We start from the raw sequence: 72,089 nt of genomic DNA on the forward strand, positions 1-72,089 counted from the left end.
TAGTAGGCTAATATAACTAATACGGACACTTATGTCATGTGTTGCCTTCATTATAACACTTATATAAGACTTTTAAAGTCATTTTGATAGTAGGCTAATATAAATAATATAGACACTTATGTCATGTGTTGCCTTCATTATAACACTTATATTAGACTTTTAAAGTAATTTTGATAGTAGGCTAATATAACTAAAAAAGACACATCATGTGTTGTCTTCATTATAACACTTATATAATAATTTTAAAGCCATGTTGATAGTAGGCTAATATAGCTAATATAGACACTTACATCATGTGTTGTCTTCATTATAACACTTATATAAGACTTTTAAAGTCATTTTGATAGTAGGCTATTATAGCTAAAATATACATTTATGTAATGTGTTGCCTTCATTATAACACGTATATAAGACTTTTAAAGTCATTTTGATAGTAGGCTAATACAGACACTTACATCATGTGTTGCCTTCATTATAACACCTATATAAGACTTTTAAAGTCATTTTGATAGTAGGCTAATATAACTAATATAGACACTTACGTCATGTGTTGCCTTCATTATAACACTTATATAAGACTTTTAAAGTCATTTTGATAGTAGGCTAATATAGACACTTACATCATGTGTTGTCTTCATTATAACACTTATATAAGACTTTTAAAGTCATTTTGATAGTAGGCTAATACAACTAATATAGACACTTACATCATGTGTTGTCTTCATTATATCACTTATATAAGACTTTTAAAGTCATTTTGATAGTAGGCTAATATAGACACTTACATCATGTGTTGTCTTCATTATAACACTTATATTAGACTTTTAAAGTCATTTTGATAGTAGGCTAATACAACTAGCATAGACACTTACATCATGTGTTGTCTTCATTATAACACTTGTATAAGACTTTTAAAGTCATTTTGATAGTAGGCTAATATAACTAATATAGACACTTACATCATGTGTTGTCTTCATTATAACACTTATATAAGACTTTTAAAGTCATTTTGATAGTAGGCTAATATAACTAATATAGACACTTACATCATGTGTTGTCTTCATTATAACACTTATATTAGACTTTTAAAGTCATTTTGATAGTACGCTAATACAACTAGTATAGACACTTACATCATGTGTTGTCTTCATTATAACACTTATATAAGACTTTTAAAGTCATTTTGATAGTAGGCTAATATAACTAATATAGACACTTACATCATGTGTTGTCTTCATTATAACACTTATATAAGACTTTTAAAGTCATTTTGATAGTAGGCTAATATAGACACTTACATCATGTGTTGTCTTCATTATAACACTTATATAAGACTTTTAAAGTCATTTTGATAGTAGGCTAATACAACTAGTATAGACACTTACATCATGTGTTGTCTTCATTATAACACTTATATAAGACATTTAAAGTCATTTTGATAGTAGGCTAATACAACTAATATAGACACTTACATCATGTGTTGTCTTCATTATAACACTTATATAAGACTTTTAAAGTCATTTTAATAGTAGGCTAAAACAACTAATATAGACACTTACATCATGTGTTGTCTTCATTATAACACTTATATAAGACTTTTAAAGTCATTTTGATAGTAGGCTAATACAACTAGCATAGACACTTACATCATGTGTTGTCTTCATTATAACACTTATATAAGACTTTTAAAGTCATTTTGATAGTAGGCTAATACAACTAGCATAGACACTTACATCATGTGTTGTCTTCATTATAACACTTATATACAGCTTTTCATTTTTTGCGGCTCCAGAGAATTTATTTATTTTTTTTAATTTTTGGTTTAATATGGCTCTTTCAACATTTTGGGTTGCCGACCCCTGCCATAGCCTTAATTTTTTTTTTTAATCAGATTGGTGGTCCTTCCCCTGACACTACCGTATTCAAACAGCAAGTTACTCAACACTTTGGTATCGATCGACTTTGCTGTGCAAGTTGCAAAGTGTTTACCGTCGCTGCAACCGTCACCTAAATCACCACTTTCACTTCTCCCTTCAGGCAAAGGGCAGGCAGCCTTGTGCAAATAAAACAATCCATAAAAAAGAATTAAAAAAAAAAAAATACTCGCTATAAAATATCAATCAGTGAGGACTCTTGGAAGGGAGACTGCCGCCTCAGCACAAAAAGCACATCATTATCTCCACCACCCTGCTTGGGCTTTGAGGATACAGTAGCTTCTCCTGGGTTTCATTTGCAGTACCGCATGTGACCTCCAAGGTCGACCACAATCCGTGACATTTTTCCACGGTAAAAATGAAAAAAAACCCACACAAACAAGTGGGGTTGTTCTGTCATAGTGGGCTGAAAAGCGGGTGAGCACGGGCAAGACTCACAAATTCCCATTGAGTGATTTAGTGCGGATATGAATTAATAGTCAGGAAATTTGGCACGTGCATTCATCAACGTCTAGTCTACACGCAGGGATCATTTCTCTCAAGTCTTTGTTGATTCATTTTCCTTTCACAAAGTACTCTCGGGGCACGAGCATTTACATCATTTATCATTCCACTGTGTAATAGTTGGAGTCTTATTAAACAGTACAAAAACGGCACAAACTGTATCTTTGAACTACCAAAGGCTGGACTAAAAATACTGCAGAGTAAAAACTAAAACTGCTGTTACACTCGAGCATTCGTCTTTACATGCGGTATAAATACAACAATGCAACAATGCACCTGTGCCTACCAAGCAGGCACAAGACATTGATACAACGTTGATTGTGTCTTTTAAAACTGACTTTAAAACCACGTCACAAAATAGTTGTGTTTGTACAACTATTGTTGATGTCCAACGTTGGATCCACGTTGTTGGTTGGGAAATGACCAACATTTAACGGTCAAATCAACGTCAGAACCCAACATTGATTAAACGTCGTCAAAAAGCATGTTGTTTCAACGTTATGTTTGAGTTGCTCAACGTCAGGACCGAATTCACAAAGTTCTCAACGTTGTTTCATTGTCATGTGTCTGCTAGATATTGGTTGGGAAATTAGCAAATTTCAATGGTCGGACCAACGTCAGAACCCAAAATTGATTAAATGTCTTCAAAAAGCATGGTGTTTCCACGTTGTATTTGTGTTGCAAAATATTGGTTGGGAAATGACCAAAATTCAATGGTCAAATCAACGTCAGAACCCAACATTCGCATTGTAAGTGTTTTCATTCGCCCAAGCCTGACGGAATCAACATTAGAACCCAACATTGATTAAACGTTGTCAAAAAGCATGTTGTTTCAACGTTGTATTTGTGTTGTGAAATATTGGTTAGGAAATGACCAAATTTCAATGGTCAGACCAACATCAGAACCCAAAATTGATTAAAAGTTGTCAAAAAGCATGTTGTTTCAATCATATGTTTGTGTTGCAGAATATTGGTTGGGAAATGACCAAAATTCAATGGTCAAATCAACGTCAGAACCTGACATTGAATATACGTCGTCAAAAAGCATGTTGTTTTAACGTTGTATTTGTGTTGCAAAATATTGGTTGGGAAATTACCAAAATGGTCAAATCAACGTCAGAACCCAACATTGATTAAACGTCAAAAAGCATGTTGTTTCAACGTTGTATTTGTGTTGTAGAATATTGGTTGGGAAATGACCACATTTCTATTGTCGAATCAACATTAGAACCCAACATTGATTAACAGTCGTCAAAAAGCATGTTGTTTCAACATTATATTCGTGTCGTAGAATATTGGTTGGGAAATGACCAAAATTCAACGTTAAAATCAACGTCAGAACCCAACATTGATTTGACGTCGTCAAATAGCATGTTGTTTTAACGTTGTATTTGTGTTGTAGAATATTGTTTGGAAAATGACCAAATTTCTATGGTTGAACCAACATTAAAACCCAGCATTGATCAAACGTCGTCAAAAAGCATGTTGTTTCAACATTATGTTTGAGTTGTACAATATAGGTTGGGAAATGACCAAAATTCATTGGTCAAATCAACGTCACAACCTAATGTTGAATAAACGCTGTCAAAAAGCATGTTGTTTTAACATTGTATGTGTGTTGTAAAATATTGGTTAGGAAATGACCAAATTTCAATGGTCAGACCAACATCAGAACCCAAAATTGATTAAAAGTTGTCAAAAAGCATGTTGTTTCAATGTTAGGTTTGTGCTGCAGAATATTGGTTGGGAAATGACCAAAATTCAATGGTCAAATCAACGTCAGAACCTGACATTGAATATACGTCGTCAAAAAGCATGTTGTTTCAACGTTGTATTTGTGTTGCAAAATATTGGTTGGGAAATTACCAAAATGGTCAAATCAACGTCAGAACCCAACATTGATTAAACGTTGTCAAAAAGCATGTTGTTTCAACGTTGTATTTGTGTTGTAGAATATTGGTTGGGAAATGACCACATTTCTATTGTCGATTCAACATTAGAACTCAACATTGATTAACAGTCGTCAAAAAGCATGTTGTTTCAACATTATATTCGTGTCATAGAATATTGGTTGGGAAATGACCAAAATTCAACGGTCAAATCAACGTCAGAACCCAACATTGATTAGACGTCGTCAAAAAGCATGTTGTTTTAACGTTGTATTTGTGTTGTAGAATATTGTTTGGAAAATGACCAAATTTCTATGGTTGAACCAACATTAAAAGCCAGCATTGATCAAACGTCGTCAAAAAGCATGTTGTTTCAACGTTATGTTTGAGTTGTACAATATAGGTTGGGAAATGACCAAAATTAATTGGTCAAATCAACGTCACAACCTAATGTTGAATAAACGCTGTCAAAAAGCATGTTGTTTTAACATTGTATGTGTGTGGTAAAATATTGGTTAGGAAATGACCAAATTTCAATGGTCAGACCAACATCAGAACCCAAAATTGATTAAAAGTTGTCAAAAAGCATGTTGTTTCAATGTTAGGTTTGTGCTGCAGAATATTGGTTGGGAAAGACCAAAATTCAATGGTCAAATCAACGTCAGAACCTGACATTGAATATACGTCGTCAAAAAGCATGTTGTTTTAACGTTGTATTTGTGTTGCAAAATATTGGTTGGGAAATTACCAAAATGGTCAAATCAACGTCAGAACCCAACATTGATTAAACGTTGTCAAAAAGCATGTTGTTTCAACGTTGTATTTGTGTTGTAGAATATTGGTTGGGAAATGACCAAAATTCAATGGTCAAATCAACGTCAGAACCCAACATTCGCATTGTAAGTGTCTTCATTCGCCCAAGCCTGACAGAATCAACATTAGAACCCAACATTGATTAAACGTTGTCAAAAAGTATGTTGTTTCAACGTTGTATTTGTGTTGTAGAATATTGGTTGGGAAATGACAACATTTCTATTGTCGAATCAACATTAGAACCCAACATTGATTAACAGTCGTCAAAAAGCATTTTGTTTCAACATTATATTCGTGTCGTAGAATATTGGTTGGGAAATGACCAAAATTCAACGGTCAAATCAACGTCAGAACCCAACATTGATTAGACGTCGTCAAAAAGCATGTTGTTTTAACGTTGTATTTGTGTTGTAGAATATTGTTTGGAAAATGACCAAATTTCTATGGTTGAACCAACATTAAAACCCAGCATTGATCAAACGTCGTCAAAAAGCATGTTGTTTCAACGTTATGTTTGAGTTGTACAATATAGGTTGGGAAATGACCAAAATTCATTGGTCAAATCAACGTCACAACCTAATGTTGAATAAACGCTGTCAAAAAGCATGTTGTTTTAACATTGTATGTGTGTTGTAAAATATTGGTTAGGAAATGACCAAATTTCAATGGTCAGACCAACATCAGAACCCAAAATTGATTAAAAGTTGTCAAAAAGCATGTTGTGTCAATGTTAGGTTTGTGTTGCAGAATATTGGTTGGGAAATGACCAAAATTCAATGGTCAAATCAACGTCAGAACCTGACATTGAATATACTTCGTCAAAAAGCATGTTGTTTCAGCGTTGTATTTGTGTTGCAAAATATTGGTTGGGAAATTACCAAAATGGTCAAATCAACGTCAGAACCCAACATTGATTAAACGTTGTCAAAAAGCATGTTGTTTCAACGTTGTATTTGTGTTGCAAAATATTGGTTGGGAAATGACCAAAATTCAATGGTCAAATCAACGTCAGAACCCAACATTCGCATTGTAAGTGTTTTCATTCGCCCAAGCCTGACGGAATCAACATTAGAACCCAACATTGATTAAACGTTGTCAAAAAGCATGTTGTTTCAACGTTGTATTTGTGTTGTGAAATATTGGTTAGGAAATGACCAAATTTCAATGGTCAGACCAACATCAGAACCCAAAATTGATTAAAAGTTGTCAAAAAGCATGTTGTTTCAATCATATGTTTGTGTTGCAGAATATTGGTTGGGAAATGACCAAAATTCAATGGTCAAATCAACGTCAGAACCTGACATTGAATATACGTCGTCAAAAAGCATGTTGTTTTAACGTTGTATTTGTGTTGCAAAATATTGGTTGGGAAATTACCAAAATGGTCAAATCAACGTCAGAACCCAACATTGATTAAACGTCAAAAAGCATGTTGTTTCAACGTTGTATTTGTGTTGTAGAATATTGGTTGGGAAATGACCACATTTCTATTGTCGAATCAACATTAGAACCCAACATTGATTAACAGTCGTCAAAAAGCATGTTGTTTCAACATTATATTCGTGTCGTAGAATATTGGTTGGGAAATGACCAAAATTCAACGTTAAAATCAACGTCAGAACCCAACATTGATTTGACGTCGTCAAATAGCATGTTGTTTTAACGTTGTATTTGTGTTGTAGAATATTGTTTGGAAAATGACCAAATTTCTATGGTTGAACCAACATTAAAACCCAGCATTGATCAAACGTCGTCAAAAAGCATGTTGTTTCAACATTATGTTTGAGTTGTACAATATAGGTTGGGAAATGACCAAAATTCATTGGTCAAATCAACGTCACAACCTAATGTTGAATAAACGCTGTCAAAAAGCATGTTGTTTTAACATTGTATGTGTGTTGTAAAATATTGGTTAGGAAATGACCAAATTTCAATGGTCAGACCAACATCAGAACCCAAAATTGATTAAAAGTTGTCAAAAAGCATGTTGTTTCAATGTTAGGTTTGTGCTGCAGAATATTGGTTGGGAAATGACCAAAATTCAATGGTCAAATCAACGTCAGAACCTGACATTGAATATACGTCGTCAAAAAGCATGTTGTTTCAACGTTGTATTTGTGTTGCAAAATATTGGTTGGGAAATTACCAAAATGGTCAAATCAACGTCAGAACCCAACATTGATTAAACGTTGTCAAAAAGCATGTTGTTTCAACGTTGTATTTGTGTTGTAGAATATTGGTTGGGAAATGACCACATTTCTATTGTCGATTCAACATTAGAACTCAACATTGATTAACAGTCGTCAAAAAGCATGTTGTTTCAACATTATATTCGTGTCATAGAATATTGGTTGGGAAATGACCAAAATTCAACGGTCAAATCAACGTCAGAACCCAACATTGATTAGACGTCGTCAAAAAGCATGTTGTTTTAACGTTGTATTTGTGTTGTAGAATATTGTTTGGAAAATGACCAAATTTCTATGGTTGAACCAACATTAAAAGCCAGCATTGATCAAACGTCGTCAAAAAGCATGTTGTTTCAACGTTATGTTTGAGTTGTACAATATAGGTTGGGAAATGACCAAAATTAATTGGTCAAATCAACGTCACAACCTAATGTTGAATAAACGCTGTCAAAAAGCATGTTGTTTTAACATTGTATGTGTGTGGTAAAATATTGGTTAGGAAATGACCAAATTTCAATGGTCAGACCAACATCAGAACCCAAAATTGATTAAAAGTTGTCAAAAAGCATGTTGTTTCAATGTTAGGTTTGTGCTGCAGAATATTGGTTGGGAAAGACCAAAATTCAATGGTCAAATCAACGTCAGAACCTGACATTGAATATACGTCGTCAAAAAGCATGTTGTTTTAACGTTGTATTTGTGTTGCAAAATATTGGTTGGGAAATTACCAAAATGGTCAAATCAACGTCAGAACCCAACATTGATTAAACGTTGTCAAAAAGCATGTTGTTTCAACGTTGTATTTGTGTTGTAGAATATTGGTTGGGAAATGACCAAAATTCAATGGTCAAATCAACGTCAGAACCCAACATTCGCATTGTAAGTGTCTTCATTCGCCCAAGCCTGACAGAATCAACATTAGAACCCAACATTGATTAAACGTTGTCAAAAAGTATGTTGTTTCAACGTTGTATTTGTGTTGTAGAATATTGGTTGGGAAATGACAACATTTCTATTGTCGAATCAACATTAGAACCCAACATTGATTAACAGTCGTCAAAAAGCATTTTGTTTCAACATTATATTCGTGTCGTAGAATATTGGTTGGGAAATGACCAAAATTCAACGGTCAAATCAACGTCAGAACCCAACATTGATTAGACGTCGTCAAAAAGCATGTTGTTTTAACGTTGTATTTGTGTTGTAGAATATTGTTTGGAAAATGACCAAATTTCTATGGTTGAACCAACATTAAAACCCAGCATTGATCAAACGTCGTCAAAAAGCATGTTGTTTCAACGTTATGTTTGAGTTGTACAATATAGGTTGGGAAATGACCAAAATTCATTGGTCAAATCAACGTCACAACCTAATGTTGAATAAACGCTGTCAAAAAGCATGTTGTTTTAACATTGTATGTGTGTTGTAAAATATTGGTTAGGAAATGACCAAATTTCAATGGTCAGACCAACATCAGAACCCAAAATTGATTAAAAGTTGTCAAAAAGCATGTTGTGTCAATGTTAGGTTTGTGTTGCAGAATATTGGTTGGGAAATGACCAAAATTCAATGGTCAAATCAACGTCAGAACCTGACATTGAATATACTTCGTCAAAAAGCATGTTGTTTCAGCGTTGTATTTGTGTTGCAAAATATTGGTTGGGAAATTACCAAAATGGTCAAATCAACGTCAGAACCCAACATTGATTAAACGTTGTCAAAAAGCATGTTGTTTCAACGTTGTATTTGTGTTGCAAAATATTGGTTGGGAAATGACCAAAATTCAATGGTCAAATCAACGTCAGAACCCAACATTCGCATTGTAAGTGTTTTCATTCGCCCAAGCCTGACGGAATCAACATTAGAACCCAACATTGATTAAACGTTGTCAAAAAGCATGTTGTTTCAACGTTGTATTTGTGTTGTGAAATATTGGTTAGGAAATGACCAAATTTCAATGGTCAGACCAACATCAGAACCCAAAATTGATTAAAAGTTGTCAAAAAGCATGTTGTTTCAATCATATGTTTGTGTTGCAGAATATTGGTTGGGAAATGACCAAAATTCAATGGTCAAATCAACGTCAGAACCTGACATTGAATATACGTCGTCAAAAAGCATGTTGTTTTAACGTTGTATTTGTGTTGCAAAATATTGGTTGGGAAATTACCAAAATGGTCAAATCAACGTCAGAACCCAACATTGATTAAACGTCAAAAAGCATGTTGTTTCAACGTTGTATTTGTGTTGTAGAATATTGGTTGGGAAATGACCACATTTCTATTGTCGAATCAACATTAGAACCCAACATTGATTAACAGTCGTCAAAAAGCATGTTGTTTCAACATTATATTCGTGTCGTAGAATATTGGTTGGGAAATGACCAAAATTCAACGTTAAAATCAACGTCAGAACCCAACATTGATTTGACGTCGTCAAATAGCATGTTGTTTTAACGTTGTATTTGTGTTGTAGAATATTGTTTGGAAAATGACCAAATTTCTATGGTTGAACCAACATTAAAACCCAGCATTGATCAAACGTCGTCAAAAAGCATGTTGTTTCAACATTATGTTTGAGTTGTACAATATAGGTTGGGAAATGACCAAAATTCATTGGTCAAATCAACGTCACAACCTAATGTTGAATAAACGCTGTCAAAAAGCATGTTGTTTTAACATTGTATGTGTGTTGTAAAATATTGGTTAGGAAATGACCAAATTTCAATGGTCAGACCAACATCAGAACCCAAAATTGATTAAAAGTTGTCAAAAAGCATGTTGTTTCAATGTTAGGTTTGTGCTGCAGAATATTGGTTGGGAAATGACCAAAATTCAATGGTCAAATCAACGTCAGAACCTGACATTGAATATACGTCGTCAAAAAGCATGTTGTTTCAACGTTGTATTTGTGTTGCAAAATATTGGTTGGGAAATTACCAAAATGGTCAAATCAACGTCAGAACCCAACATTGATTAAACGTTGTCAAAAAGCATGTTGTTTCAACGTTGTATTTGTGTTGTAGAATATTGGTTGGGAAATGACCACATTTCTATTGTCGATTCAACATTAGAACTCAACATTGATTAACAGTCGTCAAAAAGCATGTTGTTTCAACATTATATTCGTGTCATAGAATATTGGTTGGGAAATGACCAAAATTCAACGGTCAAATCAACGTCAGAACCCAACATTGATTAGACGTCGTCAAAAAGCATGTTGTTTTAACGTTGTATTTGTGTTGTAGAATATTGTTTGGAAAATGACCAAATTTCTATGGTTGAACCAACATTAAAAGCCAGCATTGATCAAACGTCGTCAAAAAGCATGTTGTTTCAACGTTATGTTTGAGTTGTACAATATAGGTTGGGAAATGACCAAAATTAATTGGTCAAATCAACGTCACAACCTAATGTTGAATAAACGCTGTCAAAAAGCATGTTGTTTTAACATTGTATGTGTGTGGTAAAATATTGGTTAGGAAATGACCAAATTTCAATGGTCAGACCAACATCAGAACCCAAAATTGATTAAAAGTTGTCAAAAAGCATGTTGTTTCAATGTTAGGTTTGTGCTGCAGAATATTGGTTGGGAAAGACCAAAATTCAATGGTCAAATCAACGTCAGAACCTGACATTGAATATACGTCGTCAAAAAGCATGTTGTTTTAACGTTGTATTTGTGTTGCAAAATATTGGTTGGGAAATTACCAAAATGGTCAAATCAACGTCAGAACCCAACATTGATTAAACGTTGTCAAAAAGCATGTTGTTTCAACGTTGTATTTGTGTTGTAGAATATTGGTTGGGAAATGACCAAAATTCAATGGTCAAATCAACGTCAGAACCCAACATTCGCATTGTAAGTGTCTTCATTCGCCCAAGCCTGACAGAATCAACATTAGAACCCAACATTGATTAAACGTTGTCAAAAAGTATGTTGTTTCAACGTTGTATTTGTGTTGTAGAATATTGGTTGGGAAATGACAACATTTCTATTGTCGAATCAACATTAGAACCCAACATTGATTAACAGTCGTCAAAAAGCATTTTGTTTCAACATTATATTCGTGTCGTAGAATATTGGTTGGGAAATGACCAAAATTCAACGGTCAAATCAACGTCAGAACCCAACATTGATTAGACGTCGTCAAAAAGCATGTTGTTTTAACGTTGTATTTGTGTTGTAGAATATTGTTTGGAAAATGACCAAATTTCTATGGTTGAACCAACATTAAAACCCAGCATTGATCAAACGTCGTCAAAAAGCATGTTGTTTCAACGTTATGTTTGAGTTGTACAATATAGGTTGGGAAATGACCAAAATTCATTGGTCAAATCAACGTCACAACCTAATGTTGAATAAACGCTGTCAAAAAGCATGTTGTTTTAACATTGTATGTGTGTTGTAAAATATTGGTTAGGAAATGACCAAATTTCAATGGTCAGACCAACATCAGAACCCAAAATTGATTAAAAGTTGTCAAAAAGCATGTTGTGTCAATGTTAGGTTTGTGTTGCAGAATATTGGTTGGGAAATGACCAAAATTCAATGGTCAAATCAACGTCAGAACCTGACATTGAATATACTTCGTCAAAAAGCATGTTGTTTCAGCGTTGTATTTGTGTTGCAAAATATTGGTTGGGAAATTACCAAAATGGTCAAATCAACGTCAGAACCCAACATTGATTAAACGTTGTCAAAAAGCATGTTGTTTCAACGTTGTATTTGTGTTGCAAAATATTGGTTGGGAAATGACCAAAATTCAATGGTCAAATCAACGTCAGAACCCAACATTCGCATTGTAAGTGTCCTCATTCGCCCAAGCCTGACAGAATCAATATTAGAACCCAACATTGATTAAACGTTGTCAAAAAGTATGTTGTTTCAACGTTGTATTTGTGTTGTAAAATATTGGTTAGGAAATGACCAAATTTCAATGGTCAGACCAACATCAGAACCCAAAATTGATTAAAAGTTGTCAAAAAGCATGTTGTTTCAATCATAGGTTTGTGTTGCAGAATATTGGTTGGGAAATGAACAAAATTCAATGGTCAAATCAACGTCAGAACCTGACATTGAATATACGTCGTCAAAAAGCATGTTGTTTTAACGTTGTATTTGTGTTGCAAAATATTGGTTGGGAAATTACCAAAATGGGCAAATCAACGTCAGAACCCAACATTGATTAAACGTTGTCAAAAAGCATGTTGTTTCAACGTTGTATTTGTGTTGTAGAATATTGGTTGGGAAATGACCACATTTCTATTGTCGAATCAACATTAGAACCCAACATTGATTAACAGTCGTCAAAAAGCATGTTGTTTCAACATTATATTCGTGTCGTAGAATATTGGTTGGGAAATGACCAAAATTCAACGTTAAAATCAACGTCAGAACCCAACATTGATTTGACGTCGTCAAAAAGCATGTTGTTTTAACGTTGTATTTGTGTTGTAGAATATTGTTTGGAAAATGACCAAATTTCTATGGTTGAACCAACATTAAAACCCAGCATTGATCAAACGTCGTCAAAAAGCATGTTGTTTCAACATTATGTTTGAGTTGTAGAATATTGGTTGGGAAATGACCAACATTCATTGGTCAAATCAACGTCACAACCTAATGTTGAATAAACACTGTCAAAAAGCATGTTGTTTTAACATTGTATGTGTGTTGTAAAATATTGGTTAGGAAATGACCAAATTTCAATCGTCAGACCAACTTCAGAACCCAAAATTGATTAAACGTTGTCAAAAAGCATGTTGTTTCAATGTTAGGTTTGTGTTGCAGAATATTGGTTGGGAAATGACCAAAATTCAATGGTCAAATTAATGTCAGAACCCAACATTGATTAAACGTCGTCAAAAAGCATGTTGTTTCAACGTTGTATTTGTGTTGTAGAATATTGGTTGGGAAAAGACCAATATTCAATGGTCAAAGCAACGTCACAACCTGACATTGAATTGACGTTGTCAAAAAGTATGCTGTTTCAACGTTGTATTTGTGTTTTAGAATATTGGTTGAATTATGACCAAAATTCAATGGTCAAATTAACATCAGAACCATACATTGATTAAACGTCGTCAAAAAGCATGTTGTTTCAATCTTATGTTTGTGTTGTAGAATATTGGTTAGGAAATGACTAAATTTCAATGGTCAAATCACCGTCAGAACCTGACATTGAATAAACGTAGTCAAAAAGCATGTTGTTTCAACGTTGTATTTGTGTTGTAGAATATTGGTTGGGAAATGACAAAAATTCAATGGTCAAATCAACGTCAGAATCCAACATTGATTAAACATCGTCAAAAAGCATGTTGTTTCAACGTTGTATTTGTGTTGCAAAATATTGGTTGGGAAATGACCAAATTTCAATGGTCAGACCAACATCAGAACCCAAAATTGATTAAACATTGTCAAAAAGCATGTTGTTTCAATGTTAGGTTTGTGTTGTAGAATATTGGTTAGGAGATTACCAAATTTCAATGGTCAAATCAAAGTCACAACCTGACGTTGAATAAATGTCGTCAAAAAGCATGTTGTTTCAACGTTATGTTTGTGTTGTAGAATATTGGTTGGGAAGTGACCAAATTTCAATGGTCAAATCAACGTCACAACCTGACATTGAATAAACGTAGTCAAAAAGCATGTTGTTTCAACGTTGTATTTGTGTTGTAGAATATTGGTTGTGAAATGACCAATATTCAACGATCAAATCAATATCAGAACCCAACATTTATTAAACGTCATCAAAAAGCATGTTGTTTCAACGTTGTATTTGTGTTGCAGAATATTGGTTGAATAGAGACCAATATTCAACGATCAAATCAATATCATAACCCAACATTTATTAAACGTCATCAAAAAGCATGTTGTTTCAACGTTATGTTTGAGTTCCTCAACGTCAGGACCCAATTCACCAAGTTCTCAACGTTGTTTCATTGTCTTGTGTCTGCTAGATATTGGTTGGGAAATGACCAAATTTCAATGGTCGGACCAACGTCAGAACCCAAAATTGATTAAATGTCGTCAAAAAGCATGTTGTTTCCACGTTGTATTTGTGTTGCAAAATATTGGTTGGGAAATGACCAAAATTCAATGGTCAAATCAACGTCAGAACCCAACATTCGCATTGTAAGTGTCTTCATTCGCCCAAGCCTGACAGAATCAACATTAGAACCCAACATTGATTAAACGTTGTCAAAAAGCATGTTGTTTCAACGTTGTATTTGTGTTGTAGAATATTGGTTGGGAAATTACCACATTTCTATTGTCGAAACAACATTAGAACCCAACATTGATTAACAGTCGTCAAAAAGCATGTTGTTTCAACATTATATTCGTGTCGTAGAATATTGTTTGGAAAATGACCAAATTTCTATGGTTGAACCAACATTAAAACCCAGCATTGATCAAACGTCGTCAAAAAGCATGTTGTTTCAACGTTATGTTTGAGTTGTACAATATAGGTTGGGAAATGACCAAAATTCATTGGTCAAATCAACGTCACAACCTAATGTTGAATAAACGCTGTCAAAAAGCATGTTGTTTTAACATTGTATGTGTGTGGTAAAATATTGGTTAGGAAATGACCAAATTTCAATGGTCAGACCAACATCAGAACCCAAAATTGATTAAAAGTTGTCAAAAAGCATGTTGTTTCAATGTTAGGTTTGTGCTGCAGAATATTGGTTGGGAAATGACCAAAATTCAATGGTCAAATCAACGTCAGAACCTGACATTGAATATACGTCGTCAAAAAGCATGTTGTTTTAACATTGTATGTGTGTTGTAAAATATTGGTTAGGAAATGACCAAATTTCAATGGTTAGACCAACATCAGAACCCAAAATTGATTAAAAGTTGTCAAAAAGCATGTTGTTTCAATGTTAGGTTTGTGCTGCAGAATATTGGTTGGGAAATGACCAAAATTCAATGGTCAAATCAACGTCAGAACCTGACATTGAATATACGTCGTCAAAAAGCATGTTGTTTTAACGTTGTATTTGTGTTGCAAAATATTGGTTGGGAAATTACCAAAATGGTCAAATCAACGTCAGAACCCAACATTGATTAAACGTTGTCAAAAAGCATGTTGTTTCAACGTTGTATTTGTGTTGTAGAATATTGGTTGGGAAATGACCACATTTCTATTGTCGAATCAACATTAGAACCCAACATTGATTAACAGTCGTCAAAAAGCATGTTGTTTCAACATTATATTCGTGTCGTAGAATATTGGTTGGGAAATGACCAAAATTCAACGTTAAAATCAACGTCAGAACCCAACATTGATTTGACGCCGTCAAAAAGCTTGTTGTTTTAACGTTGTATTTGTGTTGTAGAATATTGTTTGGAAAATGACCAAATTTCTATGGTTGAACCAACATTAAAACCCAGCATTTATCAAACGTCGTCAAAAAGCATGTTGTTTCAACATTATGTTTGAGTTGTACAATATAGGTTGGGAAATGACCAAAATTCATTGGTCAAATCAACGTCACAACCTAATGTTGAATAAACGCTGTCAAAAAGCATGTTGTTTTAACATTGTATGTGTGTTGTAAAATTTTGGTTAGGAAATGACCAAATTTCAATGGTCAGACCAACATCAGAACCCAAAATTGATTAAAAGTTGTCAAAAAGCATGTTGTTTCAATGTTAGGTTTGTGCTGCAGAATATTGGTTGGGAAATGACCAAAATTCAATGGTCAAATCAATGTCAGAACCCAACATTGATTAAACGTCGTCAAAAAGCATGTTGTTTCAACGTTGTGTTTGTGTTGTAGAATATTGGTTGGGAAATGACCAATATTCAATGGTCAAATCAACGTCACAACCTGACATTGAATTGACGTTGTCAAAAAGTATGCTGTTTCAACGTTGTATTTGTGTTTTAGAATATTGGTTGAATTATGACCAAAATTCAATGGTCAAATTAACATCAGAACCATACATTGATTAAACGTCGTCAAAAAGCATGTTGTTTCAATCTTAGGTTTGTGTTGTAGAATATTGGTTAGGAAATTACTAAATTTCAATGGTCAAATCACCGTCAGAGCCTGACATTGAATAAACGTCGTCAAAAAGCATGTTGTTTCAACGTTGTATTTGTGTTGTAGAATAATGGTTGGGAAATGACAAAAATTCAATGGTCAAATCAACGTCAGAATCCAACATTGATTAAACATCGTCAAAAAGCATGTTGTTTCAACGTTGTATTTGTGTTGTAGAATATTGGTTGGGAAATGACCACATTTCTATTGTCGAATCAACATTAGAACCCAACATTGATTAACAGTCGTCAAAAAGCATGTTGTTTCAACATTATATTCGTGTCGTAGAATATTGGTTGGGAAATGACCAAATTTCAACGTTAAAATCAACGTCAGAACCCAACATTGATTTGACGTCGTCAAAAAGCATGTTGTTTTAACGTTGTATTTGTGTTGTAGAATATTGTTTGGAAAATGACCAAATTTCTATGGTTGAACCAACATTAAAACCCAGCATTTATCAAACGTCGTCAAAAAGCATGTTGTTTCAACATTATGTTTGAGTTGTACAATATAGGTTGGGAAATGACCAAAATTCATTGGTCAAATCAACGTCACAACCTAATGTTGAATAAACGCTGTCAAAAAGCATGTTGTTTTAACATTGTATGTGTGTTGTAAAATATTGGTTAGGAAATGACCAAATTTCAATGGTCAGACCAACATCAGAACCCAAAATTGATTAAAAGTTGTCAAAAAGCATGTTGTTTCAATGTTAGGTTTGTGCTGCAGAATATTGGTTGGGAAATGACCAAAATTCAATGGTCAAATCAACGTCAGAACCTGACATTGAATATACGTCGTCAAAAAGCATGTTGTTTCAACGTTGTATTTGTGTTGCAAAATATTGGTTGGGAAATTACCAAAATGGTCAAATCAACGTCAGAACCCAACATTGATTAAACGTTGTCAAAAAGCATGTTGTTTCAACGTTGTATTTGTGTTGTAGAATATTGGTTGGGAAATGACCACATTTCTATTGTCGAATCAACATTAGAACCCAACATTGATTAACAGTCGTCAAAAAGCATGTTGTTTCAACATTATATTCGTGTCGTAGAATATTGGTTGGGAAATGACCAAAATTCAACGTTAAAATCAACGTCAGAACCCAACATTGATTTGACGTCGTCAAAAAGCTTGTTGTTTAAACGTTGTATTTGTGTTGTAGAATATTGTTTGGAAAATGACCAAATTTCTATGGTTGAACCAACATTAAAACCCAGCATTGATCAAACGTCGTCAAAAAGCATGTTTTTTCAACATTATGTTTGAGTTGTACAATATAGGTTGGGAAATGACCAAAATTCATTGGTCAAATCAACGTCACAACCTAATGTTGAATAAACGCTGTCAAAAAGCATGTTGTTTTAACATTGTATGTGTGTTGTAAAATATTGGTTAGGAAATGACCAAATTTCAATCGTCAGACCAACTTCAGAACCCAAAATTGATTAAACGTTGTCAAAAAGCATGTTGTTTCAATGTTAGGTTTGTGTTGCAGAATATTGGTTGGGAAATGACCAAAATTCAATGGTCAAATCAATGTCAGAACCCAACATTGATTAAACGTCGTCAAAAAGCATGTTGTTTCAACGTTGTATTTGTGTTGTAGAATATTGGTTGGGAAATGACCAATATTCAATGGTCAAATCAACGTCACAACCTGACATTGAATTGACGTTGTCAAAAAGTATGCTGTTTCAACGTTGTATTTGTGTTTTAGAATATTGGTTGAATTATGACCAAAATTCAATGGTCAAATTAACATCAGAACCATACATTGATTAAACGTCGTCAAAAAGCATGTTGTTTCAATCTCAGGTTTGTGTTGTAGAATATTGGTTAGGAAATGACTAAATTTCAATGGTCAAATCACCGTCAGAACCTGACATTGAATAAACGTCGTCAAAAAGCATGTTGTTTCAACGTTGTATTTGTGTTGTAGAATATTGGTTGGGAAATGACAAAAATTCAATGGTCAAATCAACGTCAGAATCCAACATTGATTAAACATCGTCAAAAAGCATGTTGTTTCAACGTTGTATTTGTGTTGCAAAATATTGGTTGGGAAATGACCAAATTTCAATGGTCAGACCAACATCAGAACCCAAAATTGATTAAACATTGTCAAAAAGCATGTTGTTTCAATGTTAGGTTTGTGTTGTAGAATATTGGTTAGGAGATTACCAAATTTCAATGGTCAAATCAAAGTCACAACCCGACGTTGAATAAACGTCGTCAAAAAGCATGTTGTTTCAACGTTATGTTTGTGTTGTAGAATATTGGTTGGGAAGTGACCAAATTTCAATGGTCAAATCAACGTCACAACCTGACATTGAATAAACGTAGTCAAAAAGCATGTTGTTTCAACGTTGTATTTGTGTTGTAGAATATTGGTTGTGAAATGACCAATATTCAACGATCAAATCAATATCAGAACCCAACATTTATTAAACGTCATCAAAAAGCATGTTGTTTCAACGTTGTATTTGTGTTGCAGAATATTGGTTGAATAGAGACCAATATTCAACGATCAAATCAATATCAGAACCCAACATTTATTAAACGTCATCAAAAAGCATGTTGTTTCAACGTTGTATTTGTGTTGCAGAATATTGGTTGAATAGAGACCAATATTCAACGATCAAATCAATATCAGAACCCAACATTTATTAAACGTCATCAAAAAGCATGTTGTTTCAACGTTGTATTTGTGTTGCAGAATATTGGTTGAATAGAGACCAATATTCAACGATCAAATCAATATCAGAACCCAACATTTATTAAACGTCATCAAAAAGCATGTTGTTTCAACGTTATGTTTGAGTTCCTCAACGTCAGGACCCAATTCACCAAGTTCTCAACGTTGTTTCATTGTCTTGTGTCTGCTAGATATTGGTTGGGAAATGACCAAATTTCAATGGTCGGACCAACGTCAGAACCCAAAATTGATTAAATGTCGTCAAAAAGCATGTTGTTTCCACGTTGTATTTGTGTTGCAAAATATTGGTTGGGAAATGACCAAAATTCAATGGTCAAATCAACGTCAGAACCCAACATTCGCATTGTAAGTGTCTTCATTCGCCCAAGCCTGACAGAATCAACATTAGAACCCAACATTGATTAAACGTTGTCAAAAAGCATGTTGTTTCAACGTTGTATTTGTGTTGTAGAATATTGGTTGGGAAATGACCACATTTCTATTGTCGAATCAACATTAGAACCCAACATTGATTAACAGTCGTCAAAAAGCATGTTGTTTCAACATTATATTCGTGTCGTAGAATATTGTTTGGAAAATGACCAAATTTCTATGGTTGAACCAACATTAAAACCCAGCATTGATCAAACGTCGTCAAAAAGCATGTTGTTTCAACGTTATGTTTGAGTTGTACAATATAGGTTGGGAAATGACCAAAATTCATTGGTCAAATCAACGTCACAACCTAATGTTGAATAAACGCTGTCAAAAAGCATGTTGTTTTAACATTGTATGTGTGTGGTAAAATATTGGTTAGGAAATGACCAAATTTCAATGGTCAGACCAACATCAGAACCCAAAATTGATTAAAAGTTGTCAAAAAGCATGTTGTTTCAATGTTAGGTTTGTGCTGCAGAATATTGGTTGGGAAATGACCAAAATGCAATGGTCAAATCAACGTCAGAACCTGACATTGAATATACGTCGTCAAAAAGCATGTTGTTTTAACATTGTATGTGTGTTGTAAAATATTGGTTAGGAAATGACCAAATTTCAATGGTTAGACCAACATCAGAACCCAAAATTGATTAAAAGTTGTCAAAAAGCATGTTGTTTCAATGTTAGGTTTGTGCTGCAGAATATTGGTTGGGAAATGACCAAAATTCAATGGTCAAATCAACGTCAGAACCTGACATTGAATATACGTCGTCAAAAAGCATGTTGTTTTAACGTTGTATTTGTGTTGCAAAATATTGGTTGGGAAATTACCAAAATGGTCAAATCAACGTCAGAACCCAACATTGATTAAACGTTGTCAAAAAGCATGTTGTTTCAACGTTGTATTTGTGTTGTAGAATATTGGTTGGGAAATGACCACATTTCTATTGTCGAATCAACATTAGAACCCAACATTGATTAACAGTCGTCAAAAAGCATGTTGTTTCAACATTATATTCGTGTCGTAGAATATTGGTTGGGAAATGACCAAAATTCAACGTTAAAATCAACGTCAGAACCCAACATTGATTTGACGTCGTCAAAAAGCTTGTTGTTTAAACGTTGTATTTGTGTTGTAGAATATTGTTTGGAAAATGACCAAATTTCTATGGTTGAACCAACATTAAAACCCAGCATTGATCAAACGTCGTCAAAAAGCATGTTTTTTCAACATTATGTTTGAGTTGTACAATATAGGTTGGGAAATGACCAAAATTCATTGGTCAAATCAACGTCACAACCTAATGTTGAATAAACGCTGTCAAAAAGCATGTTGTTTTAACATTGTATGTGTGTTGTAAAATATTGGTTAGGAAATGACCAAATTTCAATCGTCAGACCAACTTCAGAACCCAAAATTGATTAAACGTTGTCAAAAAGCATGTTGTTTCAATGTTAGGTTTGTGTTGCAGAATATTGGTTGGGAAATGACCAAAATTCAATGGTCAAATCAATGTCAGAACCCAACATTGATTAAACGTCGTCAAAAAGCATGTTGTTTCAACGTTGTATTTGTGTTGTAGAATATTGGTTGGGAAATGACCAATATTCAATGGTCAAATCAACGTCACAACCTGACATTGAATTGACGTTGTCAAAAAGTATGCTGTTTCAACGTTGTATTTGTGTTTTAGAATATTGGTTGAATTATGACCAAAATTCAATGGTCAAATTAACATCAGAACCATACATTGATTAAACGTCGTCAAAAAGCATGTTGTTTCAATCTCAGGTTTGTGTTGTAGAATATTGGTTAGGAAATGACTAAATTTCAATGGTCAAATCACCGTCAGAACCTGACATTGAATAAACGTCGTCAAAAAGCATGTTGTTTCAACGTTGTATTTGTGTTGTAGAATATTGGTTGGGAAATGACAAAAATTCAATGGTCAAATCAACGTCAGAATCCAACATTGATTAAACATCGTCAAAAAGCATGTTGTTTCAACGTTGTATTTGTGTTGCAAAATATTGGTTGGGAAATGACCAAATTTCAATGGTCAGACCAACATCAGAACCCAAAATTGATTAAACATTGTCAAAAAGCATGTTGTTTCAATGTTAGGTTTGTGTTGTAGAATATTGGTTAGGAGATTACCAAATTTCAATGGTCAAATCAAAGTCACAACCCGACGTTGAATAAACGTCGTCAAAAAGCATGTTGTTTCAACGTTATGTTTGTGTTGTAGAATATTGGTTGGGAAGTGACCAAATTTCAATGGTCAAATCAACGTCACAACCTGACATTGAATAAACGTAGTCAAAAAGCATGTTGTTTCAACGTTGTATTTGTGTTGTAGAATATTGGTTGTGAAATGACCAATATTCAACGATCAAATCAATATCAGAACCCAACATTTATTAAACGTCATCAAAAAGCATGTTGTTTCAACGTTGTATTTGTGTTGCAGAATATTGGTTGAATAGAGACCAATATTCAACGATCAAATCAATATCAGAACCCAACATTTATTAAACGTCATCAAAAAGCATGTTGTTTCAACGTTATGTTTGAGTTCCTCAACGTCAGGACCCAATTCACCAAGTTCTCAACGTTGTTTCATTGTCTTGTGTCTGCTAGATATTGGTTGGGAAATGACCAAATTTCAATGGTCGGACCAACGTCAGAACCCAAAATTGATTAAATGTCGTCAAAAAGCATGTTGTTTCCACGTTGTATTTGTGTTGCAAAATATTGGTTGGGAAATGACCAAAATTCAATGGTCAAATCAACGTCAGAACCCAACATTCGCATTGTAAGTGTCTTCATTCGCCCAAGCCTGACAGAATCAACATTAGAACCCAACATTGATTAAACGTTGTCAAAAAGCATGTTGTTTCAACGTTGTATTTGTGTTGTAGAATATTGGTTGGGAAATGACCACATTTCTATTGTCGAATCAACATTAGAACCCAACATTGATTAACAGTCGTCAAAAAGCATGTTGTTTCAACATTATATTCGTGTCGTAGAATATTGTTTGGAAAATGACCAAATTTCTATGGTTGAACCAACATTAAAACCCAGCATTGATCAAACGTCGTCAAAAAGCATGTTGTTTCAACGTTATGTTTGAGTTGTACAATATAGGTTGGGAAATGACCAAAATTCATTGGTCAAATCAACGTCACAACCTAATGTTGAATAAACGCTGTCAAAAAGCATGTTGTTTTAACATTGTATGTGTGTGGTAAAATATTGGTTAGGAAATGACCAAATTTCAATGGTCAGACCAACATCAGAACCCAAAATTGATTAAAAGTTGTCAAAAAGCATGTTGTTTCAATGTTAGGTTTGTGCTGCAGAATATTGGTTGGGAAATGACCAAAATTCAATGGTCAAATCAACGTCAGAACCTGACATTGAATATACGTCGTCAAAAAGCATGTTGTTTTAACATTGTATGTGTGTTGTAAAATATTGGTTAGGAAATGACCAAATTTCAATGGTCAGACCAACATCAGAACCCAAAATTGATTAAAAGTTGTCAAAAAGCATGTTGTTTCAATGTTAGGTTTGTGCTGCAGAATATTGGTTGGGAAATGACCAAAATTCAATGGTCAAATCAACGTCAGAACCTGACATTGAATATACGTCGTCAAAAAGCATGTTGTTTTAACGTTGTATTTGTGTTGCAAAATATTGGTTGGGAAATTACCAAAATGGTCAAATCAACGTCAGAACCCAACATTGATTAAACGTTGTCAAAAAGCATGTTGTTTCAACGTTGTATTTGTGTTGTAGAATATTGGTTGGGAAATGACCACATTTCTATTGTCGAATCAACATTAGAACCCAACATTGATTAACAGTCGTCAAAAAGCATGTTGTTTCAACATTATATTCGTGTCGTAGAATATTGGTTGGGAAATGACCAAAATTCAACGTTAAAATCAACGTCAGAACCCAACATTGATTTGACGCCGTCAAAAAGCTTGTTGTTTTAACGTTGTATTTGTGTTGTAGAATATTGTTTGGAAAATGACCAAATTTCTATGGTTGAACCAACATTAAAACCCAGCATTGATCAAACGTCGTCAAAAAGCATGTTGTTTCAACATTATGTTTGAGTTGTACAATATAGGTTGGGAAATGACCAAAATTCATTGGTCAAATCAACGTCACAACCTAATGTTGAATAAACGCTGTCAAAAAGCATGTTGTTTTAACATTGTATGTGTGTTGTAAAATTTTGGTTAGGAAATGACCAAATTTCAATGGTCAGACCAACATCAGAACCCAAAATTGATTAAAAGTTGTCAAAAAGCATGTTGTTTCAATGTTAGGTTTGTGCTGCAGAATATTGGTTGGGAAATGACCAAAATTCAATGGTCAAATCAATGTCAGAACCCAACATTGATTAAACGTCGTCAAAAAGCATGTTGTTTCAACGTTGTGTTTGTGTTGTAGAATATTGGTTGGGAAATGACCAATATTCAATGGTCAAATCAACGTCACAACCTGACATTGAATTGACGTTGTCAAAAAGTATGCTGTTTCAACGTTGTATTTGTGTTTTAGAATATTGGTTGAATTATGACCAAAATTCAATGGTCAAATTAACATCAGAACCATACATTGATTAAACGTCGTCAAAAAGCATGTTGTTTCAATCTTAGGTTTGTGTTGTAGAATATTGGTTAGGAAATTACTAAATTTCAATGGTCAAATCACCGTCAGAGCCTGACATTGAATAAACGTCGTCAAAAAGCATGTTGTTTCAACGTTGTATTTGTGTTGTAGAATAATGGTTGGGAAATGACAAAAATTCAATGGTCAAATCAACGTCAGAATCCAACATTGATTAAACATCGTCAAAAAGCATGTTGTTTCAACGTTGTATTTGTGTTGTAGAATATTGGTTGGGAAATGACCACATTTCTATTGTCGAATCAACATTAGAACCCAACATTGATTAACAGTCGTCAAAAAGCATGTTGTTTCAACATTATATTCGTGTCGTAGAATATTGGTTGGGAAATGACCAAATTTCAACGTTAAAATCAACGTCAGAACCCAACATTGATTTGACGTCGTCAAAAAGCATGTTGTTTTAACGTTGTATTTGTGTTGTAGAATATTGTTTGGAAAATGACCAAATTTCTATGGTTGAACCAACATTAAAACCCAGCATTTATCAAACGTCGTCAAAAAGCATGTTGTTTCAACATTATGTTTGAGTTGTACAATATAGGTTGGGAAATGACCAAAATTCATTGGTCAAATCAACGTCACAACCTAATGTTGAATAAACGCTGTCAAAAAGCATGTTGTTTTAACATTGTATGTGTGTTGTAAAATATTGGTTAGGAAATGACCAAATTTCAATGGTCAGACCAACATCAGAACCCAAAATTGATTAAAAGTTGTCAAAAAGCATGTTGTTTCAATGTTAGGTTTGTGCTGCAGAATATTGGTTGGGAAATGACCAAAATGCAATGGTCAAATCAACGTCAGAACCTGACATTGAATATACGTCGTCAAAAAGCATGTTGTTTCAACGTTGTATTTGTGTTGCAAAATATTGGTTGGGAAATTACCAAAATGGTCAAATCAACGTCAGAACCCAACATTGATTAAACGTTGTCAAAAAGCATGTTGTTTCAACGTTGTATTTGTGTTGTAGAATATTGGTTGGGAAATGACCACATTTCTATTGTCGAATCAACATTAGAACCCAACATTGATTAACAGTCGTCAAAAAGCATGTTGTTTCAACATTATATTCGTGTCGTAGAATATTGGTTGGGAAATGACCAAAATTCAACGTTAAAATCAACGTCAGAACCCAACATTGATTTGACGTCGTCAAAAAGCTTGTTGTTTAAACGTTGTATTTGTGTTGTAGAATATTGTTTGGAAAATGACCAAATTTCTATGGTTGAACCAACATTAAAACCCAGCATTGATCAAACGTCGTCAAAAAGCATGTTTTTTCAACATTATGTTTGAGTTGTACAATATAGGTTGGGAAATGACCAAAATTCATTGGTCAAATCAACGTCACAACCTAATGTTGAATAAACGCTGTCAAAAAGCATGTTGTTTTAACATTGTATGTGTGTTGTAAAATATTGGTTAGGAAATGACCAAATTTCAATCGTCAGACCAACTTCAGAACCCAAAATTGATTAAACGTTGTCAAAAAGCATGTTGTTTCAATGTTAGGTTTGTGTTGCAGAATATTGGTTGGGAAATGACCAAAATTCAATGGTCAAATCAATGTCAGAACCCAACATTGATTAAACGTCGTCAAAAAGCATGTTGTTTCAACGTTGTATTTGTGTTGTAGAATATTGGTTGGGAAATGACCAATATTCAATGGTCAAATCAACGTCACAACCTGACATTGAATTGACGTTGTCAAAAAGTATGCTGTTTCAACGTTGTATTTGTGTTTTAGAATATTGGTTGAATTATGACCAAAATTCAATGGTCAAATTAACATCAGAACCATACATTGATTAAACGTCGTCAAAAAGCATGTTGTTTCAATCTCAGGTTTGTGTTGTAGAATATTGGTTAGGAAATGACTAAATTTCAATGGTCAAATCACCGTCAGAACCTGACATTGAATAAACGTCGTCAAAAAGCATGTTGTTTCAACGTTGTATTTGTGTTGTAGAATATTGGTTGGGAAATGACAAAAATTCAATGGTCAAATCAACGTCAGAATCCAACATTGATTAAACATCGTCAAAAAGCATGTTGTTTCAACGTTGTATTTGTGTTGCAAAATATTGGTTGGGAAATGACCAAATTTCAATGGTCAGACCAACATCAGAACCCAAAATTGATTAAACATTGTCAAAAAGCATGTTGTTTCAATGTTAGGTTTGTGTTGTAGAATATTGGTTAGGAGATTACCAAATTTCAATGGTCAAATCAAAGTCACAACCCGACGTTGAATAAACGTCGTCAAAAAGCATGTTGTTTCAACGTTATGTTTGTGTTGTAGAATATTGGTTGGGAAGTGACCAAATTTCAATGGTCAAATCAACGTCACAACCTGACATTGAATAAACGTAGTCAAAAAGCATGTTGTTTCAACGTTGTATTTGTGTTGTAGAATATTGGTTGTGAAATGACCAATATTCAACGATCAAATCAATATCAGAACCCAACATTTATTAAACGTCATCAAAAAGCATGTTGTTTCAACGTTGTATTTGTGTTGCAGAATATTGGTTGAATAGAGACCAATATTCAACGATCAAATCAATATCAGAACCCAACATTTATTAAACGTCATCAAAAAGCATGTTGTTTCAACGTTATGTTTGAGTTCCTCAACGTCAGGACCCAATTCACCAAGTTCTCAACGTTGTTTCATTGTCTTGTGTCTGCTAGATATTGGTTGGGAAATGACCAAATTTCAATGGTCGGACCAACGTCACAACCCAAAATTGATTAAATGTCGTCAAAAAGCATGGTGTTTCCACGTTGTATTGGTGTTGCAAAATATTGGTTGGGAAATGACCAATATTCAATGGTCAAATCAACGTCAGAACCCAACATTCGCATTGTAAGTGTCTTCATTCGCCCAAGCCTGACAGAATCAACATTAGAACCCAACATTGATTAAACGTTGTCAAAAAGCATGTTGTTTCAACGTTGTATTTGTGTTGTAGAATATTGGTTGGGAAATGACCACATTTCTATTGTCGAATCAACATTAGAACCCAACATTGATTAACAGTCGTCAAAAAGCATGTTGTTTCAACATTATATTCGTGTCGTAGAATATTGTTTGGAAAATGACCAAATTTCTATGGTTGAACCAACATTAAAACCCAGCATTGATCAAACGTCGTCAAAAAGCATGTTGTTTCAACGTTATGTTTGAGTTGTACAATATAGGTTGGGAAATGACCAAAATTCATTGGTCAAATCAACGTCACAACCTAATGTTGAATAAACGCTGTCAAAAAGCATGTTGTTTTAACATTGTATGTGTGTTGTAAAATATTGGTTAGGAAATGACCAAATTTCAATGGTCAGACCAACATCAGAACCCAAAATTGATTAAAAGTTGTCAAAAAGCATGTTGTTTCAATGTTAGGTTTGTGCTGCAGAATATTGGTTGGGAAATGACCAAAATTCAATGGTCAAATCAACGTCAGAACCTGACATTGAATATACGTCGTCAAAAAGCATGTTGTTTTAACGTTGTATTTGTGTTGCAAAATATTGGTTGGGAAATTACCAAAATGGTCAAATCAACGTCAGAACCCAACATTGATTAAACGTTGTCAAAAAGCATGTTGTTTCAACGTTGTATTTGTGTTGTAGAATATTGGTTGGGAAATGACCACATTTCTATTGTCGAATCAACATTAGAACCCAACATTGATTAACAGTCGTCAAAAAGCATGTTGTTTCAACATTATATTCGTGTCGTAGAATATTGGTTGGGAAATGACCAAAATTCAACGTTAAAATCAACGTCAGAACCCAACATTGATTTGACGCCGTCAAAAAGCTTGTTGTTTTAACGTTGTATTTGTGTTGTAGAATATTGTTTGGAAAATGACCAAATTTCTATGGTTGAACCAACATTAAAACCCAGCATTGATCAAACGTCGTCAAAAAGCATGTTGTTTCAACATTATGTTTGAGTTGTACAATATAGGTTGGGAAATGACCAAAATTCATTGGTCAAATCAACGTCACAACCTAATGTTGAATAAACGCTGTCAAAAAGCATGTTGTTTTAACATTGTATGTGTGTTGTAAAATTTTGGTTAGGAAATGACCAAATTTCAATGGTCAGACCAACATCAGAACCCAAAATTGATTAAAAGTTGTCAAAAAGCATGTTGTTTCAATGTTAGGTTTGTGCTGCAGAATATTGGTTGGGAAATGACCAAAATTCAATGGTCAAATCAATGTCAGAACCCAACATTGATTAAACGTCGTCAAAAAGCATGTTGTTTCAACGTTGTGTTTGTGTTGTAGAATATTGGTTGGGAAATGACCAATATTCAATGGTCAAATCAACGTCACAACCTGACATTGAATTGACGTTGTCAAAAAGTATGCTGTTTCAACGTTGTATTTGTGTTTTAGAATATTGGTTGAATTATGACCAAAATTCAATGGTCAAATTAACATCAGAACCATACATTGATTAAACGTCGTCAAAAAGCATGTTGTTTCAATCTTAGGTTTGTGTTGTAGAATATTGGTTAGGAAATTACTAAATTTCAATGGTCAAATCACCGTCAGAGCCTGACATTGAATAAACGTCGTCAAAAAGCATGTTGTTTCAACGTTGTATTTGTGTTGTAGAATATTGGTTGGGAAATGACAAAAATTCAATGGTCAAATCAACGTCAGAATCCAACATTGATTAAACATCGTCAAAAAGCATGTTGTTTCAACGTTGTATTTGTGTTGCAAAATATTGGTTGGGAAATGACCAATTTTAAATGGTCAGACCAACATCAGAACCCAAAATTGATTAAACATTGTCAAAAAGCATGTTGTTTCAATGTTAGGTTTGTGTTGTAGAATATTGGTTAGGAGATTACCAAATTTCAATGGTCAAATCAACGTCACAACCTGACGTTGAATAAACGTCGTCAAAAAGCATGTTGTTTCAACGTTATGTTTGAGTTGTAGAATATTGGTTGGGAAATGACCAAATTTCAATGGTCAAATCAACGTCACAACCTGACATTGAACAAACGTCGTCAAAAAGCATGTTGTTTCAACGTTGTATTTGTGTTGCAGAATATTGGTTGAATAATGACCAATATTCAACGATCAAATCAATATCAGAACCCAACATTTATTAAGCGTCATCAAAAAGCATGTTGTTTCAACGTTATGTTTGAGTTCCTCAACGTCAGGACCTAATTCACCAAGTTCTCAACGTTGTTTCATTGTCTTGTGTCTGCTAGATATTGGTTGGGAAATGACCAAATTTCAATGGTCGGACCAACGTCAGAACCCAAAATTGATTAAACGTTGTCAAAAAGCATGGTGTTTCAATGTTAGGTTTGTGTTGTAGAATATTGATTAGGAAATGACCAAATTTCAATGGTCAAATCCACGTCAGACACCAACATTGATTAAACGTCGTCAAAAAGCATGTTGTTTTAACGTTGTATTTGTGTTGTAGAATATTGTTTGAAAAATTACCAAATTTGAATGGTCAAATCAACGTCAGACACCAACATTGATTAAAAGTCCTCAAAAAGCATATTGCTTCAACGTTGTATTTGTGTTGTAGAATATTGGTTGGGAAATGACCAAATTTCAATGGTCAAACCAAGTCAGCACCTGACATTGAATAAACGTCGTCAAAAAGCATGTTGTTTTAACGTTGTATTTGTGTTGTAGAATATTGTTTGGAAAATGACCAAATTTCTATGGTTGAACCAACATTAAAGGCCTACTGAAATGAATTTTTTTAATTTAAACGGGGATAGCAGATCTATTCTATGTGTCATACTTGATCATTTCGCGATATTGCCATATTTTTGCTGAAAGGATTTAGTATAGAACAACGACGATAAAGATCGCAACTTTTGGTATCTGATCAAAAAAAAAAGGCTTGCCCCTACCGGAAGTAGCGTGACGTAGTCAGTTGAACATATACGCAAAGTTCCCTATTGTTTACAATGATGGCCGCATGAAGTGAGAGAGATTCGGACCGAGAAAGCGACAATTTCCCCATTAATTTGAGCGAGGATGAAAGATTTGTAAATGAGGAAAGTGCAAGTGAAGGACTAGTGGGGAGTTGAAGCTATTCAGATAGGGAAGATGCTGTGAGAGCCGGGGGTGACCTGATATTCAGCTGGGAATGACTACAACAGTAAATAAACACAAGACATATATATACTCTATTAGCCACAACACAACCAGGCTTATATTTAATATGCCACAAATTAATCCTGCATATAAACACCTGCGTGTTTGTTATGCTAGCTCCTAGCTCCTCTGCTAGCTCCTAGCTCCATAGAACACGCCAATACAATTCAAACACCTGATCAACACACACAATCACTCAGCCCAAAAGACCGTTCACCTAACCCAAGGTTCATAAAGCTTATATATTTAAACAAAGTTACGTATATGACACGCACGTACGGGCAAGCGATCAAATGTTTGGAAGCCAAAGCTGCATACTCACGGTAGCACGTCTGCGTCTTTGTCATCCAAATCAAAGTAATCCTGGTAAGAGTCTGTGTTGTCCCAGTTCTCTACAGGCGTCTGTGTATCGAAGTCAAAAATCCTCCTGGTAAGAGTCTCTGTTATCCGAGTTCTTCGATCTTGACTGCATCTTTCGGGAATGTAAACAAAGAAACACCGCCGGCTGTGTTGTGTTGCTGCTGACTTCCTTCGCAAAATACGTCCGCTTTGCACCTAGAACTTTCTTCTTTGCTTGCTCAGCTTCTTTCTCCATAATGCAATGAACATAATTGCAACAGATTCACCAACACAGATGTCCAGAATACATCCAGAATGAGATGAAAACAGCTATTTCGTATTGGCTTCAATGTGGAAGCCATACCCGTGTTCCCCGGGCTACGTCACGCGCATACATCATCCTCAGAGGCGTTTCGAACCGGAAGTTTAGCGGCAAATTTAAAATGTCACTTTATAAGTTAACCCGGCCGTATTGGCATGTGTTGCAATGTTAAGATTTCATCATTGATATATAAACTATCAGACTGCGTGGTCGCTAGTAGTGGCTTTCAGTAGGCCTTTAAAACCCAGCATTGATCAAACGTTGTCAAAAAGCATGTTGTTTCAACGTTATGTTTGAGTTGTAGAATATTGGTTGGGAAATGACCAAAATTCAATGGTCAAATCAACGTCACAACCTAATGTTGAATAAACGCTGTCAAAAAGCATGTTGTTTTAACATTGTATGCGTGTTGTAAAATATTGGTTAGGAAATGACCAATTTTCAATCGTCAGACCAACTTCAGAACCCAAAATTGATTAAACATTGTCAAAAAGCATGTTGTTTCAATGTTAAGTTTGTGTTGTAGAATATTTGTTAAGAAATTACCAAATTTCAATGGTCAAATCAACGTCAGAACCCGACGTTGAATAAACGTCGTCAATAAGCATGTTGTTTCAACTTTGTATTTGTGTTGTAGAATATTGGTTGGGAAAAGACCAAAATTCAATGGTCAAATCGTCAGAACCCAAGATTGATTAAACGTCGTCAAAAAGCATGTAGTTTCAACGCTATGTTTAAGTTGTAGAATATTGGTTAGGAAATGACCAAAATTCAATGGTCAAATCAATGTCAGAACCCAACATTGATTAAACATCGTCAAAAAGCATGTTGTTTCAACGTTGTATTTGTGTTGTAGAATATTGGTTGGGAAATGACCAAAGTTCAATGGTCAAATCAACGTCACAACCTGACATTAAATAGACCCTGTCAAAAAGTATGTTGTTTCAACATTGTATGTGTGTTGTAGAATATTGGTACAATAATGACCAAAATTCAATGGTCAAATCAACGTCAGAACCATACATTGATTAAACGTCATCAAAAAGTATGTTGTTTCAACGTTGTATTTGTGTTGCAGAATATTGGTTGAAAAATGACCAAAATTCAATGGTCAAATCAATGTCAGAAACCAACATTGATTAAACGTCGTCAAAAAGCATGTTGTTTCAACGTTATGTTTGAGTTGCTCAACATCAGGACCTAATTCACCAAGTTCTCAACGTGGTTTCAATGTCTTGTGTCTGCTAGAAGGCTCCTAGAGGAAAACAAAGGGATACAAATACACACCAACACTTCAGTTTCTGGCACAAAAACAAGTAAGTAGCCAACACCCTACGTCTAGAAATTGCAAAAAATGTAGGAATTTCACCATCTACGGTCCGTAATATCATCAAAAGGTTCAGAGAATCTGGAGAAATCACTGCACGTAACATTGAATGCCCGTGACCTTGGATCCCTCAGGTGGTACTGCATCAAAAAGCGACATCAGTGTGTGAAGGATATCACCACATGGGCTCAGGAACACTTCAGAAAACCACTGTCAGTAACTACAGTTCGTCGCTACATCTGTAAGTGCAAGTTAAAACTCTACTATGCAAAGCGGAAGCCATTTATCAACAACACCCGGAGACGCCGCAGGATTTGCAAATCATTATATTCTGTTTTTATCATAAAATTATAGAGAAGCTCTCCACTAGGTCAAGATGGAGCCATCTTCTCTTCTTTGTGCTGCCCAAGTACATACCTGTCTCCAGGAAATGGGCATTTTCAAATCAGTCTGATGCTCCGTGCTGACCATTAGAGAAACAGCCATAACTTTTAAAGAAACACAGTGACACAAAAGGGAAGCCATTATAAGAAAAAAGGCTCATCCGTCCAGGTTGTCCGGACCAAAATGAGGTTAATGGCTTCAGTGTTTGGAGCTCCCAGAGAAAAAGTGACCTGCCACCAACTGTCAGGGGGCAGACTGCAGTCTAATGTCATTTCCTGCTTACTGATCACCAAGGGATGGGGCCCCTTTGAAGAAAACCAGCAAACATCCGGATGGGACGCAATTAGAGCCAAGACATTTTATATATATATATATATATATATATATATATATATATATATATATATATATATATATATATATATATATATATATATATATATATGTAGGAAATGGATATATATATATATATATATATATATATATATATGTATATATATGTGTATATATATATGTATATATATATATATATATATATATATATATATATATATATATATATATATATATATATATATATATATATATATATATATATATATATATATATATATATATATATATATATCCATTTCCTACACCTTGTCCATTTCTGACATTTTTCCCATTCAAAATTAATTGGCCATTTTTCAAACTTCCACCATTTCCACATTTTTCAACCAACTCAAACCAACTTCAACACATTTCACCATCCTGGAAATTTAAACTACCCTTTTTCCAAGTTTTAAACAAATTACAGGATTTTCCAGAATTCCCGGTTTTCCAAAGCCCTATTTCCACCCTTTTTTCCTAGCGACTACTCCTTCCACATTTTTCAACGCGTTTCAACCGTTTCACCGTCAAAACATTCCTCTTAATCAGGACAAAAAACAAAGTTGTTTTTTTAGACTGGAAAATTTCCCGGTTTTCCCGAAATTCCAGGAATTCCGTAATACCATTTGTTAATTCAACATGTTACTACTTCAACATTTCTCAAATTCCAACACCAATCATTTCAACTCATTCAGACCATTCAAGTTTTTTACCATTTTCAAAAAAAATATCCCGCTTTTCCCGAAATTCCCCCCCAAAATGTTTTTAATTCCCTTTGAAAACCTTCCACATTTTCAACGCATTTCAACCATTTCACTGTCAAAACATTCCTCTTAATCAGGACAAGAAAACGAAGTTGTTTTTTTTTAAACTGGAAAATCTCCCGGTTTTCCCGAAATTCCAGGAATTCCATAATACCATTTGTCAATTCAACATGTTACTACTTTAACATCAATCAAATTCCTAAACCAAACATTTCAACTCATTCAGACCATTCAAGTTGTTTACCATTTTCAAAAAAATATCCCGCTTTTCCCGAAATTCCCCCCCAAATTGTTTTAATTCCCTTTGAAAACTTTCCACATTTTCAACACATTTCAACCGTTTCACCGTCAAAACATTCCTCTTAATCAGGACAAAAAAACTAAGTTGTTATTTTTAAAACTGGAAAATGTCCCGGTTTTCCCGAAATTCCAGGAATTCCATAATACCATTTGTCAATTCAACATGTTACTACTTTAACATTAATCAAATTCCAACACCAACCATTTCAACTCATTCAGACCATTCAAGTTGTTTACCATTTTCAAAAAAATATCCCGCTTTTCCCAAAATTACCAAAAATTTTTTAGAAATTCCCTTTAATAACCTTCCACATTTTCAACACATTTCAACCATTTCACCATCAAAACATTCCTCTTAATCAGGACAAAAAACAAAGTTGTTTTTTTAGACTGGAAAATTTCTCGGTTTTCCAGAAATTCCAGGAATTCCGTAATACCATGTGTCAATTCAACATGTTACTACTTCAACATTTTCTCAAATTCCAACACCAATCATTTCAACTCATTCAGACCATTTAAGTTTTTTTTTACCATTTTCAAAAACATATCCCGCTTTTCCCGAAATTCCCGAAATTCTTTCTAGAAATTCTCATTGAAATCAATGGGACATTTTTCAATGTTCCACAACTACCAACATTTTTCATCTGATTCAAACTGTTCCAACTTCAAAAATATTCAGCCTGTTTGGGGAATAGTGTGCTCTAGTTCAACAATTCTAAAAAAAAAAAAAATTCCAGGATTTCAGTTCGACTTCAGCATTGGAGCATTCACACACACTTTCTTCAGGAATTGCCTCATCTAGTTTTTTGATTGTTTTTCTGCATTTAAAATACTTCCTGGTGTTCGACATGACCTGTAATGGTGCTTCTTTAGTCCAAATGTTACAGACCATCTTCAAGAGGATAGCAAAAAAAAAGATATGTTTTGTCATAAAGTTGTGCGAAATCAAACGGCTCATATGCAGGAAGGCCAGATTTTTTTATAAATATCCCCGCAATGGTTTGATTTCCAAATGACAAATACACCAAAACAGCTACCAATGACATCATCTGTTGTATCAGATCATGCCTTATCCTGACTTTCCTGGTGTTTTTCTGTGTGTGGTTTCAGTTCCTGTCTTGCGCTCTTATTTTGTGGTTTTTCACTTCCTGTTTTCTCCTTTCCTGCCGCAGCTTTACGCCCCACCTTTGAGCACTTTTCCCACCGCACCTGCTTTCTGTTCGCAATTAGGTCTATTTAAGTTGAGTCTGAACCGCCATTCTTTGTTTAGAATCAATAGTCATTCGTGTGGATGCCATTTCCTCCTCCCGGGAGTTTTTGCTGTCCTCCAGCATTTTGTTTTGTTGTTTTTGCTGCCCGTCAGTTTCAGTTTCGTTTTTTTGCATTGCCTGCCCTATGCTTCGGCGCCCTTCTAAGCAGTCTTTGTCATTACATTAGTTATTTACCTGCACATTGCCTCCTCCGGTCTTCTGCATCCTGGGAACACACCAGTACCGCCTCATGTGACCCGAGCGTCACAACCAATAGGTAAGAAAAGTTGTTTTCCAATAATAGGTCCCCTTTAAGTTAGAACAGGGATTCTCAAACTGTGGCTCCATCTAGTGGTACGTCAAAGACTCACTTGATTAAAGTACAGAGTTTTATTTTCCTGTATTCAAACACAGTGTTACCGTTCAAACTGGGTGGCCAAAATAATAAATATACTTGTTGAATAAAACCTCTGCCTTGTTTTTTGATAAATACTTAGGCCTACTACGCTGCTGTTTTTTTTAAATGTTGGTCAGTATAGTGCAAGGGCGTCAAACTATTTTTTATCGTGGGCCACATCGCAGATACCAAAGCCCTTGGAAGGCCACTTCATGATAATATTACATATTTAAAAAGGGTTTGAATGACACAATGGCAAGACATACAGGCACTATTCGGCTTACCTGACACATGAAACGTGACGAATTGCGGGAGTGCCCGATCCACTTCAGCCGCCATTCCAACTTTGACCACAGCGTCAGTTGCTATGTAGAGTGGAGCTTTCCCCCATTTTCAGCAGACTGCATTGCAAAATTATTAACCCCTCCTCTTCCTCTCATGCGAGATGCACCCAGGATCTTCGGCAGCGTCTTCTCCCCGTCATCTTTGTTGTAGCGGTGTAGCGCGCCAGGACGGGAGTGGAAGAAGTGTCAAAAGATGGCGCTAACTGTTTTAATGACATTCAGACTTTACTTCAATCAATAACGGAGCAGCTACTCCTCATCCGGAAATATGTCCCGTGAAAAACTGTCCAACCGGCTCTCTCTAATAATTAAAGTTCCTTGGGTGAATAATGTAAACTCACTAGACCGGTATGTTTTAGCGCTTTCATGGCGAGTTTACTGACAGATATAAGTAAGAACTTTACACTACTTTATATTAGAAATGGCAACAGCGGAGGATGAATGCCACATAACAAGAAGGTACAGAAAAATAAGAAGTTTATCGACTACAGGGTCGGCACGGACTACAAAGGCGGACACGTGCAATTTTTCAGGTATTATGCAGATCCCAAATACAGATCAGCAGGTACCAGAAGGTAAGAAAAGTTGCTTTTGCATAATATTGCGAAACTAAATGGCAGATAATATGACTTACCTTATACACACACCATAATAATACTCCTATGTTGAAGCACAGTACAATCCATCAAGTGGTGTGGCTTCATAGCTTACCAAAGTCCTACTAAAACATTTTGATAGTTTTTTGAGCGCCGTGTGTAATGTTCTATATTCTCAATGGAACATAGAACATGTTGGTGTTGTTTACTTGAGTCATATTGCAGTCTCCACGTATCTCTTATGTGTGACTGCCATCACAGTGCAGTCTACACGTATCTCTTATGTTTGACTGCCATCTACTGGTCACACTTATCATTTCATCATGTACCCAAAAAAAATTGCTTCGAGGTCGGTAAGCAAAACCAGAATTATTCCGTACATTAGGCGCACCGGGTTATAAGGCGCACTGTCGAGTTTTGAGAAAAAATATATATTTTAAGTTCGCCTTATAGTCCGGAAAATACGGTAACTTATCCGTCAGCACATTCACTGAAAATGAAAAAAATAAAAATTCAATTCAATTCAATCCAATTTTTCATTAAATTAACAACAACAAGTGTTTATTGCAGAGTATAGTCTGCTTTCAAGCTTATTTAGATTATAGTCCTTATATTGTCCACCCATCTGCAACTTCTTAACATATTTCTCTCTTATTAGTCTGCATATATTTTATGCGGTGCTAAAAAAAAAATAATAAAAAAATAAATAAAAAAAGGTGTTTCGTATTAGAAATGAGTTTTTTTCAATGGGTCTCTCTCGAAATTGATAAGTGGTCCTTATTTTGCCTTTTTCACTTTTTACTGTGTGGCTCGATTCAATAGAATTCTAGTTGTAACATGATTGAATACTTTCACAAATACATCGGATGCTTCTTGCATTCGAATGAAGACTATTTTAAGTTTATGGACTTTTATGTTTTGAATTGAACAAAACATACTTTATCTGAAATTTGCCTCTTTAGCCTCAAATGTTCTTTTAGTCACAAGCGATGTCAAATGAACGATTATCACTTCCTGTTTGCACGAGGACATTTCAACATAAAAACCTACTTTCCTCTACTTTCAAAATAAATTGGGGTTTTTTTTTTTTAAAGATTTTTTCTTTTTATGAAAAGAGAGATATGTTAATTTGTACTTTTATTAATGAATACATACATATATACAAACATATTGTACACAGTCTACATATAGATGCCATGTTTTTTATTTATTTATTGCACTACTGTCCATTTGTATAGTAGTCAGATTTTTTTTATGCTCAATTTTTTGTTGTCTTTTTATTTTCAACTTATCCATCAGCACTTTCACTGAAAATGGAAAATAAAAAAACACTTAAATTAAATCCAATTTCTCATTCAAACAACAACAAAAAATGTGTATAGGTGAGGGCCGACATCCGGGCAACTGAGCTACATACGGGTTCTTCGAGCCATAGCAACCAGACTGGCGTTGAAAACAAACCGTTGCCATTACTCTTTAACCTGTCGACCTACGCTGGTTAAACCCGTCATTCTGCCTCCAAAATGCCAAAAAACTGTGTTGTTTTTGGTTGTGCTAACCACAACTGGAAACAGGGAAAACAAAGGTCGTATTTTGTTCTGCCAAAGCGTGATAAAAGCCCAAAGAGACGAGACAAATGGCTCGCAGCTTTACACCGGGAAAACGAGGACGGTTCTCACTGGAGTCCCCCAAAGTCCCGGGTCGTGTGTTCGGATCACTTCGTTTCTGGTAAATATAAGGAACAAAAATCCACCTTCTTAGCCACAACTTGGCTATACCGTCCGTGCTAACGTTGTACTTGTTGAATTTGTACCTTATAACGTTCGACAGCGAAAGTTTTTGTTGTACAAAAATAACATGCGGTATATACTATATAGTCCAGGGGTCACCAACGCGGTGCCCGCGGGCACCAGGTAGCCCGTAAGGACCAGGGGCCGTACTTATCAAGCTTCTTAGAATTACTCTTAAGAAGTCTGCTAAGAGTTGACTTAAGAGTAAATAAATTCTTCGCTGAAAGCTGCACTTAAAAGTTAGTTATCAAGCGTCTTACTCACACTTTCAGCGAAGTGTAGGACTGAATCTTAAGTGTCACACTCAGAGCTGAATTACGACATTACTATGTGCCGTAAACGGAATTTTAGGTGACGTCATTTCTGTGTCCATAGAAATGACCAATCACGGAAGGGAATCCGTTGTCTAAGAATAAAGAAATATCTTGGAAATATTTAAGTGGACAATGGGAGTGTATATTTTGACAATAAACTACAAAATAATACAAAACAAACTAGTCCCCGCCGGCACTCACGCTACCGCTCCCTCTCTTCTATCGCCCACACACTCACTGACGTCACTCACCTCACATGCTGTCACCTATTAAAGGGCCACACATACGCTACTGTCATAACATTTTCTTTCCAATTCATTAATTAGGCAACTAATTTGAAACTGGTGTGGGTGGCTCTATATATACTAGCCCACTGCAGACACATGCAGAAATCAACAAGGAATCGAAAAGTATTAAATCTGTGACAAAAATAATATCCGCTCTGTCTAAACAATACCGTTTGATCAGCTGCTCGTCATCAAAAAAAACAAAAAACATTGTTCCGTTCCCTGAACGTTCGCGCACGTCTCTCTCGCCTCAGTGCCATCCCCTGATGGCAACTCCTAACCACTTAAGACACCTCTGAAGGTCTCTTAAATATCGTGGAGAGTAGGAGTGATTCTTAGACTTAAGAACGTTGATAAAAAGCTTTTATTCTTAAGTTAGAGAGTAGGACTAAATTTCGCAAATTCTCAGGACTTAAGTGTAAAATGGCACTCTAAGAAGCTTGATAAGTACAGCCCCAGATGAGTAGCCCGCTGGCCTGTTCTAAAAATAGCTCAAATAGCAGCACTTACCAGTGAGCTGCCTCTATTTTTTAAATTGTATTTATTTGCTAGCAAGCTGGTCTCGCTTTGCCCGATAGTTTTAATTCTAAGAGAGACAAAACTCAAATAGAATTTGAAAATCCAAGAAAATATTTTAAAGACTTGGACTTCACTTGTTTAAATAAATTCATTAATTTTTTTTACTTTGCTTCTTATAACTTTCAGAAAAAACAATTACAACCTTAAAAATGATTTTAGAATTTTTAAACACATATACCTTTTTACCTTTTTAAATTCCTTCCTCTTCTTTCCTGACAATTTAAATCAATGTTCAAGTACATTTTTTTTTTATCATTGTAAAGAATAATAAATACATTTTAATTGAATTCTTAATTTTAGCTTGTTTTTTCGACGAAGAATATTTGTGAAATATTTCTTCAAACTTATTATGATTAAAATTCCAAAAAAATTATTCTGGCAAATCTAGAAAATCTGTAGAATCAAATTTAAATCTTATTTCAAAGTCATTTGAATTTCTTTTAAAATTTTTGTTCTGGAAAATCTAGAAGAAAATAATGATTTGTCTTTGTTAGAAATATAGCTTGGTCCAATTTGTTATATATTCTAACAAAGTGCAGATTGGATTTTAACCTATTTAAAACATGTCATCAAAATTCTAAAATGTATCTTAATCAGGAAAAATTACTAAAAATTATTTTTTTAATTTTTTCAAAAAGATTCAAATTAGCTAGTTTTTCTCTTTTTTTTTTCGGTTGAATTTTGAATTTTAAAGAGTCGAAATTGAAGATAAACTATGTTTCAAAATGTGTCATTTTTTTTCGTGTTTTCTCCTCTCTTAAACCGTTCAATTAAGTGTAAATATCATTAATTATTAATAATAACATAGAGTTAAAGGCAAATTGAGCAAATTGGCTATTTTTGGCAATTTATTTAAGTGTGTATCAAACTGGTAGCCCTTCGCATTAATCAGTACCCAAGAAGTAGCTCTTGGTTTCAAAAAGGTTGGTGACCCCTGTTATATAGTCTATAGCCTAGCTAGCTATTTTCGAAAACCGGTTTCGTTTAAATTTGCACTTAACAGTTGGGTTTTTAAAAACCAATAAACCCTATAATTTTCATGTTGCCATTTAATCAACTTATTAAGACAGACACAAAATGCTGTCTGCAAGACTTTTCAATACAAAGACATATATTTTGTACATTATTCGCCTGGTGTATTGCGCCTTCATAAGGCTACAACTTACAAGGACCGGGCTACTAGGGGTCAGTTTGCTTTCTTTTGGGGTTTTTTGCCGGACATTCCAGTATTATTTACCCGTAATCTTGGTATTACTTTCCTTATTAGGTTATTTTGCCACCTCCCCCTTCTGTTTAAACTCGCCTTTGTTGTACTTAAACAATACATGTAGCCCTCAAATCTCTCAATATTTTATACACTAACACTTGATCTTGTTGTTGATAACTTCCGCGTCTCTTTCTTAGTAGCACGCAGGCTAAGCTAACTAGCAAGCTAAGCAAAGCCTGAGAAGCTTTAAAGTTCACTGAGATGAGTCTGACGCAAATAATACATTTTCGTTTTTTTCACACGATATGCGAATAAGTAAAAATGCGTAAATGAAGGATTTAACGCCGACTTCCAAGCCACAACGCTCGTTAAATGCTTTTTCTGTCAATGCTGTGTTCGTTGTGAGCTGGCTCGTTTTCAACGAATTCCCGGTTGCTAGGGGATTGGTAGGCGGAAGTGACGTAGGTCCGCCCTCACCTTTTGCAGAGTACAGTCCGCTCTCAACTGATTTAGATTATAGTCCTTATAGTCCGGAAAATACGGTAACTTATCTGTCAGCACATTCACTGAAAATGAAAAAAATAAAAATTCAATTCAATTCAATCCAATTTTTCATTAAATTAACAACACCAAGTGTTTATTGCAGAGTATAGTCTGCTTTCAAGCTTATTTAGATTATAGTCCTTATATTGCAACTTCTTAACATATTTCTCTCTTATTAGTCTGCATATATTTTGTAACGGTGGTTAAAAAAAAAAAAAGGTGTTTCCTATTAGAAATGAGTTTTTTTCACTCGGTCTCTCAAAAGTGATCTTTATTTTGCCTTTTCCACTTTTTACGGTGTGAAATACGCACGGACCATTTGTGGCTCGATTCAATAGAATTCTAGTTGTAACATGATTGAATACTTTCACAAATACATCGGATGCTTCTTGCATTCGAATGAAGACTATTTTAATGGCCTCGGCAGTGCAAGGTTTCTATACTGTGTGCAATCTTGTCATTGTTCCTAAGCAACCAGGGTCCCCTCCACGTCAGTCCTCTAAGTAGGAGCATGTTTCCGTAGGCAGGGATCTGTCTTAATCTGCATGCACAATACCGGCCACCTCCTTGTCACAACAAGCGGCGTTTAACCGAAAAAAGTCGTTTCTTTGGAAGAACGCCTCGGCGTGTGGTTAAGTATCCGGTGGAAAAGTCCAGAATTGCCCGTCGTTACATCACCACCAGCACGCTTTGTTAATTGCGCCGTACAAAGTCATCTTTGAGTGTCGATTGGTGTCATCTCTCTGTGAGAATGTAAACACGACTAATGCATAAACACGATGTCACGCTGCCAAAGTGACTTCCCACACACGCAAATATGATAACATTCTCTTTCCTTTTCACGCGCATTCTCTATTGGCCTGACAAACTGCATGTGGCTGGGATGGATCAAAACGATACAATATGGCCCCGTCCTGCAGAATAAATAGTTTGCCTCTGACTCGTGACTCGAAGCTGCAATTACTGTATTTTCCGGACCATAGGGCGCACCGGATTAGAAGGCGCACTGCCGATGAATAGTCTATTTTTTATCTTTTTTCATATATAAGGCGCACCAGATTATAAGGCGCATTAAAGAGGTCATATTTGTTATGTATTGCTAGATGGAGTTGACGGCACAGACACCAGGGGGCAGTAAAGTTATGATTTATTATATATATATATATATATATAGACAACGTATGTAAGGATGATGTTTGATAAGAAATTATCGAATCCTCTTATCGAACCGATTCCTTATCGATTCTCTTATCGAATCCAGATAGGTTGTTGTATATGGAAAAAAACACAATATTTGGTTTAACAAAAGCTCACTTTTATTTTATAAGAAAAAAAAAAAAAAAAAAAAAGAATAAATATTGACTGTTACCCCCTAAAAAATATATATATATGTATATATATATATATATATATATATATATATATATATATATATATATATATATATATATATATATATATATATATATATATATATATATATAGCCAATGTTGTTTTTTTTTTTTTCAAAACTCAACAGTGCGCCTTATAACCCGGTGCGCCTAATGTACAGAATATGTCTGGTTTTGCTTGCCGACCTCGAAGCTATTTTATTTGGCACATGGTATAATGATAAGTGTGACCAGTAGATGGCAGTCACACATAAGAGATACGTGTAGACTGCACCATGATGGCAATATGACTAAAGTAAACAACCCCAACATTTTACTGGGATGGCTCAAAACAATACAATATGGTCCCGTCCCGCAGAATAAATAGTTTGCCTCTGTTTTGTGACTCAAAGCGGCAATTACCGTATTTTCCAGACCATAGGGCGCACTGCCGATGAATAGTCGATTTTTTATCTTTTTTCATATATAAGGCGCACCAGATTATAAGGCCCATTAAAGGGGTCATATTTGTTATGTATTGCTAGATGGAGTTGACGGCACAGACACCAGGGGGCAGTAAAGTTATCGGATTTGTTATATATATATATATATATATATATATATATATATATATATATATATATATATATATATATATATATATATATATATATATATATATATATATATATATATATATATATATATATATATATATATATATATATATATAGACAATGTATTTTTTTTTTTTTTTTCAAAACTCGACAGTGCGCCTTATAACCCAGTGCGCCTAATGTACATAATAATTCCGGTTTTGCTTGCCGACCTCGAAGCTATTTTATCTGGCACATGGTGTAATGATAAGTGTGACCAGTAGATGGCAGTCACACATAAGAGATACGTGTAGACTACTCCATGATGGCAATATGACTGAAGTAAACAACCCCAACATTTTATAGTTCCATTGAAAATATAGAACACCAAACTGTATGTGGCTGGGATGGCTCAAAACAATACAATATGGTCCCGTCCCGCAGAATAAATAGTTTGCCTCTGACTCGTGACTCAAAGCTGCAATTACCGTATTTTTGGGACCATAGGGCGCACCGGATTATAAGGCCCACTGCCGATGAATAGTCTATTTTTGATGTTTTTTTCATATATAAGGCGCACCGGATTATAAGGCGCATTAAAGGGGTCATATTTGTTATGTATTGTTAGATGGAGTTGACGGCACAGACACCAGGGGGCAGTAAAGTTCTCGGATTTATTATATATATATATAGACAGTTTTTTTTTTTTTTTTTTCAAAACTCGACAGTGCGCCTTATAACCCAGTGCGCCTAATGTACATAATAATTCCGGTTTTGCTTGCCGACCTCGAAGCTATTTTATCTGGCACATGGTGTAATGATAAGTGTGACCAGTAGATGGCAGTCACACATAAGAGATACTTGTAGACTGCACCATGATGGCAATATGACTGAAGTAAACAACCCCAACATTTTATAGTTCCATTGAAAATATAGAACACCAAACTGTATGTGGCTGGGATGGCTCAAAACAATACAATATGGTACCGTCCCGCAGAATAAATAGTTTGCCTCTGACTCGTGACTCAAAGCTGCAATTACCGTATTTTTGGGACCATAGGGCGCACCGGATTATAAGGCCCACTGCCGATGAATAGTCTATTTTTGATGTTTTTTCATATATAAGGCGCACCGGATAATAAGGCGCCTTAAAGGGGTCATATTTGTTATGTATTGTTAGATGGAGTTGACGGCACAGACACCAGGGGGCAGTAAAGTTCTCGGATTTATTATATATATATATATAGACAATGTATTTTTTTTTTTTTTCAAAACTCGACAGTGCGCCTTATAACCCAGTGCGCCTAATGTACATAATAATTCCGGTTTTGCTTGCCGACCTCAAAGCTATTTTATCTGGCACATGGTGTAATGATAAGTGTGACCAGTAGATGGCAGTCACACATAAGAGATACGTGTAGACTACGCCATGATGGCAATATGACTGAAGTAAACAACCCCAACATTTTATAGTTCCATTGAAAATATAGAACACCAAACTGTATGTGGCTGGGATGGCTCAAAACAATACAATATGGTCCCGTCCCGCAGAATAAATAGTTTGCCTCTGACTCGTGACTCAAAGCTGCAATTACCGTATTTTTGGGACCATAGGGCGCACCGGATTATAATGCCCACTGCCGATGAATAGTCTATTTTTGATGTTTTTTCATATATAAGGCGCACCGGATTATAAGGCGTATTAAATGGGTCATATTTGTTATGTATTGTTAGATGGAGTTGACGGCACAGACACCAGGGGGCAGTAAAGTTCTCGGATTTATTATATATATATATATAGACAATGTATTTTTTTTTTTTTTCAAAACTCGACAGTGCGCCTTATAACCCAGTGCGCCTAATGTACATAATAATTCCGGTTTTGCTTGCCGACCTCGAAGCTATTTTATCTGGCACATGGTGTAATGATAAGTGTGACCAGTGTGGCAGTCACACATAAGAGATACGTGTAGACTGCACCATGATGGCAATATGACTGAAGTAAACAACCCCAACATTTTATAGTTCCATTGAAAATATAGAACACCAAACTGCATGTGGCTGGGATGGATCAAAACAATACAATATGCGCCCCGTCCCGCAGAATAAATACTTTGCCTCTGACTCGTGACTCAAAGCTGCAATTACCGTATTTTGGGACCATAGGGCGCACCGGATTATAAGGCCCACTGCCAATTAATAGTCTATTTGTTATATTTTTTCATATATAAGGCGCACCGGATTATAAGGTGCACTGCCAATGCATAGTCTATTTTTGATCTTTTTTCATATATAAGGCGCACCGGATTATAAGGCGCATTAAAGGGGTCATATTTGTTATGTATTGTTAGATGGAGTTGACGGCACAAACACCAGGGGGCAGTAAAGTTCTCGGATTTATTATATATATATATATATATATATATATATATATATATATATATATATATATATATATATATATATATATATATATATATATATATATATATATATATATATATATATATATAGACAATGTATTTTTTTTTTTTTCAAAACTCGACAGTGCACCTTATAACCCGGTGCGCCTAATGTACAGAATAATTCTGGTTTTGCTTGCCGACCTCAAAGCTATTTTATCTGGCACGTGGTATAATGATTAGTGTGACCAGTAGATGGCAGTCACACATAAGAGATACGTGTAGACTGCACCATGATGGCAATATGACTGAAGTAAACAACCCCAACATTTTATAGTTGCATTGAAATTATAGAACACCAAACTGTATGTGGCTGGGATGGATCAAAACAATACAATATGGTCCCGTCCCGCAGAATAAATAGTTTGCCTCTGTTTTGTGACTCAAAGCTGCAATTACAGTATTTTCCGGACCATAGGGTGCACCGGATTATAAGGCGCACTGCCGATGAATAGTCTATTTGTTATCTTTTTTCATATATAAGGCGCACCGGATTATAAAGTGCACTGCCAATGAATAGTCTATTTTTGAGCTTTTTTCATATATAAGGCGCACCGGATTATAAGGCGCATTAAAGGGGTCATATTTGTTATGTATTGTTAGATGGAGTTGACGGCACAGACACCATGGGGCAGTAAAGTTATATGATTTATTATATATATATATTTATATATATATATATATATATACATCCATCCATCCATTTTCTACCGCTTGTTCCTTTTGGGGTCGCGGGGGTTGCTGGAGCCTATCCCAGCTGCATTCGGGTGGAAGGCGGGGTACACCCTGGACAAGTCGCCACCTCATCGCAGGGCCAACACAGATAGACAGACAACATTCACACTCACATTCACACACTAGGGCCAATTTTAGTGTTGCCAATCAACCTATCCCCAGGTGCATGTCTTTGGAGGTGGGAGGAAGCCGGAGTACAAGCCCAGGGCTCCCACTAATTCAGCGTTATTGTGAGTTGTATTTTTCATGCACTTATTTTTGCTGTATTTATCTGACACAAGTGGATTGGATGGATTTTGCTGAAAATCTTAATTTCTCCTCGGGGATTAAGCAAGTATTTCTGATTCTGATTCTGGACTGCGTGCCAATAGTTTGGCCGGTGTTACGGTTCAAACACCTCTCACTCTGCTCTGCGCTCCGCAGACTTTCCAGATCAGTTTGTCAATCCGGTTTAAGTCCCTTTGTGCTGGTGCTGCTCCCCCGACGAGCCACTGCAAAGTACAGGGCACCGGCCACAACAGACTGAAAAAAGATCTCCAAACGGCTTGCCGCACACAATAAAGGACCTAAGCATCCTCAGGAAAAAGAGTCTGCTCATGCCCTTCTTATATACAGCTTTGTTTTAACCCTTGTGTAATGTTCATATTGTTGTTACTCAGCCAGCGTTTGTGGGTCTGATGGACCCCTTGCATTTTGTGGCTTTTAATGCCTCACAATCAAACACTTTTATGTTAAAATACTGAACAGATGTTTACCTTATCCCAATAAACATCTGTTCAGTATTTTAACATAACAGTGTTTGATTGTGAGGCATTAAAAGCCACAAAATGCAACGGGTCCATCAGACCCACAAACGCTGGCTGAGTAACAACAATATGAACGTTGCAAGGAAAATTTATCTGCCAGTTTCTGCATCCCACAGGGATTCTTCTTTTGTGTTTCTGCACCTGCGGTTCCCACACAAGTTTGCAACATTGTTTGTCAACACTGTCTGCTCTCATTTTTTCGCACATTTGACCCTCTGATGTTCTGTGTACCTACACTCTGTCCTCCTCCTGTCTAGGCCTGGTGTGTGTGTGTGTGTGTGTGTGTGTGTGTGTGTGTGTGTGTGTGTGTGTGTGTGTGTGTGTGTGTGTGTGTGTGTGTGTGTGTGTGTGTGTGTGTGTGTGTGTGTGTGTGTGTGTGTGTGTGTGTGTGTGTGTGTGTGTGTGTGTGTGTGTGTGTGTGTGTGTGTGTGGTACACAGAACATCAATTTCCACACTTCTATTAGCCCCGGGTCCAGTGGACCCGAACATCTTATATGTAATAGAAATGTGTAGGGGGGGTGTATGGTGTGTGGTCATTAAATATGTAATGAGCCAAAGTCAGTGAGTCTCAGTTTCAAAAATTAATTAATTGTATCATTTTTGTTTTTATAAAAAATGAAAACGGGTCCCACAGACCCGAACACCACACAAGGGTTAAGAAAAGATATACCCCAAAGCCAACTTTTACAAACACATTGCTATTCAATTGAACCTACAAGATGTGATTGTTTCTACACTCGGAGTAATACAAGACGGAGGTGTTTTTACGGTGCGTTCAAAGACTTCCGAACAGAGTAGGACGCCACAACACCTGCCAGAAGTAATACATAATCAAAAATTGTATTTGCTAAGCACTTTTTGTTGAACTAAGTCTGAAAGTGCTACAGTACAAACCAATCTTTTCTGTCTTGCCTCTTGGTGAGGGCGGTCGCATTTTCCCCCGCTCCCTCCTTCCCTGCTTGCTTTCTTGTGTCCTTGTCTTTGTCTGAACTTTTTTGAAGCCTCTTTTCGCGAGCTGTCCTCAAATCTAAACATCAAAATGAATTGGATCAACTGGACTCTCGACGCAATTGACAAAGTCCTTTCGACAAGGAAAAGAGGTTCGATGGGAGCCAGGCTGCCCTGATGGAACCATTGCTGCGGGGTACGTGAGAGATTCCTGGAATACTTGGAGAATCATGTGCCTCTCAGTCCTTTCCATCGAGGACGTGGAAGACATCTACCTATTTGGAGCTGTGATCGCAGGGCATTTGCTGATTGGGCTGGGCATTGCTCTGGTGTATCGTCAAATTCGGAAGACGATGGCAGCCACTCAAGGGGCCCAAAGGCTGTACAACGCAATGGAAGGATTGGGTCGAGCTGCGGGATCACAGACTGGAGCGATTTCTGATTTGAATCGCAAAATGGATATCATCTTGGTGAAGTTTGCTGAGAAAGAATAATTAAATTGGAATTGAGAGAGCCAGCACTCGGACACCGAGCAGGAATGTCATTGTTTTGACTGCTCGAAGAAAAACAACATCTTGATCTACGATTTGACTTCCTCGAATGGCCTTGAGGAACAGGCTGTTCTGAAGAACTCCCCCGAGGACTCCTCAAAGATGGACGCTTTTGACCACCTGGGTCAAACTTTTGAGACCGGCCTCAGTTCCCAAAGACATTCCAACACCTCACCCAAGTTAATTGGGCATACATGCACGCACACGCCCCTCCCTAAATCAACGCCTTCACCACTGCTTAAATCCTCCGGGGTTGTGGGGGCTGAGTAGCGCTTTAATAGCGGCAGCCGGCCGCCAGGGTCCCAACTCTCCCCTCCTCTGTTGCGAGTTGTTGTGATTACATGTACCATGTTTACGTGTGCCATGCTATGTGAGGTTTTTTCTTCGGACTCAGTCTGGACCACTCCTGAGGGTCCAGCCTCAGACTGATATTTTTCTTACTCTTCCCCCTTTCCCAATGTCACCTTTTTCCCACCTTTTTAAGGAGCGCTGTAAGTGGCTGATCCGTTTGTCTGCTCTTAGCGGGATTGTGCCGAAAATGTCATTTCAGTTCTTATGTGTCTTGTACATGTTAAGAATGGACAACATAAAGCTGCTGTCTGTCTGTCAATATTTAAAACAATAAAAGCTTGGCCACTAAAACGGATGCAATTCTAAGACTAAAACCCAATCAGTGAAGCATAGGAAAGACAAAACCTCCAAAATAGTTGCTTTTCAAACAGTGTGTCTGTGTATTTTAGTTATTTACAAGAAGCCCGAGGATTTCAGTGTGTTGATGTACTTTTTGAGCACATTCAACAATACCGCGATAATAACAACCGTGATAGGACTTTTTTATGTTGTTATACTACTATAATGTTTTAATGTGGGGTTTTTTTTAACCTTATTTGTGTGGACTTTTTTCTATCTGCACTGCAACCACATATTTTCCCCATCGGGTTATAAATAAATTCTATCCTATCCTTCTACTCAGCCTTGGAAGACACCTAAGAGATGTGGGAACAGACAGATTCATGTGGAGTGGTATTTGTTTTTATAACACCGTTTTTTTTTTTTCTGTCAGGAATTAATTAGTGTTGTATGATAAAATTATTTTTTAAATAAATTATATCTTTAAAAGTGTCGTTGCATTCCTATGTTGCAGTCGGTTCAGTTTATGTTTTTTTGGCTATCCTTATGCTTTTCGTCTTTGCCATCATTTAATACACTTCTGTGGTGGTATCTTAAATAAAAAAATTAAAAAAAAAAGCTAAGAAAAAAGCAAAATACTCATAGAGTCAATACATTTTGGATTTGGAGGCATTTTCAAGACTATTTTTGGTTAAACTCCAAATTGTACCACTTTTGGTATGTTGCACTATATCAGACCTGGGCAAAATACGGCCCGTGATTAAGATTTACGGTAATCTAGGTCACAGCAGCTCAGACCAGGAACAAAGCAGAGTGGGCGGGGTTTGTTTTCAGAGCAGCCAGCCCCAAACGCGTGTGTCAGGAACAGATGCGGAAGCAGATTTTTACAACAAACGTCTGCATAAAAGTGATAATATATCATATTGTAGGTGTTTATTACACTTTGCAATCATATTATGCTGTTTGTTACATTTTTGTTGTGTTTTGCCTGGTTGTAAAAGAGGAGCGATGTTCATATAATGTTGATATTCAGTGTTTTATTGTTCATAGTTAATATTTTAAATTCCACGTAAAAAAGGAGCGATGTTCATATGTTGTTAATATTCAGTGTTTTATTGTTCATAGTTAATATTGTAAGTCCCACGTAAAAGAGTGACGTTCATATGTTGTTAATATTCAGTGTTTTATTGTTCATAGTTAATATTGTAAATCCCACGTAAAAGAGGAGCGACGTTCATATGTTGTTAATCTTCAACGTTTTATTGTTCATAGTTAATATTGTAAGTCCCACGTAAAAGAGGAGTGACGTTCATATGTAGTTAATATTCAGTGTTTTACTGTTCATAGTTAATATTGTAAATCCCACGTAAAAGAGGGGCTATGTTCATATGTTGTTAATATTCAGTGTTTTATTGTTCATAGTTAATATTGTATATCCCACGTAAAAGAGGAGCGACGTTCATATGTTGTTAATAGTCAGTGTTTTATTGTTCATAGTCAATATTGAAAATCCCACTTTATTTATTTTCATGTACATTTTGGGTGTCCCATTCAGTAAAGTAGATTTTTACAACAAATGTCTGCATAAGAGTGATAATATATCATATTGTAGGTGTTTATTACACTTTGCATTCATATTATGCTGTTTGTTACATTTTTGTTATGTTTTGCCTGGTTGTAAAAGAGGAGCGATGTTCATATAATGTTGATATTCAGTGTTTTATTGTTCATAGTTAATATTTTAAATTCCACGTAAAAGAGGGGCTATGTTCATATGTTGTTAATATTCAGTGTTTTATTGTTCATAGTTAATATTGTAAGTCCCACGTAAAAGAGTGACGTTCATATGTTGTTAATATTTAGTGTTTTATTGTTCATAGTTAATAGTGTAAATCCCACGTAAAAGAGGAGCGACATTCATATGTTGTTAATCTTCAACGTTTTATTGTTCATAGTTAATATTGTAAGTCCCACGTAAAAGAGGAGTGACGTTCATATGTAGTTAATATTCAGTGTTTTACTGTTCATAGTTAATATTGTAAATCCCACGTAAAAGAGGGGCTATGTTCATATGTTGTTAATATTCAGTGTTTTATTGTTCATAGTTAATATTGTATATCCCTTGTAAAAGAGGAGCGACGTTCATATGTTGTTAATAGTCAGTGTTTTATTGTTCATAGTCAATATTGAAAATCCCACTTTATTTATTTTCATGTACATTTTGGGTGTCCCATTCAGTAAAGTAGATTTTTACAACAAATGTCTGCATAAGAGTGATAATATATCATATTGTAGGTGTTTATTACACTTTGCATTCATATTATGCTGTTTGTTACATTTTTGTTGTGTTTTGCCTGGTTGTAAAAGAGGAGCAATGTTCATATAATGTTAAAATTCAGTGTTTTATTGTTCATAGTTAATATTTTAAATTCCACGTAAAAGAGGAGCGACGTTCATATGTTGTTAATATTCAGTGTTTTATTGTTCATAGTTAATATTGTAAGTCCCACGTAAAAGAGTGACGTTCATATGTTGTTAATATTTAGTGTTTTATTGTTCATAGTTAATAGTGTAAATCCCACGTAAAAGAGGAGCGACATTCATATGTTGTTAATCTTCAACGTTTTATTGTTCATAGTTAATATTGTAAACCCCAAGTAAAAGAGGGGCTATGTTCATATGTTGTTAATATTCAGTGTTTTACTGTTCATAGTTAATATTGTAAATCCCACGTAAAAGAGGGGCTATGTTCATATGTTGTTAATATTCAGTGTTTTATTGTTCATAGTTAATATTGTAAATCCCACGTAAAAGAGGGGCTATTTTCATATGTTGTTAATATTCAGTGTTTTATTGTTCATAGTTAATATTGTAAATCCCACGTAAAAGAGGAGCGACATTCATAGGTTGTTAATATTCAGTGTTTTATTGTTCATAGTTAATATTGTAAACCCCAAGTAAAAGAGGGGCTATGTTCATATGTTGTTAATATTCAGTGTTTTACTGTTCATAGTTAATATTGTAAATCCCACGTAAAAGAGGGGCTATGTTCATATGTTGTTAATATTCAGTGTTTTATTGTTCATAGTTAATATTGTAAATCCCACGTAAAAGAGGAGCGACGTTCATATTTTGTTAATAGTCAGTGTTTTATTGTTCATAGTCAATATTGAAAATCCCACTTTATTTATTTTCATGTACATTTTGGGTGTCCCATTCAGTAAAGTAGATTTTTACAACAAATGTCTGCATAAAAGTGATAATATATCATATTGTAGGTGTTTATTACACTTTGCATTCATATTATGCTGTTTGTTACATTTTTGTTGTGTTTTGCCTGGTTGTAAAAGAGGAGCGATGTTCATATAATGTTGATATTCAGTGTTTTATTGTTCATAGTTAATATTTTAAATTCCACGTAAAAGAGGAGCGACGTTCATATGTTGTTAATATTCAGTGTTTTATTGTTCATAGTTAATATTGTAAGTCCCACGTAAAAGAGTGACGTTCATATGTTGTTAATCTTCAACGTTTTATTGTTCATAGTTAATATTGTAAGTCCCACGTAAAAGAGGAGTGACGTTCATATGTTGTTAATATTCAGTGTTTTACTGTTCATAGTTAATATTGTAAATCCCACGTAAAAGAGGGGCTATGTTCATATGTTGTTAATATTCAGTGTTTTATTGTTCATAGTTAATATTGTATATCCCACGTAAAAGAGGAGCGACGTTCATATGTTGTTAATAGTCAGTGTTTTATTGTTCATAGTCAATATTGAAAATCCCACTTTATTTATTTTCATGTACATTTTGGGTGTCCCATTCAGTAAAGTAGATTTTTACAACAAATGTCTGCATAAGAGTGATAATATATCATATTGTAGGTGTTTATTACACTTTGCATTCATATTATGCTGTTTGTTACATTTTTGTCGTGTTTTGCCTGGTTGTAAAAGAGGAGCGATGTTCATATAATGTTGATATTCAGTGTTTTATTGTTCATAGTTAATATTCTAAATTCCACGTAAAAGAGGAGCGACGTTCCTATGTTGTTAATATTCAGTGTTTTATTGTTCATAGTTAATATTGTAAGTCCCACGTAAAAGAGTGACGTTCATATGTTGTTAATATTCAGTGTTTTATTGTTCATAGTTAATAGTGTAAATCACACGTAAAAGAGGAGCGACGTTCATATGTTGTTAATCTTCAACGTTTTATTGTTCATAGTTAATATTGTAAGTCCCACGTAAAAGAGGAGTGACGTTCATATGTTGTTAATATTCAGTGTTTTATTGTTCATAGTTAATATTGTAAATCCCACGTAAAAGAGGGGCTATGTTCATATGTTGTTAATATTCAGTGTTTTATTGTTCATAGTTAATATTGTAAATCCCACGTAAAAGAGGAGCGACGTTCATATGTTGTTAATAGTCAGTGTTTTATTGTTCATAGTCAATATTGAAAATCCCACTTTATTTATTTTCATGTACATTTTGGGTGTCCCATTCAGTAAAGTAGATTTTTACAACAAATGTCTGCATAAAAGTGATAATATATCATATTGTAGGTGTTTATTACACTTTGCATTCATATTATGCTGTTTGTTACATTTTTGTCGTGTTTTGCCTGGTTGTAAAAGAGGAGCGATGTTCATATAATGTTGATATTCAGTGTTTTATTGTTCATAGTTAATATTTTAAATTCCACGTAAAAGAGGAGCGACGTTCCTATGTTGTTAATATTCAGTGTTTTATTGTTCATAGTTAATATTGTAAGTCCCACGTAAAAGAGTGACGTTCATATGTTGTTAATATTTAGTGTTTTATTGTTCATAGTTAATAGTGTAAATCCCACGTAAAAGAGGAGCGACATTCATATGTTGTTAATCTTCAACGTTTTATTGTTCATAGTTAATATTGTAAGTCCCACGTAAAAGAGTGACGTTCATATGTTGTTAATATTTAGTGTTTTATTGTTCATAGTTAATAGTGTAAATCCCACGTAAAAGAGGAGCGACATTCATATGTTGTTAATCTTCAACGTTTTATTGTTCATAGTTAATATTGTAAGTCCCACGTAAAAGAGGAGTGACGTTCATATGTTGTTAATATTCAGTGTTTTATTGTTCATAGTTAATATTGTAAACCCCAAGTAAAAGAGGGGCTATGTTCATCTGTTGTTAATATTCAGTGTTTTATTGTTCATAGTCAATATTGAAAATCCCACTTTATTTATTTTCATGTACATTTTGGGTGTCCCATTCAGTAAAGTATATTTTTACAACAAATGTCTGCATAAGAGTGATAATATATCATATTGTAGGTGTTTATTACACTTTGCATTCATATTATGCTGTTTGTTACATTTTTGTTGTGTTTTGCCTGGTTGTAAAAGAGGAGCGATGTTCATATAATGTTAAAATTCAGTGTTTTATTGTTCATAGTTAATATTTTAAATTCCACGTAAAAGAGGAGCGACGTTCCTATGTTGTTAATATTCAGTGTTTTATTGTTCATAGTTAATATTGTAAATACCACGTAAAAGAGGAGCAACGTTCATATGTTGTTAATATTCAGTGTTTTATTGTTCATAGTTAATATTGTAAGTCCCACGTAAAAGAGGAGTGACGTTCATGTGTTGTTAATATTCAGTGTTTATTGTTCATAGTTAATATTGTAAACCCCAAGTAAAAGAGGGGCTATGTTCATATGTTGTTAATATTCAGTGTTTTATTGTTCATAGTTAATATTGTAAATCCCACGTAAAAGAGGAGCGACGTTGATATGTTGTTAATATTCAGAGTTTTATTGTTAATAGTTAAAATTAAAAATCCCACTTTATTTATTTTCATGTACATTTTGGGTGTCCCATTCAGGAAAGTAGATTTTTACAACAAATGTCTGCATAAAAGTGATAATATATCATATTGTAGGTGTTTATTACACTTTGCATTCATATTATGCTGTTTGTTACATTTTTGTTGTGTTTTGCCTGGTTGTAAAAGAGGAGTGATGTTCATATAATGTTGATATTCAGTGTTTTATTGTTCATAGTTAATATTTTAAATTCCACGTAAAAGAGGGGCTATGTTCCTATGTTGTTAATATTCAGTGTTTTATTGTTCATAGTTAATATTGTAAGTCCCACGTAAAAGAGTGACGTTCATATGTTGTTAATATTTAGTGTTTTATTGTTCATAGTTAATATTGTAAATCCCACGTAAAAGAGGAGCGACATTCATATGTTGTTAATCTTCAACGTTTTATTGTTCATAGTTAATATTGTAAGTCCCACGTAAAAGAGGAGTGACGTTCATATGTTGTTAATATTCAGTGTTTTATTGTTCATAGTTAATATTGTAGACCCCAAGTAAAAGAGGGGCTATGTTCATCTGTTGTTAATATTCAGTGTTTTACTGTTCATAGTTAATATTGTAAATCCCACGTAAAAGAGGGGCTATGTTCATATGTTGTTAATATTCAGTGTTTTATTGTTCATAGTTAATATTGTAAATCCCACGTAAAAGAGGAGCGACATTCATATGTTGTTAATCTTCAACGTTTTATTGTTCATAGTTAATATTGTAAGTCCCACGTAAAAGAGTGACGTTCATATGTTGTTAATATTCAGTGTTTTATTGTTCATAGTTAATATTGTAAGTCCCACGTAAAAGAGGAGCGACATTCATATGTTGTTAATCTTCAACGTTTTATTGCTCATAGTTAATATTGTAAGTCCCACGTAAAAGAGGAGTGACGTTCATATGTTGTTAATCTTCAGCGTTTTATTGTTCATAGTAAATATTGTAAGTCCCACGTAAAAGAGGAGTGACGTTCATATGTTGTTAATATTCAGTGTTTTATTGTTCATAGTTAATATTGTAAACCCCAAGTAAAAGAGGGGATATGTTCATATGTTGTTAATATTCAGTGTTTTACTGTTCATAGTTAATATTGTAAATCCCACGTAAAAGAGGGGCTATGTTCATAAGTTGTTAATATTCAGTGTTTTATTGTTCATAGTTAATATTGTAAATCCCACGTAAAAGAGGGGCTATGTTCATATGTTGTTAATATTCAGTGTTTTATTGTTCATAGTTAATATTGTAAATTCCACGTAAAAGAGGAGCGATGTTCATATGTTGTTAATATTCAGTGTTTTATTGTTCATAGTTAATATTGTAAATTCCACGTAAAAGAGGAGCGATGTTCCTATGTTGTTAATATTCAGTGTTTTATTGTTCATACTTAATATTGTAAGTCCCACGTAAAAGAGTGACGTTCATATGTTGTTAATATTTAGTGTTTTATTGTTCATAGTTAATAGTGTAAATCCCACGTAAAAGAGGAGCGACATTCATATGTTGTTAATCTTCAACGTTTTATTGTTCATAGTTAATATTGTAAGTCCCACGTAAAAGAGGAGTGACGTTCATATGTTGTTAATATTCAGTGTTTTATTGTTCATAGTTAATATTGTAAATCCCACGTAAAAGAGGGGCTATGTTCATATGTTGTTAATATTCAGTGTTTTATTGTTCATAGTTAATATTGTAAATCCCACGTAAAAGAGGAGCGACGTTCATATGTTGTTAATAGTCAGTGTTTTATTGTTCATAGTCAATATTGAAAATCCCACTTTATTTATTTTCATGTACATTTTGGGTGTCCCATTCAGTAAAGTAGATTTTTACAACAAATGTCTGCATAAAAGTGATAATATATCATATTGTAGGTGTTTATTACACTTTGCATTCATATTATGCTGTTTGTCACATTTTTGTTGTGTTTTGCCTGGTTGTAAAAGAGGAGCGATGTTCATATAATGTTGATATTCAGTGTTTTATTGTTCATAGTTAATATTTTAAATTCCACGTAAAAGAGGAGCGACGTTCCTATGTTGTTAATATTCAGTGTTTTATTGTTCATAGTTAATATTGTAAGTCCCACGTAAAAGAGGAGTGACGTTCATATGTTGTTAATATTCAGTGTTTTATTGTTCATAGTTAATATTGTAAACCCCAAGTAAAAGAGGGGCTATGTTCATCTGTTGTTAATATTCAGTGTTTTACTGTTCATAGTTAATATTGTAAATCCCACGTAAAAGAGGGGCTATGTTCATATGTTGTTAATATTCAGTGTTTTATTGTTCATAGTCAATATTGAAAATCCCACTTTATTTATTTTCATGTACATTTTGGGTGTCCCATTCAGTAAAGTATATTTTTACAACAAATGTCTGCATAAGAGTGATAATATATCATATTGTAGGTGTTTATTACACTTTGCATTCATATTATGCTGTTTGTTACATTTTTGTTGTGTTTTGCCTGGTTGTAAAAGAGGAGCGATGTTCATATAATGTTGATATTCAGTGTTTTATTGTTCATAGTTAATATTTTAAATTCCACGTAAAAGAGGAGCGATGTTCATATGTTGTTAATATTCAGTGTTTTATTGTTCATAGTTAATATTGTAAGTCCCACGTAAAAGAGGAGTGACGTTCATATGTTGTTAATATTCAGTGTTTTATTGTTCATGGTTAATATTGTAAACGCCAAGTAAAAGAGGGGCTATGTTCATATGTTGTTAATATTCAGTGTTTTATTGTTCATAGTTAATATTGTAAATCCCACGTAAAAGAGGAGCGACGTTCATATGTTGTTAATAGTCAGTGTTTTATTGTTCATAGTCAATATTGAAAATCCCACTTTATTTATTTCCATGTACATTTTGGGTGTCCCATTCAGTAAAGTAGATTTTTACAACAAATGTCTGCATAAGAGTGATAATATATCATATTGTAGGTGTTTATTACACTTTGCATTCATATGCTGTTTGTTACATTTTTGTTGTGTTTTGCCTGGTTGTAAAAGAGGAGCGATGTTCATATAATGTTGATATTCAGTGTTTTATTGTTCATAGTTAATATTTTAAATTCCACGTAAAAGAGGAGCGACGTTCATATGTTGTTAATATTCAGTGTTTTATTGTTCATAGTCAATATTGAAAATCCCACTTGATTTATTTTCATGTACATTTTGGGTGTCCCATTCAGTAAAGTAGATTTTTACAACAAAATTCTGCATAAGAGTGATAATATATCATATTGTAGGTGTTTATTACACTTTGCATTCATATTATGCTGTTTGTTACATTTTTGTTGTGTTTTGCCTGGTTGTAAAAGAGGAGCGATGTTCATATAATGTTAAAATTCAGTGTTTTATTGTTCATAGTTAATATTTTAAATTCCACGTAAAAGAGGAGCGACGTTCATATGTTGTTAATATTCAGTGTTTTATTGTTCATAGTTAATATTGTAATTCCCACGTGAAAAAATGACGTTCATATGTTGTTAATATTTAGTGTTTTATTGTTCATAGTTAATAGTGTAAATCCCACGTAAAAGAGGAGCGACATTCATATGTTGTTAATCTTCAACGTTTTATTGTTCATAGTTAATATTGTAAATCCCACGTAAGAGGAGTGACGTTCATATGTTGTTAATATTCAGTGTTTTATTGTTCATAGTTAATAGTGTAAATCCCACGTAAAAGAGGAGCGACGTTAATATGTTGTTAATATTCAGTGTTTTATCGTTCATAGTCAATATTGAAAATCCCACTTTATTTATTTTCATGTACATTTTGGGTGTCCCATTCAGTAAAGTAGATTTTTACAACAAATGTCTGCATAAAAGTGATAATATATCATATTGTAGGTGTTTATTACACTTTGCATTCATATTATGCTGTTTGTTACATTTTTGTTGTGTTTTGCCTGGTTGTAAAAGAGGAGCGTTTTTCATATAATGTTAAAATTTAGTGTTTTATTGTTCATAGTTAATATTTTAAATTCCACGTAAAAGAGGAGCGACGTTCATATGTTGTTAATATTCAGTGTTTTATTGTTCATAGTTAATATTGTAAGTCCCACGTAAAAGAGTGACGTTCATATGTTGTTAATATTCAGTGTTTTATTGTTCATAGTTAATAGTGTAAATCACACGTAAAAGAGGAGCGACGTTCATATGTTGTTAATATTCAGTGTTTTATTGTTCATAGTTAATATTGTAAACCCCATGTAAAAGAGGGGCTATGTTCATATGTTGTTAATATTCAGTGTTTTACTGTTCATAGTTAATATTGTATATCCCACTTTATTTATTTTCATGTACATTTTGGGTGTCCCATTCAGTAAAATTCCATTCCGTTTTTTTTGAGGTGGTCTGTCATAACGTCCCTGAAAAAAAAGGGAGCCAAACACACATACTGTACAGCAGATTTTTACAGCTACATGTGTACATATCATTTTTACACACATACACATTGGCCCCCCCCCCCCCCAGGCACATTTGTTCTCTCAATGTGGCCCTCGAGTCAACTCGGCTCTGCACTACATAAATCATTTCTAACAGTACAGTGTCCACCATCAAAGTTCTGATGGTGTAAATGTGTGTGTGTGTGTGTGTGTGTGTGTGTGTGTGTGTGTGTGTGTGTGTGTGTGTGTGTGTGTGTGTGTGTGTGTGTGTGTGTGTGTGTGTGTGTGTGTGTGTGTGTGTGTGTGTGTGTGTGTGTGTGTGTGTGTGTGTGTGTAAAAACCCACGCATGAGTAAGCAGTCCCACAATGGCTCCTGACATCTCGGGCAGCTTCCCCCAGTAATGCCAAGCTGCAGCTTCATCTCAAGGGGTGCATGAAAGCAGACATATTATTTGCTGAGTGCTCCGGAAGTGGCTCGCCTTAAGTCGTCAATACAATCCGCCGCCTGTGATTCGCCTGCCACCGCCACGGAAGGCGCCGGTGCTGTGAGATGAAGTCTCCCGCCGTCATGTTCCTTAACGTCTGGTACAGATGCGGGACAATCCCACTGGGACTGAAGGGCGGGGTGTGAGCCACGGAGCCTTCTAGGAGATTGATTGATGAAGAAAGGGGGAAAGTCAGTCACACGGCGGTGGTGATAATGGAAGTGCTTCCAGGCGCAGATGTAGTGAATATCATCTCACTTGATGTGCTCCTGTAGTCTTTGCAGCGTCTTCTGGTCCAAGTCTGTGTGGATCACGGACAGAGGTGGGTGGAGTAGCCAGAAATTGTACTCAAGTAAGAGTACTGTTACTTTAGAGATTGATTACTCAAGTAAAAGTAAGGAGTAGTCACCCAAATATTTACTTGAGTTAAACACTGACTTTTTTTTAATGAAATAGTCAGCATAATTTGATGTAAAAAAAAAAACCTGTTTACAAAATTCAAACGCAAACGATTAAATTAATAAAAAAAATTATAGTTCATAATAAATTCCGACACCGGAATTATTTTACCCTGAAATGTTTTGCTAAATTTTAGAACACTGAGTTTTTAGATGAAATTGTCAGCATTATTTGATGTAAAAAAAAAAAAATCACAAAATTCAAACGCAAACATTTCAGAGTAATAATAATAAAAAAAAATCATAATAAATTTCGACACTGAATTTTTTTTACACTGCATTTTTTTGCGCTAAGTTTTAAAACACTGATTTTTTAAAAATGAAATCGTCAGCATAATTGGATGTAAAAAAATTTTTAAAAAATTCAGTTCACAAAATTCAAACGCAAAAAGTTAATAAAAAAAAAATATTTCATAATAAATTTCAACACGGAATTTATTTTACACTGAATTTTTTTGCACAACATTTTAGAACACTGCATTTTTTAGATGAAATTTTCAGCATAATTTGATGGGAAAAAAATAAAAAATTCAGTTCACAAAATTCAAACATTTCAGATTAATAAAAATAAAACAAAATATTTCATAATAAAATTTTGACACTGAATTTTTTTGACACTGAATTTTTCGACACTGAATTTTTTTTACACTGAATTTTTTTTGCACTAAATTTTAAAACACTGATTTTTTTTAAATGAAAAAAAAAAAAAAAAAAATTTAGTTCACAAAATTCAAACGCAAACATTTCAGTTAATAAAAAAATGATTTCATTATAAATTTATACACAGAATTTTTTTTGCGCTAAATTTTAGAACACTGAATTTTTTAGATGTCAGCATAATTTGATGGGAAAAAAATAAAAAATTCAGTTCACAAAATTTAAACGCAAACATTTCAGAGTATTAATAATAAAACAAAATATTTCATAATAAATTTTTACACTGAATTTATTTGACACTGAATTTTTTGGCACTAAATTTTAAAACACTGATTTTTTAAAAATGAAATCGTCAGCATAATTTGATGTAAAAAAAAATTTTAAAATTCAGTTCACAAAATTCAAACGCAAACATTTCAGTTATTAAAAAAAAAAAATCATAATAAATTTCCACACGGAATTTATTTTACACTGAATTTTTTTGAACAAAATTTTAGAACACTTAATTTTTTAGATGGAATTTTCAGCATAATTTGATGGGAAAAAAATTAAAAATTCAGTTCACAAAATTCAAACATTTCAGATTAATAATAATAAAACAAAATATTTCATAATAACATTTTGACACTGAATTTTTTTGACACCGAATTTTTGGACACTGAATTTTTTTTACACTGAATTTTTTTGCACTAAATTTTAAAACACTGATTTTTTTTAAATGAAATCGTCAGCATAATTTTTTTTTTTTTTTAAATAAAAAAATTCAGTTCACAAAATTCAAACGCAAACATTTCAGTTAATACAAAAATTATATTTCATTATAAATTTCTACACTGAATTTATTTTACACTGATTTTTTTTTGCACTAAATTTTAGAACACTGAATTTTTTAGATGAAATTGTCAGCATAATTTGATGGAAAAAAAATAAAAAATTCAATTCACAAAATTCAAACGCAAACATTTCAGAGTAATAATAATAAAACAAAATATTTCATAATACATTTTGACACTGAATTTTTTTGCACTAAATTTTAAAACACTGATTTTTTTTAGATGAAATTGTCCGCATCATCTGATGTTAACAAAATAAAAAAATGCAGTTCACAAAATTCAAATGCAAACATTTCAGTTAATAATAATTAAAAAAAATAAAAAAATTCATAATAAAGACACAAATATTTTATACCAAGTATTTATTTATGGTCTGGGCTAGAGTACAAACCACAAGTGTCAACACAGCCTAAAACCTCATAAGAACATGCCTTAATTTGATCATCACTGAAACATTATCCATTTTTGGGTGCTGGAGCTTATCCCAGCTGCACTCGGGCGGAAGGCAGGGTACACCCTGGACAAGTCGCCACCTCATCGCAGGAAACATCAACTACTTCTACCTTTTTAATCGAATGTCTCAAAGATGCTGTCCTCTCCATCCCAGCTGGATGTCGTTACCTCAGACCATGAGCTCAAATGGAAAAGTGGAAGAATAAATGAGGTTTTATTCAGACAAGCCGAGATGTCGTGTTCGCGCATGCGAAGATGCCATGGTCTGTATTTGAGTCACCAGGAGAGGTCTTATATTAAGTGACATTGTTGAAACTACCTTCTCCAATATTACATATTTAATGGCACTTCATCATCTCCGTATGCTGTCCTCTTTTTCCAACACTTAATCAATTGATATCTGATCTGATTCATGGTGTAGGCTGCATTTCAAACAACGCTTTTAGGAAACAACACAGCACGGACGGCTTAAATGGGGCTCAGCGATGATCCTTGCAAGATAAAACATTTTAACAACTGGAGATTGGGTTTACGCTGTAGTGATTACAGAAGGCATACATTTCTTGTAAACAATGTAATCACAAGTAAACCAGGAAGTGTCGACTGCCAATCATGTTAATCTACTGTATTTACTCAACTTTCCCTGGATAGATTTATGGATTACTACAGTAGATAAGACCAGGTTTTTTGTTCAGATTTGTATTTAATTGTGTTTGCTATTTCCAAGACTGGTGCACTATTCATTCTGTTACAAACGGCAGGCCGCTAAAGTACAGAAAAAATAGTGTAGTCGCCAGATCATTCAGTCCTGTTCGTGTATTTTTGTATAAAAAAACATTAATAAAATAGATATAATTCACAAAGTCATATCAAATTTTTTTACCCATTTTTAAAACACTTAATTTTTGTCTACATAACATGTAATGATGGTTCTTTGGTTAAAATTTTGCATTCTAAATTTTGCAGTAAAAAGCTTTCTTTCCACCACTTTCTGGCTGCTTCTAAAATCGTTTTGAGAGGCGGAGTTGTTGGATGCAAATTAAGCCCTTCTTACCCGGAATTTTTAGGAAAATCATTATTTATTTCTGCCGTAGGACGGTGACGCTTTTGTCTTACACTAGAAGGCTAAGATAGCTACACAACACATTTTGCAAACATATCTAGTGTGTAATTGTGAGTGGGAATGTTGTCTGTCTATCTGTGTTGGCCCTGCGATGAGGTGGCACATTGTCCAGGGTGTACCCCCCGCAACCCCGATAGGGAAACGTGGTAGAAAATGGATGAATGGATGGATGGGATCACATGACCCATTTCTAACCTACTGTTATTACTTTCTGTTTCAATGTGTCCTCCATTGCCATAAATATAGCCAACGATTCCGCCATTGAAAGTATTTTTTTCGAGAAATCCAGGACAGTGACGCTAATGTCTTACAGTAGAAGGCTGAGCTAGCTACACAACAATTGATTTACCATCAACCATCCATTTTTATGATTGTTTATCAAAATATAACTATAGATGTCTACATTGTGTATGTGCTGAAAGATTCATTTATGATTGTTTATTGAAATATAACTATATAAGTCAACATTGTGTATGTGCTGAAATATTCATTTACGATTGCTTATCAAAATATAACTATATAAGTCAACATTGTGTATGTGCTAAAGGATTCATTTATGATTGTTTATCAAAATATAACTATAGATGTCAACAATAATAAAAGCTAAAAGTATATCAAACAAAACCTTTCCCATTCTTCGACTCTGATTTCTTGTCCCGGAGTGTTTTCTCTTCATAGTTTTGTAAAATCTTGCACTCTCCCGCCATTCTTCATTACCTCACGAGGAACTCTAAAGAAAGGTGTAGCCTTTTCGTGTTTCGAACGGTTCGTACAGCTGAAAACAAGGCAAGCGTAGGGCTTTTTTTTTCTTTTTTCGAGAAAGGCTAAATCGCGCGGAGTACACATTGAGAACTGAGCTAGCTTGACCACGACGCATATTTAATGAGCTGGACTTGATGTCATGTAAATCCAAGATATTTGCTGTAATGGAGGTGGTTATCATTATTTTACAAGAGCGGCTTTACAGTACACTGTGTATGGAGACACATAGCTGCTAGCCGCTTGTCATCCGGGGAACTAAAACTATTTAGTATCAGTCGAAGGGGTTTGGCGTTTGATCGGCATTAATCGGCAATATCGATCGACTTTTTTATGAAAATAGTCTGATCAGTGGCCGATTGATCGGCACATCCCTATTTAGTGACTATGCTGTTTTGGATTTGTCGTCATTATGTGCATTCATATTGATTTGGTTCTACTCTGTTCTTTGAAGTATTATATCATTGCACTCTTTCTTACCTGCAGGGCCGTGGAATGTAGTGATTATCAAATCCCAATCCTATTTATTAAAACGAATAGTAAAACTGTTGCCATTAAAGGCCTACTGAAAGCCACTACTAGCGACCACGCAGTCTGATAGTTTATATATCAATGATGAAATCTTAACATTGCAACACATGCCAATACGGCCGGGTTAACTTATAAAGTGCAATTTTAAATTTCCCGCCACACTTCCGGTTGAAAACGTCTAGATATGATGACGTATGCGCGTGACGTTAACGGTTGATACGGAAGTATTCGGACCCATTGAATCCAATACAAAAAAGCTCTGTTTTCATCTCAAAATTCCACAGTATTCTGGACATCTGTGTTGGTGAATCTTTTGCAATTTGTTTAATGAACAATGGAGACTGCAAAGAAGAAAGCTGTAGGTGCGATCGGTGTATTAGCGGCGGGCTGCAGCAACACAACCAGGATGACTTTGAGGATAGCAGACGCGTTAGCCGAACAACCTCACCTTGACTTCCTCCGTCTCTGGGCCGCCAACCGCATCGGTGATCGGGTGATGTCCTTCGTCGTACCGCCGATCGCTGGAACGCAGTTGAGCACGGGTGTTGATGAGCAGATGAGAGCTGGCGTAGGTGCAGAGCTAATGTTTTTAGCATAGCTCTGTCGAGGTTCCGTAGCTAAGTTAGCTTCAATGGCGTCGTTAGCAACAGCATTGCTAAGCTTCGCCAGGCTGGACAGCATTAACCGTGTATTTGCATGTCCAGAGTTTGGTAGTATTGTTGATCTTCTGTCTATCCTTCCAGTCAGGGACTTATTTGTTTCGTTTCTATATGCAGTAAAGCACGATGCTATCACGTTAGCTCAGTAGCTAAAGAGCTTCACCGATGTATTGTCGTGGAGATAAAAGTCACTGTGAATGTCCATTTCGCGTTCTCGACTCTCATTTTCAAGAGGATATAGTATCCGAGGTGGTTTAAAATACAAATCCGTGATCCACAATAGAAAAAGGAGAGAGTGTGGAATCCAATGAACCCTTGTACCTAAGTTACGGTCAGAGCGAAAAAAGATACGTCCTGCACTGCACTCTAGTCCTTCACTTTCACGTTCCCCATCCACGAATCTTTCATCCTCGCTCAAATTAATGGGGTAATCGTCGCTTTCTCCGAATCGCTCTCGCTGCTGGTGTAAACAATAGGAAAATGTGAGGAGCCTTTCAACCTGTGACGTCACGCTACTTCCGGTAGGGGCAAGGCTTTTTTTTATCAGAGACCAAAAGTTGCGAACCTTATCGTCGTTGTTCTATACCAGGGGTCACCAACCTTTTTGAAACCAAGAGCTACTTTTTGGGTACTGATTAATGCGAAGGGCTACCAGTTTGATACACACTTAAATAAATTGCCAGAAATAGCCAATTGGCTCAATTTACCTTTAACTCTATGTTATTATTAATAATTAATGATATTTACACTTAATTGAACGGTTTAAAAGAGGAGAAAACACGAAAAAAATGACAATTAAATTTTGAAACATAGTTTATCTTCAATTTCGACTCTTTAAAATTCAAAATTCAACCGAAAAAAAGATGAGAAAAACTAGCTAATTCGAATCTTTTTGAAAAAATTAAAAAAAAGAATTTATGGAACATCATTAGTAATTTTTCCTGATTATGATTAATTTTAGAATTTTGATGACATGTTTTAAATAGGTTAAAATCCAATCTGCACTTTGTTAGAATATATAACAAATTGGACCAAGCTATATTTCTAACAAAGACAAATCATTATTTCTTCTAGATTTTCCAGAACAAAAATGTTAAAAGAAATTCAAAAGACTTTGAAATAAGATTTAAATTTGATTCTACAGATTTTCTAGATTTGCCAGAATAATTTTTTGGAATTTTAATTATAAGTTTGAAGAAATATTTCACAAATATTCTTGGTCGAAAAAACAGAAGCTAAAATGAAGAATTCAATTAAAATGTATTTATTATTCTTTACAATAAATTTAAAAAAAATTACTTGAACATTGATTTAAATTTTCAGGAAAGAAGAGGAAGGAATTTAAAAGGTAAACAGGTATATGTGTTTAAAAATCCTAAAATCATTTTTAAGGTTGTATTTTTCTCTAAAATTGTCTTTCTCAAAGTTATAAGAAGCAAAGTAAAAACATTAATGAATTTATTTAAACAAGTGAAGACCAAGTCTTTAAAATATTTTCTTGGATATTCAAATTCTATTTGAGTTTTGTCTCTCTTAGAATTAAAAATGTCGGGCAAAGCGAGACCAGCTTGCTAGTAAATAAATAAAATTAAAAAAATAGAGGCAGCTCACTGGTAAGTGCAGCTATTTGAGCTATTTTTAGAACAGGCCAGCGGGCTACTCATCTGGTCCTTACGGGCGACCTGGTGCCCGCGGGCACCGCGTTGGTGACCCCTGATCTATACTAAATCCTTTTAGCAAAAATATGGCAATATCGCGAAATGATCAAGTATGACACATAGAATGGATCTGCTATCCCCGTTTAAATAAACAAATTTAATTTCAGTAGGCCTTTAAAACAAAGGGAGCATGCAATTGCCGGTGATAAAAACAAAACATTACCATTTTGGCTACCGTTCGACACCTTGTAAGGTGATAGTCATTCTATCTTTCTTTTTTGTGTGTAGAAAATCAGCAGACCACGCTCATAGGCTGCTATAAACCTTAGCTCATTGTACAAATTAATTTAGAACGTATTCAAACATGAAAGCTCCATCATTTCCTGTCATTCGTTTGCTGATCAAAGAGAGCCCACTGCTCGGGAATGTGCCAGCTGGATTAGGTGGGCTTGAACGTGGCCTCGCGAGGACTGGTGTAGACAGTGCATAAGCAAACATGATTATCAGACGGCCAATTACGAGGAACTCCTCAGACTAATGGTAGATGGAGAGCAGGTTGTCAGACTGATATTACACGACATATTGTATCAGAATGCACGATTACGGGAAGCGACTAACTCCATACCGTCACCAATAGCTATTTGCAGGAATAAATCCAATAGGGAAATGGTACAACCGTATGACTTGATTATTTTTCCCAAGTCCAGCTATCAGGGCTTTATTACATCATGACAAATTAGCAAAGTGCTCTGGGAGTTAAACAGCCATTTTCCCACTGCCATTAATAAAGCGATTGTGCCGATCGTAATGGGTATTCATTGGGGTGAAAACGCCATAGCCAATTGGCCCAAAGACCCTAATAGGACACATTTGATGGCATTAAGACTGTGATTTAGACTGCAGCGAGAAATGTATAATTGAATATTATGTCATGGAAGAATGAGTACGTCGCCCGGACACATCGTTAGGAACACCTAGACAGTCTTAAATGATCTAAAAGTGAGAAATTGATGCAGTCTAACTAAACGATTAATGGTATACCATTTTGCTACAATTTGAAATAAGTCCCACAATAGGGTGTTGGAAGAATGTTGGCCCAAATCCAGCCTTGATGCTGGAATGTGTGCAGTTTTAATGGGGCTCAGCTTTGCAGAACCAACTTCTCTAACCTGATGGTACTTGCTGATGTGTATTTGGGATCTGCGTTAGTCCTGAAGATGGGAAAACAAACCGTGGAGGAAATGCAGAGGTATTTAAAAAACAATCTTGCCTTCCTGTCTACTTCCTCCAAACGGTCCGTTTTGGAATTTGTCAGTAATGTGATGTTTTTCAGACCTGTGATGTCTGCGGATATATATATATATATATATATATATATATATATATATATATATATATATATATATATATATATATATATATATATATATATATATATATATATATATATATATATATATATATATATATATATATATATATATATATAAATATATATATATATATATATACATATATACATATATATATACATAATTTAATTTGTTGAAAGGACTAGTTGGTACAATCCCTGGGGACTCTGCATGGCAGGGGCGTCCTCCTCCCTGAGCCAGGCTTGCACCTGACCGCATACCTAAGTGAGGCTAGGTGACACTGCTGGGAGGCTTTCCCACCATTGGGACACATCTTCAGTTGTGTGCCCCAGCGTCACGGGGTGTTTCGGCCCGGCTTACCACAAGACACCCTCTGCTGAGGAAGGGCCCACCCCAGGGTGATCAAATCCCTGGGTGTGTGTGTCCCATTAGGTGTTAGCCTTAGCAGCCCAGCTGGTGTCACTCCTCCTCAACCACAACCAATGGTTCGTCCTCTCTGCTGTGTTGGCCAGCTCTTTAATGGCCTGTCTGTGAGCCTGCCCCCTGACTCCAACCTCCCTAAGGAGCTTTGCTGTTGTGCTAGCTACAAAGCCCCTACAGCCCACCTCCACTGGGCGCACCCTTACCCTCCAGCCTCTGTCCTCTGCCTCAGCTGCAAGGTTGGAGTACCGCAGCTTCTTGCGTTCATACGCTTCTTCAATGGCATCCTCCCACGGAACTGTCAGTTCAATGATATAGACAATATGGCAGGTTTCAGACCATAGGACGAGGTCTGGACGCAGGGTGGTCGTTGCGATCGCCGGGGGGAAAATTAGCCTCTGATCTAAGTCGACTCGCATCTGCCAGTCCCTGGCTGCATTCAATGGGCTTAGATCAGGATTTGAAGGTCTTGTCTTCAGCTTTTCCCCCTCCCGAACAAACGCTGGTAGGTGTCGGCACACATCCTGGTTGTTGATGGGTTGGGCGTTGATGGATATCCTCCTGCACTCAAGTTTGTCAGCTAGACATCTGAGGACCTGGTTATGTCTCCACGTATATCTGCCTTGAGTGAGGCTGGTTCTACAGCCAACCATTATGTGCTTGAGTGTTGCTGGGGTTGTACACAGGGGACAGGATGGGTCCTTTCCAAACCATTGTTGTAGGTTTATGGGAGATGGTAGCGCATCATATGTTGCTCGAACAATGAAACTCAGCCTGTTGGATTCCATGCCCCAAAGTTCGCTCCACGTGAGTTTTTTCCTTTCAACACCCTCCCACCTTGTCCAGCGGCCCTGTTTGGCTTGTGTTGCAGCTTTGGAACGTCTGGCTGTTTCCTCCTGACGACGCACTTCCTCTACAACCATAGTTCGACGTTCGGTTGCAGATGCCTTTTGCCAGAGAGGAGTTACGGTTCCAAGGCCAAATCCTCCTCTGCCTTGTTGGACGTGGCCCACTACGTCACGATGGAGCAAAGCTGATTTGGCCTGTAGCACAGCTGTGACTGGGGTCCACTTCCGCCCTGTAACGAGGCAAGGAGCGGCGGCTCTCACTACAGGGTCCCGGGAGTCAGTGAGGGACATCTCCAGCCTCACCTTGGCACATTTGAACTCTTCGACCAGGCTAGAAATTGGCAGCGACAGGGCTCCGTCGCTGTAGAGTCCAACGCTGCTGAAGCACTTTGGAAGTCCGAGCCACTTCCTTACATGCGAGTTCACTAGCCTTTCCAAGCGAGTAGCATGGCTTATTGAGACCTCGTACATAGTTAACGGCCACCGGAGTCTGGGTAGCAACCCAAACTGGAGGCACCAGAGCTTCAGTTTCCCTGGTAGTGCAGTGCTATTAATCTGCCTGAGGCCGTTAGCCGTGTCCTGCCGCAGTTGTTCAAGTTGCTGGGTGTCTCTGAGATCTGCATTATACCATCTTCCGAGGCTCTTGATGGGCTTCTCTAGGAGTGTTGGAATTGGTTCCTCGCTGATGTGGAACCGCTCACCTGTTAGTTGGCCTTTTATGATGGAGATGCTGCGTGACTTGCTTGGCTTGAAGTCCATCCGTGCCCATTGAATGTTTTCCTGAAGTTTCTGCAGCAAGCGTCTGGTGCATGGTTTTGTTGTTGTAACGACGGTCATGTCATCCATAAAGGCTCTAATTGGCGGAAGACGTAGGCCACTCTTGGTCCTCTCACCTCCCACTACCCACTGGGATGCCCGTATGACCAACTCCATTGCCATGACGAATGCCAGAGGGGAAACTGTGCAGCCCGCCATAATGCCAATTTCCAGATGCTGCCAGGAGGTGGTGTTTCCCTCAACTGTTACGCAGAACTGGAGATCCTGAAAGTAACTCTTGACCAGTTCAGTGACTTGGTTAGGTACACCAAAGAAATTGAAGGCCGTCCACAAGATCTTATGAGGGACTGACCCAAAGGCGTTGGCAAGGTCTAGGAATACCACATGTAGGTCTTTCTGTTCTTTTTTTGCAGTTTGTATCTGGTGCCAGATCATATTGGCATGTTCCAAGCATCCTGAGAAACCCTGGATCCCAGCTTTCTGCACCGATGTATCAATAAAGCTGTTTCTTTGCAGGAACGTGGAGAGTCTCTGGGCAAGGACACTGAAGAAAATCTTCCCCTCTACATTCAGCAAGCTGATCTGGCGAAACTGGCCAATGGATGACGAGTCCTTCTCTTTGGGGATCAGGATGCCTCCTGCTCTTCGCCAAGCTTTCGGTATCACTCCCTTCTGCCATGCTACCTTCATCAGCTTCCAAAGGTATCTTAAGACTCTGGGGGTGTTCTTATAAAGCCTATACGGGATACCATTGGGCCCGGGTGATGATGCTGATCTTGCCTGCTTCACGGTCTTCTCCAACTCGCTCCATGTGGGAGATCTTATGTCCATTTGGTGTTCAGGTGCATGAATTGGTGGCATGTCGGGCGGGACAGTTACTGGCTCATGCCTCTGGCCGTCGGTGTAGGTCTTCCTCAGGTGCTCCTCCAGGTCTTTTATGGGCACTTTGAGGCTCCCACTCTTCTCTTGCTCAAAAAGACCTTTGACAAAACTGTAGGGATTGCTATAGAAGAGGGTTCTTGTCCGTTCTTTCCTCTTGCGTTGTCGTCTGAGGTGCTCTGCTCTTCGCAGCTTTGTCAGCCGTTGCTTTATTTCAGCCTGCAGAACTTCAATCCCCCCTCTTTCTATTTCGGTTGCCTTTCTCCATTGCTTCCTCAATTGTCTTCTTTC

Source organism: Entelurus aequoreus, linkage group LG09, assembly GCF_033978785.1.
Source record: "Entelurus aequoreus isolate RoL-2023_Sb linkage group LG09, RoL_Eaeq_v1.1, whole genome shotgun sequence".
NCBI classification, from domain to species: Eukaryota; Metazoa; Chordata; class Actinopteri; order Syngnathiformes; family Syngnathidae; genus Entelurus; species Entelurus aequoreus.